The 72,089-nt window shown below is 38.8% G+C and overlaps 2 protein-coding genes and 1 long non-coding RNA gene across 6 annotated transcripts in view; 2 read left to right on the top strand and 1 right to left on the bottom strand.

Moving 5' to 3' along the window:
* The first annotated feature begins 15,420 nt into the window (after positions 1-15,420).
* LOC135211215 (uncharacterized) lies at positions 15,421-27,848 on the top strand. The gene is made up of 2 exons (XR_010313643.1): positions 15,421-16,002; positions 27,052-27,848. It is a non-coding gene; the product is annotated as an uncharacterized LOC135211215 (long non-coding RNA).
* Positions 27,849-27,904: 56 nt separating this feature from the next.
* On the bottom strand, positions 27,905-62,997 carry LOC135211214 (serine/threonine-protein phosphatase 2A regulatory subunit B'' subunit gamma-like). 4 transcript variants are annotated; one of them, XM_064244451.1, is made up of 4 exons: positions 62,749-62,805; positions 38,653-38,758; positions 38,311-38,476; positions 27,905-29,006 (listed from the first exon to the last, which is right to left on the bottom strand). In XM_064244451.1, the coding sequence occupies exons 3-4, from the start codon at positions 38,467-38,469 to the stop codon at positions 28,185-28,187; spliced, it is 981 nt and encodes a 326-aa protein (XP_064100521.1). In that variant the 5' UTR covers positions 38,470-38,476; positions 38,653-38,758; positions 62,749-62,805; the 3' UTR covers positions 27,905-28,184. The 4 variants fall into 4 exon arrangements, with proteins under 4 accessions (XP_064100521.1, XP_064100522.1, XP_064100520.1 ...); XM_064244452.1 differs by lacking the exon at positions 38,653-38,758 and having other exon boundaries at positions 62,749-62,884; XM_064244450.1 differs by lacking the exons at positions 27,905-29,006; positions 38,311-38,476; positions 38,653-38,758; positions 62,749-62,805 and adding exons at positions 40,958-43,163; positions 62,979-62,997.
* An 8,868-nt stretch (positions 62,998-71,865) lies between these two features.
* Positions 71,866-72,089, top strand: part of LOC135211516 (uncharacterized) — a 629,390-nt gene continuing 629,166 nt past the window's right edge. The window contains 1 exon segment of the mRNA XM_064244821.1: positions 71,866-72,089. This exon segment is cut by the window's right edge and continues 249 nt beyond it. Coding sequence (XP_064100891.1) covers positions 72,035-72,089 — 55 coding nt within the window. The 5' untranslated portion in view covers positions 71,866-72,034.

The following is a 72,089-nucleotide window of genomic DNA, read 5'->3' as shown; positions in this document are numbered from 1 at the left end:
CTCAGTTAGGTTTTGGAGTTTTCTAATTCACAATTAAGTACTTACGAGTCAATAAGTCCTCTTTTGGCAAATTGTAAGAGATAGGAGTTAATTTATTAGAGATATTAAATGGTTTCCTAGTAATAGAATCTTTAATTACTGCAAGTAAACATGAAACGATATCGTTGTAAGGAAGATTCTCGAAGGACCTGATGCCGTATTTGGGAGGACCCTACGCATTCGTTTGCGTACATGTATGAATAGCTTCCTGTATTCGTCACGGGACCACTTAGGACAATAAAAAAATTAGCTGGCTAAAGCATTCTCAAGTTGTGAATAACAACCTTCTCTTGAGGCTTATACATTCCTACTCTTCCTCTCTGTCTCACATACGTTTCAAAATGAAATGTTACACTACTTAAACATGTTATCTTTAAATGTCGGAATCTGAACACAAAAATATACATTTCACAACACTATACACAGTTTCTGAGGGGGATTAATTGTATTACCAAAACCATAATTGCATTACAAAACTTACATTATAAGAATATATATACACATTGGGGCCCCATATTTGCTTTCTCTGGATTGGTGGACTCATTGATTCACTGATTTCTCTCTGGACCATATCTACCCATTATTTGTGGGAAATTCGCCTATTCGCTGGTTTTTTCCGACGATAAATAATCACTAATTAGTGTATTTGATGTTATTTTCAAGACAAAATACATATTTATGATACAAAAATGATTTACTAATTTTAAAATATTAATATTGATCAATACTATATTAGTAAGTTTAATGAAATTAAATATCACATAATAAAAAATAATAATTTTCTCTCTCTCTCTCTCTCTCTCACAGAGATGTATGTTTTGTATGATAAATAAATGATTTACTATTTTCAAGTATTAATATTAATGTAAACAACAATAATATCTATTCATTAAAGATTTTAGTCTATAAATTTTAAAAATTATGTAAGAGAGAAGGAATCCGAGTCTTCTTCTCTAACTCGAGGTAGTAAAAGCTGTCAAATATATCAAGTAATGTGACAGGAGGGGAGGAGCTATTGTGTTGTTGCCACTAGGTGTTTATGTAATTCTCTCTCTCTCTCTCTCTCTTATTGAGACAAGAATATAAAAGAATTTTTATAGTACATGTACTGCATGGTTATTAATACTTTCAAATAATAATAATATTAATATAACTGTAATTACAAAATTCATATTATGTGGTAGTATTTTAAAGAAATACGATAATCTATCCATTTCACTCTTGTAAATAAGAATAAACCCGCTCTCTCTCTCTCTCTCTCTTCTCTCTCTCTCCTCTCTCTCTCTCTCTCTCTCTTCTCGTTCTCTCTCTCTCTCTCTCTCTCTCATCTCTCTCTCATTCATAGATATATTAGAAGGATATAATCCTTCAAACTGGAACAAATCTAATGAAAACATCTTGAAAATAATTGAAGAAGTTCCAATAAAATCCAAGTGGTCAAGAGACTCATAAAGAAAATATACATAAACCAACAATTATATTCCGACAAAGAAAATGAATAAGGTGAATCTTGTGAATATACTAATTGATGCATTAGGAAAAAGAATGCCAAAAGCATGCAAACTGTGTAATGGTTTGGTATAGCATAGTCAATCCACAAAACCTAATCATAAAATGTGCTGCATGCAACATTCCGACCCATCCACAGTGTGCTGAGGTAATACAAGATTTGAGAAAAAGATACAAGAATTTTTTTGTTCAACATGTCTATCATGGATAGACAATGTTATTAAATCAAGATTGAATGTACAAATAGTTGAGGATGAAGAAGAAGAGGAAGAGGAAGAAGAAGAAGAAAAAGAAGAAGAGGAAAACGGAAAAGAAAGTAAACAAAAATGAAATGACAGAAAAAAATAAGGAAAACAAAGAACAAGATAAAAGTATGGATGCAGAGATACTCATTGATACTACATATGAGGCAATAAAGCAGCATACCTACGAAGAAATAAATTACGATATGACAACGAAAAGCAAAGCAAATCCCGAAGAGGCTCTACCCAGATCTATACAATGACGGGAAAGAGGAAAAAATAGACAAGAAAGACAAAATCTGCAACCTTTTGAAAAGAGGGAATTGCAGATTTGGAGAAAGATGTTACTACAAACATCCTAAGATATGTCAAAACTATGAAATATATGGTAAATGTGCATACTTAGATGGATATGGGGATGATTGCAGAGATCTGCATCCAAAAATATGTAAAAACCTAAAAGAAGGAAAGGATGTAGTTTCGACAAAAAATGCAAATATATGCACCCTGTAGCCATGAATCATAATCAAATAAATAACCAACCAAGTAATAAAATCCAAATAAGAAAGAAACAAATAAAGAGAGAAATCAAGAATATCAGGTAAAAGAGAAAAGCAAACCACCAATGAGATATGCAGAGGTGTCCGCAAAAAATTTCAAAGCATCAGCTCCGAAATTCTACTCAAGATATAATAACTGTATTTATTATGCAAGAGGATATTGCAGAAACGGAGAAAATTGCAGATTCAGACACAAAATGAATAATTATGATGAAGGAAGATCAAATATTATGGAAAAGTTGGATTTTTAATGTCAGAATTTCTGGAAATGAAAAAAAGAACAACATACCAGAACAGGAAAGAGACATGGGAAAATCCTTATTACTATCAGTATTAAATGAAGGAGAAAACACGCAAACCATCATAGTGATGAATGCGCAGGGTTTAGTTACGAGTAACTCAAAAAGAAAAATAGAGTACTTAGAAGAACTAACCCAAAATGAAAAGAAAATAGATATAATGAATATAAGTGAAACCTGGTATTCCCAAGAGACTGGGAATGATTGATCAAATAAAAGGGTTCCAAACTTATAGATCAGATAGAAAAAATAGGAATCAAGGGGAACCGCAATATATGGGAAAGACAAAAAACAACAAGGAAAAATATATGAGAAATATAGTAACTCAGAATGTGAACTAATAGCGGTAGAATTTGAATCTGAAAATTGATGAACATAGTAATATATAGACTCCTAATACTAAAGAGTTTGACTTAATAATTGAAAATTGGATGATATATGTAGAAATCACAAGGACTGGATTATTCTCCTATCTGGTGACTTCAACTTTCCTTTCGTAGAAATGGAAAGAACGAATAGGAGATTGTGGTTGTACTTATACATATAAAAAAAGAGAGTAATAGTAGTGCAGAAGATAAGAGGCAATTTGAAAAGCTATTAGATATGCTACTAGAATACAACATTCAACAAATAAATCACCTGCCAACAAGAAAGGAAAATACTTTAGACCTAGTATTTGTGAACGAGATGAATTATGTTAAAGAAATAATAGTTTATAATGCGAGTATTTCAGACCATAATGTCATAGAATTACAGTTCATTCCAAGCAAGTGAAAATAGAGATAAGCAAGAAATGAAAAAGTGGGAAGGATATGGACAAATACAACTTCTACAGTAAAAATATAAAATGGTCAGAAATTAATGAAGAATTAAACAAAGATTGGGATAACATTTTCCTAAGGTGATGACATAAGGGTAAATACGGAGATATTATATAAATATTGGAGATAATAGTGGAAAAATATATACCGAAGAAGAAAAGTAAACATCATTCATGCATACCAAGAGACAGAAGGATCTTGTTCCAGAAAATCAGAAAGTGGAAAAAAGGTCTTGCAAAAGAAAAAAATGCATGGAAAGTTTATAGAACTAAAAAGTAAGATAGAAAATGCAGAACAAAAGATTATACAATCAAAAGAAAATGAAAAACGGGACTTGGAAGAAAAAACCCTATTAAATATCAAGCAAAACCCCAAACTATTATACTCATATGCGAAGAAGATGAATAAAGAAAATAGAAATAGGCCCTCTAGAATTGAAGAGATTACCCGAATGAAAAAAGGAAATTTGCAACTACTGGCAGAACGATATAAGAGGATTCCCCTACCCCGAATAGATAATGAAGATAATGATATAGAAGTAAGGGATTAAAATAGTGAATATTTAGCTGACATAGATATTAATGAAGCTGATATTGTGCAGGCTATTAATGAAATTAAAAATGGAGCTGCTGCAGGCCTGATGGAATTCCTGCTATTTTGTTAAAGAAAGTAGTTCATTCTATCGCAAAGCCACTTGTAATATTAAGACAAAGTGTAGATACAGGCAAGATATATGATGAAGCACAAAGTTTAGTCATTATTTACCCCTACTTTCAAAAGTGGATCAAGACTAGAGGCAAGTAATTATAGGCCTGTGAGTCTAACATCACATATTATGAAAGTGTATGAAAGGGTAATGAAGAAAAATATTATGAAACATTTTAATAAAATAATTTGTTTAATAAAGGACAACATGGTTTCGTACCCGGAAAAAGTACACAAACCCAACTGTTAGTCCACCGTGAAAACATATTCAAAAATATGAAAAGCGGAATGAAACAGATGTGGTTTATTTAGACTTTGCAAAAGCTTTTGATAAAGTAGACCATAATATATTGGCGAAGAAAATTAGAAAACACAATATCGTGGATAAAGTAGGAAGATGGTTAAAAGAATTTTTTACACAACAGAAACAGATAGTTATTGCAAACGACGAGAAATCGGATGAAGCCAAGGTAATATCCGGTGTGCCGCAAGGTACGGTGTTAGCTGCAATACTGTTTGTTATTATGATTGAAGACATAGACAATAATGTTAAGGATTCGGTAGTGAGTAGTTTCGCAGATGACACAAGAATAAGTAGAGAAATTACTTGTGATGAAGATAGGAACGCTCTACAAAGAGACCTTAACAAAGTATATGATTGGGCAGAGGTAAATAGGATGGTATTTAACTCTGATAAATTTGAATCAATAAATTATGGAGACAGAGAAAGAAAGCTATATGCATATAAGGGACCTAATAATGAGACCATCACAAATAAGGAAGCAGTTAAAGACCTTGGTGTGATGATGAATAGGAACATGTTATGCAATGATCAAATAGCAACTCTGTTGGCAAAATGTAAAGCAAAAATGGGAATGTTGTTACGGCACTTCAAAACAAGAAAAGCTGAACACATGATTATGCTTTATAAAACATATGTTTCGTAGTCCACTTGAATATTGCAATATGATATGGTACCCACACTATCAAAAGGATATTTCACAAATAGAGAGTGTACAAAGGTCCTTTACAGCTAGAATAGAAGAAGTTAAGGACCTAGACTACTGGGAAAGACTACAATTCTTTAAATTATATAGTCTAGAAAGGAGAAGAGAACGCTACATGATAATTCAGGCATGGAAACAGATTAGAAGGAATAGCAGAAAATATCATGGAACTAAAAATATCAGAAAGAGCAGCAGAGGTAGATTAATAGTGCCCAAACTATACCAGGAAAAATAAGAAAGCACACAGGACATTAATCCACTACGCACCGCATCGATAATGCAGCGTCTATTCAATGCGTTGCCAGCTCATCTGAGGAATATATCAGGAGTGAGCGTAGATGTGTTTAAGAATAAGCTCGACAAATATCTAACTGCATCCCAGACCATCCAAGATTGAAGATGCAAAATATACCGGAAGATGTACTAGCAACTCTCTGGTAGACATTAGAGGTGCCTCACACTGAGGGACCTGGGGCAACCCGAACAATAGATGTAAGGTCTGTAAGGTAAGGTCTCTACTGAGATGAAAGAATTTTTATGGTACTAGTATGTAATATATTGATATTTTCAGTTGTTGATAGTAGTAATAATAGTAATAATAATAATAACAATAATACCTAATATTAATGAAGCTGTAATTACAAAATTACTTAAGCATAATTCCTCTCTTTTACTGAGATGAGAGATTTTTTACAGTAGATGTATGTGTTTATTAATATTTTCAAATAATAATATAACTGTAATTTCAAATGGAAATTCTTCCTTTCGTCTTTCTTTATATCCATTTCCCTACCTTCTCTCAACTCCAGAGACCTTGTAGCTCAGGAAACTGTCGAATATATCAAGTAATGTGACAGGGGAGGGGAACAATGCCATATAATGGTCAACGATTTTAATGGTTTTTATGCAGTTTCTCTCTCTCTCTCCTCCTCCTCTCTCTCTCTCTTCTCTCTCTCTCGTCTCGTCTGCTTCTCATCTCTCTCTCTCTTTCTCTCTCTCTCTCTCTCTTACAGAGATGTATGTTTTGTATGATAAATAAATGATTTACTATTTTCAAATATTAATATTAATGTAAACAGCAATAATTCATTAAAGATTTTAGTCTATAAATTTTAAAAATTATGTAAGAGAAGGAAATCCGAGTCTTCTCTCTCTAACTCGAGGTAGTAAAGCTGTCAAATATATCAAGTAATGTGACAGGAGGGGGAGGAGCTGTTGTGTTGTTGCCACTAGGTGTTTATGTAATTCTCTCTCTCTCCCCCTCTCTCTCTCTACTCTTCTCACTCTCGGTCTCTCTCTCTCTCTCTCTCTCTTATTGAGACAAGAATTTTTATAGTACATATACTACATGGTTATTAATACTTTCAAATAATAATAATAATATAACTGTAATTACAAAATTCATATTATGTGGTAGTGTTTTAAAGAAATACGATAATCTATATCCATTTCACTCTTGTAAATAAGGATAACTCTCTCTCTCTCTCTCTCTCTCTCCCTTTTGCCACACAAGATATGTATGTCATAGTGGTAACTCTCCTTCTGTTTCTCTGTAAGCATTAGAAGTATTTGCTGAGAGAACAGAGTTAAACACACATTCTCTCTCTCTCTCTCTCTCTCCTCTTTCTCTCTCCTCGTCTCTCTCTCTCTCTCTCTCTCTCTCTCTTTTACTGAGATGAAAGAATTTTTATGGTACTAGTATGTAATATGCATATTGATATTTTCAGTTGTTGATAGTAGTAGTAGTAGTAATAATAATAATAATAATAATAATAATAATAATACCTAATATTAATAAAACTGTAATTACAAAATTAAATTACGTAAGGATAAAACTCCTCTCTCTTACTGAGGTGAGAGAATTTTCATAGTAGATGTATGTGTTTATTAATATTTTCAAATAATAATAATAATATAGCTGTAATTTCAAATGGAAATTCTTCCCTTCGTCTTCCTTTGTATTCATTTCCCTACCTTCTCTCAACTCCAGAGAAGCTTGGAGCTCAGGAAACTGTCGAATATGTCAAGTAATGTGACAGGGGAGGGGAACATTGCCATATAATGGTCAACGATTTTAATGGTTTTTATGCAGTTTCTCTCTCTCTCTCTCTCTCTCTCTCTCTCTCTCTCTCTCTCTCTGAGATGAAATCATTTTTATGGTACATGTATGTAATAATTTGTTATTATTTTCCAATAATAATACTATAATATGTATATAATATTAATACTATAACTGTAATCACAAAATTCTTATGTGAGTATTTTAAATACAATAATCTTTCCATTTCACTCTTTTAAATACTGTAAGGACAACTCTCTGTCTCCACAGGATACAAATGTCATAGTCTCTCTCTCTCTCTCTCTCTCTCTCTCTCTCTCTCTCTCTCTCTCTCTCTCCACAAGATAGTATGTCAGTGGTAACTCACTCTCTCTCTCACTTGGCTGCAAGTGTTAGAAGTACGTATGTTGTAGTGCAGGGGTGTGCAACGTTTTCAAATGAAGGGCCACTATACTCTTTTTTTCCATCTGTCCATCCGCCTGTGGTGGTCGGGCATGGTAACACTGCGTCCCGGGCTTTAAATAGTTACAATATGTGTAAGTTCTAGGTAAATAAAAGGGATTTTGACGTAGGAAAAATCTATTTCTGGGCGAGGAAGCCGTGTCGCCCAGTGAAATGTGTCTTCTTTAGCACTATTTCAAGTAAAATATTGCTATAATACATTTGCAACTGAAAAGTGTTTTAATAATTTACTGTATGCGAATTACACTGTTAATTTTCGAAATAGGAAGTTATTTAAAGCCCGAGACGCAGTGTTACCATGCGCAAACACCACAGGCGGATGGACAGATGGAAAAAAACAGAGTATAGTCAAGAATCTCGAGTAATGGAGGGCCGCACATCGGGTGCTAGAAAGATGATGTCGCTAAAACTAGAAAGATGGTCACTAAAGAAACAAATGAAAAATTAGTCTTGTATTTCTAAGTTATAAAAAATATTATGTAGTTACAAAAAGGCTACAGGACATGTGAATATAATATATAATTTTTAAAAAATCCTCTTATGAGATATAGTTCAATGAAACGAGAGTTTTAGGAACTGTAGTAATTAGGGTTTAGTCAATTTTCAACTTGGCAATTGACCCAAAGGGCCGCACTGTACGATATTTATTTTTAAAGGGTGGGGCCATACTGAGAAGCCTTGAGGGCCGCAGGTTGCACAGGCCTGTTGTAGCGTATACTTTTAAGGGTACTAATGTTTAGGATTACTTTGAAATTATATTAATACAATCTCTTAAGATTAATACAGTAATATGATAATAATTTAAGGTAAATTTGATTTTGTATGTTATATAAGGTTTCTCTCTCTCTCTCTCTCTCTCTCTCTCTCTCTCTCTCTCTCTCTCTCTCTCTCTCTCTCTCAGCAAAAGAATTGATTGACAGACAAACAGGTAATAATATTGTTCAGTCCTCTCGTTCTCTCTTCTCTGGAAAAGATGCATGTATTTATGGGAGGGGAAGAAGTATTGCCTATAGTTCATTTCAATCTTGTCATAGCGTTAGGACTTATTCTCTCTCTCTCTCTCTCTCTCTCTCTCTTCTCTCTCTCTCTCTCTCTCTCTCTCTCTCTCTGTTATTGGCTGTTTATATATTTCCAACGGTGAAATGTTTAAGATGACTTTGAAATGATATTGATAATACTAATTCAATGGTATAGTTGATGCAGGATGATACTTTAAGTATACATTTGGTATTTGAACTTTCAAAATAGGCAGATATAAGCATTTTTAGAGAGGAGTTCGAACTATTTGCGGTGGTGTCTGGTACCCATCCCCTTGGAATACGGGGAGAGAGAGAGAGAGAGAGAGAGAGAGAGAGAGAGAGAGAGAGAGAGAGAGAGAGAGAGATATGGCCCTTGGTTAGCGGCAGGGGTTCCGTTCCTGGCCGCCTTCACCGAGCTATTTTCGACGCTAATCAATTGTAAGTCTACGGCCACCGCACTCCTTTCGGAGTACTAGACCAGTTAACAGTGCCCTAGACCAGTCAAACAGCGCTGTAATCCCGCAATGGCGCAATAAGTAAAATTATATTTATGCATTGTAGTACTATAGAATTTACTGTACAGTACGAAAAGATATAAGGTTTTATACTGTACAGTACAAAAAGATACTATAAGGTTTTATACAGCGTACAGGTAGCTATAGTGTTCAAGTTACGATAATTTGTCTTACGATAATCCGATTTTACGAAAGACCAAATCACAATAGCCTAACTTTATCCCATCTTCATAAGTTCAGAAACAGCAGAAGAGAATGATGAAAGTATGGTTTTAACCTTATATACTCGTCGCGTAAACGTGTACAGCCATGAACAACCGAACGAGAAACAACTTTTTTTTTTTCTATGTACAACCGTATTGGATAACAACATCCATTTGGCTTGTATTTCAATCATTGTACTATAGTACACTATTACCATGGTTGTTACAAATGACGTTATGTAGAATAGGACTGAGATATCTTAATGCAATAACTTTATTCACTATAGATCAAAGATCAATAGGGAAATATGCTGTTAAATTTAAACCTAGTTGTAACTGAAGAAGAGAAAACTGTTCAAGCTGCTAATGACCATTATTGTGCATCGGCAACAAGGCTAAAACTCCAGTAAACGTATGCCATCAAACACAACTGTAGATAAAATTGAGATAAAATCATTTTAATCAAAACTACTGTGCTTGAAAGAACACATTTTACTGTTGGTTTCACGCCGATAAAAGATAAATAACGTAAAGTTCTTATTACGATGATATAAAGGAAAATTGTGAACGGAATCATGTATTGTTTTACTCAATAAACATACCGCCAACGTAATCTCTTAACGAAAAAAAATTAGTTCACAGTCACAACGAAACATATTCAAGTCATATTTCCACAAAAAAAAAAAACATCGTATAAGGCAAAATGACCTTGTCCCATATAAGTCAAGTATCAAGTCAAGTATCTAGATATTCATTTGTGCTAATTAGAAGCGAAGCAAGAAAATTCTCTCAGAATTGCATTAAATATGGCGAAACAAACTCGTATTCGTCATCAGCTGATTTCCAAACCAAAAACATTGGCCGCTCCACGGAATACCGGCTTAGAACTATCATAGTACTTTATAATACAATAATATGAGAATACATACAATATTATACATTTTTTTTTCCTATTTTTACCCAATAGACGGCTGTATTAAATTGATAATCAATTCTGCATTACCAGAAATGATTTGATACAGCAATCTTTAGGAAAGAAATGTATACTGGTCTAGCCAATAATTTTTACAACTGCCAAATAAGCTTTAAACTTAACGCTATCTCCACTTGAGTTCATAGAGCCCTGAAGTACTCTTCGAGTTGGGACATTTTTCATAGGGAAATAGAATTTTCACTATATCTTTCAGCAAAATTCATACCCCAAAGAATTAGTTCAGAAAATAATTAACAAACTTTTAACTAAATATCTGAAACCAGTTCCACAGATTGTTGACGTTCCAAAGAAACTTATGTATGCCTCTATTCCTTATACTGCCAACCTGAAATTGTCACAGAAACTTACTCGAATCATTGAATGTGAAATTCCATGCTTAAAATTAAAATTAATATCAAATAACCCGAGTAAAATTAGCTCCCTGTTCTGCTTTAAAGATCGTCTGGAGCCTTTTATGAGGTCTAATGTTGTGTGTAAATTTGCGTGCCCAGGATGACCTGGTATTTACGTTGGATCTACCAAGAGACTGCTGCAGACCAGAGCATTCAAATATCAAGAATCATGCTATCAATTGCAAGAATGAAGTCAAGAAACAGCACTTCTCCATTTTAGGTTACAATAAGTACTCTTGAGTATTGAACAACACTTGAGTCATTATTTATCAAAAGAAAGACTTGTTCCTTCGTTGAATAGCGGTAGTTCATCGTCTTCGCTATACCTGGCATAGTTTTCTTTCTGACCTGAATTCTATTTCTAGCCATTCTCTCTGCTCCTTTCCTAGTGAATGGTTGGTGTTTCATTGGTTATGTTTTAATGTTCTTTTTTCACTTTTAACTTTGAAGTATTATGCTAATTTTCAAATTGTAATTTTTAAATTTTAGATTGTAATTTTTATGTGAAGGAATGTATATATATTATATATATATATATATATATATCTATATATATATATATATAATATATATAGAATATATATAAAGAAGAGTTAAGGTTAAGAGAGACCAAATTTTATTTGCGACGCGTTTCGTTGTTTCTTCATAATATTTTCAAGACTAAAAGATACAATACAGTATTTTAATAGTAGTTAAAAGATTATGTAATTATTGCTGACAAAGCTGAGTATAAGTAGCAACAATAAGGTAAAGGTTAAAATCTTTAAAATAAATTGCAACAGCATACTAAAAAACAAAAGAGAAGATCTTTTAAATAAATTACAACAGTATGCTAAAAAGAAATTGTTGGGAAAGACAGAGATGGAAAGTTTACACTATAAATGAATGATTGAATGATTTACATTAAAAGCAGAGGATAAGATGAATTGTCAAGGTTAAGATCTGGTTTCCTTAAAAATATTTCTATCGACTCGGAGATTCTCAATAATGACTCCTCTCTAAAAGTACCAAGAACACGAAAATTTTCTAATCTTCTACCTGTATTACATTTCTTTATGCTGTATTACATTTCTTTATGTGCTGTAAAATCGGTGATTTGGTTGGCTTGGCCAGCAAGCAACCAATACGAGAAGAAATGCCATAATGTCCGGAAGATCTTGTCCGGACCGACCGCTTTGACTGGCCAATATAGGTGGCGCTACAGGCGTCACATTTGTAAATATAGGTGGAGCCAGACAAAAGGTCTGAAGATAGTTTATCCTTATGGTTTACAACGCTTGAATAGTATAGTTGTTGGTAAATATTAACTTGGGGTTAATGTGGGGAAAGCTATACTTAAACATATTTTTTAGTTCTCTTGTAACGTATTTAGAACAAGGATCACTTATATAGGGAAATTTAAAGTACATAGTTAATTTATCAGCCCTTGATATATCTATTTTGCTATTTATACTAAGAAAAATATTTAGGAACTTTTTTATTTCTTTATACATTGTTATTGGGGTAGCCATTAATTTTGAAATAGTTAAAAGAAACTATTTCTGAGTCAAATGCCTGCCAGGAGCTGCAGAGAATGCTCTATGTATTAAAGTCTTAATGTTATTTATTTTAAAGTTAAAGAATGTAGCACTTTGGAAATTCATTCCAATATTCTTAACTTTATAGATGTAAGCATTACAAAAACTATCGCAAACAATAAGTCGCTCTTAAGTTTTAGCATCTTTAGAAAGTCTACTTTTACCGGTCTTGAAGAAACAACGAAACGCGTCGCAAATGTGCTCTCTCTTCTCTCTACTTCTCTCTCTCTATCTCGTCTCTTAATATCAATATATATCTCTCTTATATAATATATATATTATATATATATTAATATAATAATATACATATATATATATTTATATATATATATTATATATATATTATATATATATAGATACAATTATATAATATCATATATAATAATTCTAATATAATATATATATATATACATACATACAATACATACATACTACATACATACATACATAACCATACATACATCTACATAAACATTTTCCAGTAGCTTTTACAAGTCACCTATCTTCAGTATCTTTTATTGCCAAACCAGTAGGATACTCTATTACTTGTAAATAAAATACGTAACAGTTTAAGATTTTTGTTTGACACTCTTGCAGCAAGATGTCGCATTAATATCATGTAGCACAGAATATCATCAGTTTAACTTTGAATCTTTTAACATGCCCAGGTTTCCTAGTCCAGTTGACATATATGTATATATGTGTGTGTATATATATATATATATATATTAGTATACTATTATATATATGTGTGTGTGTGTGTGGTGGTGTGTGTGTGCGGCGCGCGCCGGCGTGTTGGCGCGCATATATATATTAATATAAGGAATCCAGTATAAAGTTGTTAAATTACATTTAGGACACTTATAGCTATACACACACACCCGGAGGACATTTAAGGGCATAAGCGACCTTTGAACTTAAATAATGACCCAATGGTAACAGGATTAATAGGTATCAAGTGAACCTTAATAGCTCCAAACTTATTTTGGATATGTTGCCAAAAAAAATCTAAAAGTATCAACAAATAAAAAAAAAGGAAACTGCATAAAATTTGATTTAGGAAATTGTAGGTTTGTGGGAGAAGTACTTGTCTGGAAGCAAAGGAAGTATCTTAAGACCAGTTCAGACGGGAAGCAGTTTCTTTAAAAGATTTGCATAAAAAGATGATCTCGTCTTGGAATAGAAACCAATCAGAAGTTTGCGTTAGAGCCCTGTGGAGGAGAGTGAAAACAGAATTCATTTTAAAGTTAAAACAGCAAAAACTAAAGATTAATAAATCTAACTGACATCGGGAACTATCTTCGGTTCCCCAAGTGACAAGCCAAGACGGGAGACCAAGATGGCGGAGACAGGCTCATCCCCGATGGAGTCAGATATACGTATATTGCACGTGTTAGTTATTTCCACACACACGTGCAATTGTGTGTGTATGTATGTATGTATATATATATATATATATATATATATATATATATATCTGTGTGTGGAAATAATGAACACGTGGAATAAATATCTGGCTCCATCGGGGGATGAACCTGTCTCGCTTCTTGGCTTGTCACATGGAGACCTAAGATCGTTCCCAATGTCAGTTAGATTGATTCATTTCATACTTGTTTAGGAGCCATAGAACAGAGGAAATTATAATGTCAAACTAAGTTTAAAGTGCGTAGAAAAGGATGTCTAAATAAAAAATTAAGTAAGATTTTACATATAATTATATAATATATATATATATATAGATATATACTATATTATATATATAATATACACACGATGTTTTAGTCATTAATTTTCACGAAGATAGATATACGAGGTTATAGTCCACATGGGAAAAGCTGAAATGCCATTTAGGTCAACAGTTTCGTCCTGCACTGGCCCTTATCGAGAGCTGTTTATTAATTAACACACAAAGTTTATAGTACATTCAAAGTAAAATAAAAATAAAAAACAGCCAAATAATTGCAATTAGATAAACTAGTTGAAATACAAGAAAGTCAGTTACTTTACAGTTACTGCCGTTCTTGTATTTCAGCGACCAGTGTTTATCTAACTGCTTATATTTATTTCTCTGTTTCTTATTTTTACTTTTGTATGTACGGTACTATATTTTTTGTGTTTGCCAATTAACAGCTCTCGATAAGGGCCAGTGGAGGACGAAACTTTTGAACTAAAGGCATTTCAGCTTTTCTTTTCCCCTGTTGACTATAACCTCGTATATATATCCTCGTGAAAAATAATGACTAAAACCTTCGTGTGTATATCTATATATATATATATATATATATATATATATATATTTAACCTCACCAGAATAACTTAAACACCGACTATATATTTAATATCAATTAATAACCACAGTATTTTTTCCAGTCCTATGTGTATTTTGTTTTTTCATACGGACTTGGGGAATCATCTAGTAATTACTGGTAAGCGGTTCATTTGTGATTTATTTTGGCAGTAGGAGTAATCAACTTCTAACAGTATGTATTTGACAAATTAACGTATAGAATATTGTATCATGCACTGTAAATGTAAAAACTGAATCGAATAAGAATCTAAACTATAGCCATGATAACATTATGGTTTCATGTCGTCGTAAAACTTGAAATTTAAAATAATTTTCGAAATGTCTACAAAGTACATTTATATGGTAAAATATTTTATCTGGCAAATACATACTACTTGTACGTAGTATGTGCTATTAGCACCGCTATTACAAGTATGTGCTATTTGCACCGCTATTCAATAATTATTAGACGCTTCCCCTAGTCCGTATTTAAAAAACGAACTACTCACAAACCCTGAACTATTGCGGGTATTTCAGTGATTCCGGTGGAGTAGTATTGTCAATTGTAGCATTTAAGTATACGTATAGTGAGCACAGGAGGAGGGTAATTGTTACCCCTGAGAAATGAGAGGAATCGTTTTCTATATTAGGGCTCTATAATGCCCGTTTTCTTTAGTACCGTAACAAGAGTCAAGTTAAGGCTGAATATCAAAAGTTTTTATCATTTTTTTTTATCATCGCGAAGGAGAATTTTTATTCTTTTTCGTAGACGTATTGCATAAGTTTATGAAGTTTATTTTGACTGTTAAATTATTAATGTTTATTTTTATTATGGTATGTAATTGCATAATATGAGAGAGTGTGGAACACTGGTATTTTAAAAAATATGGTTATGTTTTACACTCGGAATTTCGTCGTGTTAAGTCCTTATCTCGGGGGAACACAAAGGCAATGAACTTATGTGAGCCTTTGTTGTGCTACGCCCAGATAATTATTAGGCATCTTAGTTTACTAAGTTGCAATTTTTGTAGTCTCTTTACTTTACAAGGGACACAAAGTTATCGATGTGAGAACGATTTTAGTTAATCTAAGTGTGATATTCATCAAGTACTGATATCTACAAATGGGGTTTTAAAGACCATTCATTTCATTCATTACTTTTGTTTTCAGATTTGTTAAGAAACATCCGCACTCAAGTCCTTATAAAACTGATTAAGCCGTACACAAGAATTCATATTCCATTCATTTCAAATGAGCTGAACATTGATGCAACAGATGTGGAGGCACTCTTGGTACAGTGTATTTTAGATAAGTAAGTAAAGTTATATTTTTTTCTTTAAATTTTTTAATAATTGGTCGCACTTGAATATAAATTAATATGAAATTGTTTTTCAGTTGAAATTGATGTGTTTTGTATTGCACTAACCATTAAACTGTACCAGAGTTCACTTCAAATAACTCCATGTGTGTACTTCATATCTTAAAACTTATTGGATGCACTTTTTATGTAAAATATGTGAGGTCTGTCTAGTGTCTAGAAGAGTGATTAATGACAGGTCATGTTGGAAGGAATTACATTTCTTTAATTTTGCAAGGGTTACAGAGCATGCAGCTTTCCCTAGTATTTTCTTTTCAGTTTTTTTGGCTTTGTTACACAAGAATACTAGTTTTCTCATTAATAATACAAGTTAATTATATTTTTATTATTAAATTTAAGGAAATCTTGCATTTAATCTCGACAGAAGTTGTAAGCCATCTTTATGTCATTTGAATTGTGTCTATTAAAGTACCAAGGTGCTAGCTTGACACCTAGAGTATACCTTGTCTTTGTATGGTAGTCTCTGTGGACAGGTAATAATTAAAGATTTTCAGCAGTATCTATGCAAAAGAATATCATAGTATGCAGCTTAATCATCAAAATACATTTACGTATTTATTAAAGAATTAATCAGTATTGACGTGAAAGTTTCGTAGCGTTGATCTGCAATACTTTGTATAATACAAACCATTTTCACACCAGCATAGATGCCATCAGTGTGACTTTAGACATCACTATATTAACTTACACATGACACTTGTTTTCTCTTACCAGAGGCTCTTAACTCATTTTGTCGCTTGAGGAGAGTCAAGGGTAGATTTGCAAATTTCCTTTCGTAAATATCATAATCATTTTAAACTTTAAATTATATGTTTAATGGTAATTGCTAATTCCTGTATATATAACTAAGAGCACAGTAACTTACTTGTCATAGGTCCAGCCTATATGTAAAATTGTCGATTAGTTAAGGTTATTCAGTGGAAGGGTCATTCCTTGTAAATATTATATACGCACTGCTTGTCTCTGTAGGAGTTACATGTCCTCATTGCACCTTATCAGGTGTACCGTAGGCATTACTAATAGGTTAAGGATGTTTGCAATGATCCTTTCAGGCCCTAGCTTCACCCACTTTGTAGTCTTTTACTTTATTTCCATTCCTGCTTCCTTTAGTTTTTGTGGTCAACCTCTTTAGTACAACTGTGGGGTTTTCTCCTGGTTCCACCTCTAGAAAGAAATAGATATCTGTTTGAGGCTCGAGGTGAGGATGGCAGGTTCATCCTTGCCAAGATTCTTGGACATGATGTGTCATACAGTGCAAGTGGCATTTTTGGTTTGATTTCAGAAGCAGGTCTTCTGAAAGCTATTTAACTTTTACAATGATATATTTGCTTTTATGGTTTTAATTGAATATACTTTTATTCTATATTTATAATAAACGATATCGGCGTCAATGACCTTCGATGTCAGGATGCCAGAAAACTTCCAATCATTCATTCATTCATTCCACCTCTAGAGCCTTGTAAAAATCTTTTATTTTTGGGATCTCTTTATCTCTTGGTCAACTTCTTCAACTCTCTCTTTTCACTTTCCAAACTGCTGAATGGCCAAACCCGTGCTTAGCTTAACAGCCTAGATTTCATAAATTGATAAATATATATTACTCTTTTTAAAGTTCACCCAATTTCCATTGTGGTCATTAATTCAAATGTGTTGCTGTTAGTTTGGGGAAGGTACTGGACAAGCTTTCTCCACTCCCCCTACCCCTAAATAAACAGTTTCTCATCATTAGCTGCAAGTTGACAACATGCACTTTTTCATTTTGGCCACCAATACTATCATTTGCTGAAGCTTGGAAGGCAAGATACCAATAGACTTCAGAAAATGTGCTCATGTGAATGCCTTTGGAACCCCAAAGGAAACTAAAGAAATGATGAGCAGCTGCAACATAATTGACAGGATTTGCATGGTTAAAAGAGCCAAGGAAAAGATAACTGGGATTTATTTATGTGGGTTATGATGCGATTGCATTAGATTTAAATGCCATCAAATGAATAATTGAGCAGGGTGTAAGATTCAGGAATGATCCTAGTTGTACCACATATTTTATATCATAAGTTTGCAAAAATGAGTGCTTAAAACTAACGGGCAAATGTTATCCTTGATTAACCATTAGTTTTAGGGATAATCTGCAATAATATGGGCTGTAATATTTTATCAGCACGTAATATAAATAAATTTTATAGAGAGTAAACACAGCTCTACAGAAAACAATGAGAAATAAATATGATAATTGAAATGGATAAATAAACATTTAACATCACTCCTACCTCTGTGGAAGACTTGTTAGTGTATGAAAGACAGAGAGGAGGGGAGAGGGAGGAGGAGAGGTTATTGCTTGAAGAGAGAATCCTCCTCTAGAAGGACTTGAAATATCAAAGACTTATATGGGGTTACTTCTCTTTATTTTTTACTGGTACTGCTTGGGGTTCTTCCCTGTCACAATGTCTCTAAAATTTGCCTAAAATTAAACACGGCATTGTCATTAAACATGTTGGAGACGGGGATTACACAAATCTTTGTTGGGATGATAATTCTCCACAAAAATTTTTTTTACATCACTCCACTTTGCAAATATGTCCATAATCACTGAAGTAGGCACATTATGCATGCCTGCTTGCTTTTTTAATTTTTCAAGCTAGCCTCTGCTGGCTTTTATTAAATTCACTAACAGCACTTGTAGGCATTTTCTTACTGAAATTGGTATGCAACATCCTTGCCTTTTCACAAATTATTGCCTCAGACACACTATCTCCCACTATTTTTTGATGATCCAAAGCAATAACAACTGCAAAACATCTTTAGTTAGTTGCAATATCTGTTTCATTAATAACATTACCCCTTCCACAACATCAGCTGCCTTGATTTCTTTATTCTTTCATCGGATGGAGCTAATTATTGATACGGGCTTGCTGTACATCAAAGGGATATAAGCCACACTCACGCCACTGTCATACTTTGCTATGAGTTCTTTCTTAAATTCTATAGTCTCTCTCTTCCTTTTTACAGAGGAGCTGGCATGTGCAACTTTCTTTGGCCCCATGATGGCTTATTTAGCAGTTACACTCGAATAAAATAGCACAAAAAACAACGAACAAACAAAGGCAGAATGGATTACGAGAGAACATGGGATGCTTTTCTTGGGTGCTCGATACGGGCCTAGTCACGAGGTAGGCCCTAGAAGGAGCATTTCCGGGTGTACAAATTCAGAGGAAATGCATGAAACTAGAGTAAAAAAAAAAAAAAAACTACTAAAACCGGAGCATACGAAATTCAGTGTTTTGACTGTATTCACATTTATGAGAAAAATTACAATATTGAATGAGAGATTTTATTCATGTGCCAGAAATTTAAGTGATGTAAGTTCTCAATAGAGAACTTTCACTAAGGGCTGCTTTCACACAGGAACTTATCCTCTTGCCAGCTTAACGGGACTATGCTATGAAGAACAAGTACATGTCAGCCCCTTAAACTTTAAGCAAAGTACAAAAAGCTCAGTGAATTCATGTCCCACTTGCTTCTGAAAACTTTAAATATATTATTGCTGATGAGGAGACTAAACTAATAATGGCTTCAGTAACTAGCCATTGAATGATAGTATTGGTATTCAAGAGCTTGAAGGAGCTCTTGCTGTATTGCATGCTCAAGCTAGAAGCTTGAACATCAAACAAGCAAATACATATAGTAGAGCAAAGTGGAAGGCTTCTCTTTGGATTTATTTTTATAGTTCCTATGAGTGTTCCCTTCTAGGACTTGAAGCATGAGGGACCACTTGTTTTAGTCACAAGCGTTTATTACTGATCTCATCAGTGAGATTTCTGAGAGAAGTACATTTGGTAACCTTATTTGTCCATCTGATAAATTCTTAGATCATCATGTTCATCCTTGGAGGATGACAAGATCTTAGGAGTGGATTGTGGTGTGAAGAAGCACAACATAGCTTTCTTTACCCCTTCTTTCTTAGTTTCACACCTCAGTTTGTCCTATTAGCTTTTTAAAGGGCTGATATTCTCATCCAGTTTCCAGCAATTAGATGAATCATAGGCTTATGCTGTTGAGAGAGGGGGAAATGCAGGTTTCGTAGGCTTCCTTTTCATAATCTCTTTCTTCCATCTTGCTTTCCTTTTGCTATTAATTTCTATTTCAGCGCTGAATGACCTCACTGGTCCTAGTACTTGTCCTGTGGCCTAAATTCTATATTCAATAAAATTCAATTCACAACCCTTTGGAGGTCACACAGAGAGGGGTTTCTGCAACCCATTTGGTGTAGGGTTTGTGTGGCTCACTCACTAATTATGCACCCAGTCTACAGGTCAGTTTTGTGCTGGCGGTTGGGAAGGTTATTTCTAGTCTTCTTCAGGAGGTAAATCAGGTGGATCTGCATTATAAATTGTTTCCATGCTCAAGCCATGCATTGGAGAGTGTGTAGTTTGAGCACTCCTCCTTGGAGAATTCTTAGAACCCTTTCACCTCTAGTGGAAGCAGAAGGTAAGGGTTGTTTGAAAAATAGTGCCAGTGCTTGTTCCTCCCCTACTTTTTTGGCTTTCATAGTGTCTCTAAGCAAGGGGGCATATGTGTTTCAAGTCAGAAGGGGGGTTCTAACAGTGACTATTCTCTGACGAGAGACTCAATCTGATATGGTATGGGTTTAGGAATGCCCTAGGGAGGTAAGTTCTTGCAGTCTCCTCTTGTGGCTGCAGGAGTAGCAGCTCCGACCTCCAAGGATCGGATGGGACCAGGCTGTTAATGTTTTCCCCATTTTTCTTGCATACCACAATGGAGCAGCAATTATTGGGTTTTATTTCACTTCTAGTAAACAAAATATCCTATGGAAGCAGCTGTGGCTTTGTTCCAGCCCTTGGTTTTGCTTTCAGAGTTAACCTTTTGGTATAATCCTGAGGTGTTTCCTAGGTGCATTGCCATAGTTCAATTTTTGACCTCTCTCCCCTTTTGAGTTTGTATTACAAATCCATTTCTACTAGACTTTTGGATGAGCAAGGCTTGAGTACTCACCACAAAGAGGGGACTACTTACTTTCATGTAAACTGAAGGATGTGAACTGTTGAGTGCCCATTCTTCATAACTCTCAAAAGTACTCAACTTTACCTGAAGCAGATTTGTTTACCAGTTTATGATACTGTTTTAGACTGGCAATGGAAGTTTCCTAGGGATATGTACTTTATACCTTTAGCTTGGGATCAGTTTTGTCTCAGATATGTGCCTTTTGAGTACACAATGCCTCGTCTGCTTTGTACCATTGTTGCCGAGTTTGCAGCTTGTTTAACATTGCAAGTTTTCAGAATGGCTGAAAATCTCTCGGTGGTGGATGAGCTAACACCACAGTCAAGACTTAATTTTCAAGTAAAGATGAGTGATGTACGTATCATGTTTTACTTTCTATAGCAGTGCAGGTGGCTCATGGGACAGTTCCCTATCGTTGCTGAGTGGAATGTCACTGTAGTTCTACTCAACTCTTAGGAGCTGGGCACAGTGGTGTTTTGGTTCCTGCTCTCCTGGAAAGCAAATAAGTTTTTGAGAAGTTGAGTTCCAATACCTGAAGAGTATAGACTAGTATAAGTTAAGTTATCTTAGTTTTACCAGACCACTGAGCTGATTAACAGCTCTCCTAGGGCTGGCCCAAAGGATTAGATATTTTTACGTGGCTAGGAACCAATTGGTTACCTAGCAACGGGACCTACAGCTTATTGTGGGATCTGAACCACACTATATCAAGAAATGAACTTCTATCACCAGAAATAAATTTCTCTGATTCCGCGGTGACCGAGCCGGAAATCGAACCTCGGACCACCGGATTGGCAGCCCAGCTCGAAAACCACTCGTCCAGCGTGGAACTGAAAGACAAGGATTGCAGAGAACTTTTGTTTTCTTGTTCCATTTTGAGCTGTGATGGAATTATCTTCCTTCACCTGTAGAGAATAGAACAGAATATAGAATTTAGGCCAAAGACCAAGTGCTGGGATCTATGAGGTCATGGAGCCCTGAAAGGGTAATTGACAGTAAGGTTTGAAAGTTATAACAGGAGGAAAACCTCACAGTTGCACTATGAAACAATTTTTGGGGAGGTGAAGAGAAAGAAAATATGAATGGAGGTCCAGTATAAGAAATGAGATAGGTTGCAGCTAGGGGCTGAAGGAATGCTGCAGAGACCCTTAAGTAATGCCTACATTGCCCCACAGGAGGTGCACTATGGGTCCATCACCTGTAGAACACTAAATTGCATTCGTTGCTCTCTTGCACTATGTTCTTTGAGGAGTGATAAAGTGTTTCTCATTCCTTCTGTGATTGGTACTGGCAGTTCATTGTTGGCTTCTCCCAGAGCTGGAGTGTTTCCTTCTTTTGTAAATACCTTAAGTGCAGGAAGTTGTTGTTTAGGAACTTTCTTTAGACTTCAGATGGGGTTTTTGGACCTTCACATCCTCTGAGGAGGAAGTTGGTCCTCCTTCCCATGGAAGGGATCTCAAGCCAGGGGCATTAGTACTATCCTTCAGTGTTCGGATGAACTTTTTTTTATTTCCAAGTAATGAAGGTTTAAGATTCCTTGCTTCTCATTCTACCTGAGGAATGTTGGTCACAATTCCTGAACAATTTTTATTCACCTGAGATCTGTTTTGGACAAGGTCAGTACCTAGTCTGCAGTGACTAAGCCTGACGTAAGTCTGGAGGTGGAAGTGGAATGATTGGATTTCATTCCATCCTTATTCCTTCTTTCAAGAGCAGTACCAACTGGAGTGGTTCGACAGGTTACCGGTGATTGAACTTCCAGCATCCTGTCCTTGTCCGCTCTCTATAACAATGAGGAGAGAGGACCTGGTGTAAAGTAGTTATTGTCCAGCACCCAATTGTGGGTTTTACCTCAACAAAACTGGTTTTTAACGTGGTCCCCTGCCAGAGATAGATATCATGGTTTTTTGAATGGTTGGTTCCTTGAGTAACCCCTGCTCACTCTAGAAGGGATACTCAGGCCTAGGACCCTACTACTCTTGCCACCTGTTTTGCCAGAGCAGTTAAGGGTTCATGAGTCATGACCTTCCTTGCCTGGAAGACAATCAGAATCAAGGCAATTTTGTGGTGGTTCTCGGATCCACTCAGTTGAAGGTTCCAGAACTATTCGCCTACCAAGGGAACATAGCTCCTATATGAGATGATAGTTTGTATTCCTGTAGGAACAAATAAAATTTGAAATAAAAATTTGTGTTTTTCCTAGGTATACAAACACAGTCTTTTATATCTTATTAGTCCCACTTCAACTGCATCGCTAAGTCCTTGTGGCTGAAAAGAAAAATGAATGCAACAGTCAGCGAGTGAGGGATACCCTGCCATTCACCCCTTATCTCCACCTGTTAACCAGCTGGTTAGCCCAGCTTGTTACCAAGTTTTGCCAGTTTCAAGCTCATGCTGAAAGGGAGGAAATTCCATTCTCTGATAAGTGAAAATCACCATTAACCGAAACTCAAGTGATTTATGGTGGCAAGTTTTGGTTAATGGCTGCGATAGCCGGTTGATGGTGCCTCTGTTAGGTATATTATGTCACCATAACTCTTATTATCAGCACCTTATGGCGCAGATAACTGAAACTTGGCCAGTTATGGTGCCAGACAAACGCCATAAAACCGGATGTCATTAACCAAGTCTGCTGAAAACCAGGGACTGTCTGCATTAATTTGTATTCCCACAGGAACAAATTGTGTAGTAACACTTCAACTTGGCAAATGTTTGTCAGCTATGCTATTATGATTATTTTTTTGTCATGCTACCTTTTTATATGCAATAAATTTTTAGATAAATCTCTTTGAATTGAATGTTAAGTTTAGATTAGCACAGGCTAGTTTACGATAGGAACTAAATGTGGAATTGCTGGTAGCTGTAAGATATTTAGAAAATATTCTACTGCAGGCTAAATTATAGGGTCTTTGTTTGTCATCAACCAGCCAGACCTCCAAAATGTTTGTTGACATACATTAAGTGACATGAATACATAATAAAAAAAAATTCTACAATTTCATGTTTCTTATAAGCATTCCTTTATTGTTTATGAAAGCCAGCGTAATAAAAGAGGTCTTTCCTATTAGAACACAATAGTGAAACCTTGGTTTTTGTACATAATCTGTTCCAGAACCTCCCATGAAAGCCGAAACAATAATTCCCTTTAGGAATAATGTAAATACAATTAATGCATTCCAGACCCCCAAAAAAATATTAACAAAAATGACATTTTATAGGGGATAAACAGTTTTACATACAGAAAATAATGAGAAATAAATATAAATGACTAATGAAATGAATAAATGAACATTTAATATCTCTTACCTTTATGGAAAACACCTGTTAGTGTATGAAAGAACAGAGAGGGATGGGGGAGAGGGAGGAGGTAAAGTTATTGTTTGAAAGGGGAATCTCCCTCCAGAAGGACTTCAGGTATCAAGGACCTATCGGGGTTTACTTCTCTTTGTTTTTTACTGGCACTATCTGAGGATACTTCCCCTCTTCTTTTTGTACTGGCGCTAGGACCAGCTTCAGTTACTGGATCCCTGTCGCACAACAAAACTGTCCAGAGACATTTGTTTATGGCTTTTCTTTAAAATTTGCTTGAAGTCAAACATGGAATTGTCATTAACATGTTGGAGACATGGATTACAACTTCTTTGCTGGGATGATAATTCTCCAAAAAAAATTTTGACATCATTCCACTTTTCAAACATGTCCTTAATCCCTGAAGTAGGCACATTATGGATGCCCATTCATTTTCTGAATTTTTCAAACCAGCCTCTGCTGACCTTAAATTCACTAACAGCAGCGCTTCTAGTTAGCATTTTCTCACAGAAATCAGCATGCAACTTCCTCCAGCACTTTGCTATGAGTTCTTTCTTAAATTTTATAGTGTTTCTTGCCTTTTTTACATGAGGGTTAGCACTTGGAACTTACTTTGGCCCCATGATGACTTATTGAGCACTTGCACTCGAATAAAAAAGCACATAAACAATGAACACAAAAGTAGAATGGGTCACGAAAGAAGATGAGATGTTTTGTTTTGGCGCTCGATACAGGGCCTGGTCACGTACTGGCCCTGGATGGAGCATTTCTGAGTGGACAAAAACCGAAGAAACATATGATAACCGAGAGTATTTCGTAGAAAAAAAAAAAAAAAAAGTCTGCGAAAACTGAAACATACGAAAAGAGAGGCATACTAAAACTGAGTTTTGACTGTAATTATTCCACATTGGCATTGCTAACAAGCCAAAGTGCTATAATGTAAAAAAAAAAAAATGCTATATCCTAAAACCTTATTAAAATTTTTAGGTAGGTTACCGCTATCCTTTACACACTGTGAGAACAGCACAAAAAAGTATAAAGAGGCAAGCTTGGCAACTTAAATATCTTACTAGTAGTAGTTGGTGTACTATGTAGCAGCAAAAGTTATATACTGTATAGAGTAGATACAACTGAGAAACCTTGCAAACAAAGAGGCCAGAGTGTCCGTCTTAGCCGATTGTCCGGTTTAAACGGTGATACTGCACAGTATATATATGTACGTACAAATATCTATAAATATACTGTATTTCATTATTTTTATAGTGTGTGAATAATAAACCAGTGTAGAAATGTTTGAATTAAACCTCATATAGTAAAAGATGAAATATAAATAAAACATGAAAAAAAAAATCTAGCTGCATATGTAGATGCCTAAGCAAAGACATTATTGCTAATTTGGGTAATTAAACATTACTACTGCAGCAAAAACTTGTTTTTCCCCTTTTTTCATTTTATAGTTTATTATTTATTTATATTAATATACTCTTAAATGAATGTGAGATCATTAAGATCATCTATAATAAAATAGTGGGACAATTAAGACCATATGTTTACTAAAACATTTTGTTTTCAACAAAAACATTCAGTAAAATGCAAAAATATACATGATCAAAATAATTGTAATTCAGCTTGTGAATTTCAACGATAAGTTAAACTACAAAATACATTAAGTCATATCGATGTTGGAGAGGGTTGTCGTCAACAGTTTGCTGTAGAATTTTGCGATTGAAATCTCTATAAATAGAGCATTAGTGGAGGGCTGTCATTGGCCAACAGATCACCATGTCAACCAGCCAGACAATCAGGTTTTATCTGTTCTGTCTGTAAGTGCATGTTTTGAATAGTATGCTACATAGTTTTTAATAGTGTACGTATTTTACTGATTATATAAAGAACAGAATTAATTCCTTCCTTCAAAATTGTTGGAATATAAAAGATGATAAAAATGATGATAGAATTAAGCTGCATGGAGGAATTGGCAATTTCTCTCTCTCAGTCTCTCATGTAATTTGCCACAAAAACACAAGTATTGTTCAGTAACTCGGCTTTTGTCTCTGTAAAGTTAACCTTTGTCATACCTTTCTTTCCTTAAAACTTCCAAAGCATCGTACTGTAGCTAATTGTCAAGTAACATAGGTAAAACTCGTAATGACTCTACATACTGCACGCAAATTAAATCAGTTACAAGTTAAAAGCATTTGAGGTTACAGTAAAAAACAGAACTTTATATAAAAAATAAAAATATAAATTAAAAGTATATTTAACTTTGGTAAATAAAAAGGAAAACCATGTGCGACGAGCGGAGGAACAGTAACTTTCTTAAATTGTGGATAACATATGCATTTTAATTAAATCAGCTGACCCTCTTCAGTGCATGTCTTATCTGATATCTGGATTAATGGGGTCCGGTTGAACGAGGGTCGATTATAGATGTGAACAGGTGTGTTCTCTAGTGACGGTTTTGTACTAGAGAAGACAGTGCAGTACAAATTTTTCAGTAAGCAATTCATTTGGAGAAGGCACCTTGTCATTCCTGGATAGATATTGTGCATGTGTAAAATACAAGCTTTGTACAATGAGAGAGACTTACCTCATATTTATTGCAAATGTTCTAAAAGATAATTTTTTAAATTTTTAATATGATTTCTCTTACAGTACTATTGATGGACGGATAGATCAGGTGAATCAGGTTCTGGAGCTAACAAGGGGTGCTGAAGGAGCAGCACGTTACACTGCTCTTGACAGATGGACGAACCAGCTTCAATATCTACAGTCTGTTATTGTGACAAAGATGAATTAATTGCCCTGACCCAGTGAAATATGAACAGTCTCCACTAACTTGAAAGTGTATGGGAATTTGCAAGATTACTTTGTTTCTCCTTTTTCAGATCTTGAGAGAACACTTTTTGGTGTATGTTGCTTTGTGTAAATTAAATTTCTTCTCTACCCTTTTATCAGCTACAGTTCTTGAAGTTGTTATAAACATAGGATAATCGTTTTGAAAAAAGTTTGAATTTTGTTAGCTTGATAAATTTTTTGCCGAAAGCCTTCTTTGCTTGGGAAATATAGGTCCTGGTTAAATGAGCAGTGATTTGATTGCAGAGCCTGCAGATGACCAACTGACTACCCAGCTGGCCAGGAATTAAGTCAAAAATACTTTTATTCATAAAGATTAAATGTAAATTTTGAAACCAATACTTTTCAGCTACTAATTGGAAGGTGGGGTAAATTGAAATCTGCAAAATAAATTGGTGAAATATTTTTTGGTATTTTATGTAAGGGCTGCTGCTCAGAGGAATCGGTAATAAATTCCAAAGGAATCGGTAATAAATTCCACATATGAACACATTTTTTACATTACAAAGTTTGTTCATAAAAAATGCTGATTAAATTTTGGCTTCAGTTGTGAAGCCACAATTTGTTGCTAAAACCAATAAAGATAGTAACATTTATGAATGGTTTTAATTTATGACACACAAAACAATTTGCAAGGATGAAATAGCACACATCAAAACAAAAAAATTTAATTTTGTAAACTACGACTATCATATCGGTATAACAAAGGGATGGTGCAACTTAAAAATATAAAAGACTGCTGGGCCTTGACCCAGGCTGACAACCTACTACACATCTCTTGAAAAAGGGCCATAGATATGGCCTGAAAGTACTCTAGTGTTGAGTAAAATAAAATGTAAATATTTTTTCAATATGAAAATTAATCAAAATTTAATCATGTAATATTTTGGTTTTGAATTTCTACAGTATTTTGAATAGACAATATTTTACTTTCACTCAAACAACTTCCATAATGATATGCTCATATCTGAAGAACCTGCAGCAAGCAGAAACTGGCTATCAAATTCTTTAACATAACCAGATGCATAGGCAAGGCACTCTACTGTTTTCTTGTGGTACAACAAAACAGCAAGAGGTTTCATTTTCTTACTTGAATACACACGAACACGAAAGTCCCACCCACCAGAAACAAATATTTTCCCATCAGGGCGTGCTACACAACATGCTGTTCCTGGGTTTGTAATGCAAACTTCTTTATCTGCAATTATTTGCCAATTAGTACTTATAGAAAAGGTGAACAATTTCTCAATTGCAGAACCAACCAGTATGATATTAGATATGGTGTTTACTGACAAACATAGTGGAGTCTCACTGCACTGAACTTCACTAATAACAGATGAGGTTTTGTAATCCCAGAGGGAGATGTGACCACTTTCATACATGATAATTAGGACCACCTTTTCAAATATACAGGTCCATTTTATCTGCATTACATTTCCCCTTTTTTGAGAGTCATCAATGGTGAGGATGCACACTTTTGAATCTCTTTCAATGTCAAATACAGTAACACTATCCTCACTTGGACCAGGAATGGCTAATAACATGTCATCGCCATTGAAAATGTCACATTGACTGAACCCAAGATAATTGCACAGTGAATACTGCTTGACAGTTGTAGATGTAGGCTGAGAGATATTCCAGCATTTTACACTGCTGTGCCTCCCAAGCGTCCATATTTCACAAGCTTGCCTGGAGCACATCCACATAACTGAGCATCCAGGATGAGCAATCCATTCTCTAAACAAGCATTTTGTCTGCAATGTTAGTAATAAATTATATACATATATGGATTTACATGGTATATTCATGTTTTCCAAAAAGATAAGATTAATACATAAACCAAACTTGTTTCTTCTTACAAGTTGAGATCATTTGCAATCAAAAGATAGGCAACATAAAAGGCAGGATAAAAACTCCCTACAGAAGGAAGTAATGCATGGAAGAAGAGCATTAAAGAATGAAAAAGATCCAGCAATAAAATATTTATATTTAAAGTTCTATTAAGTGAAAAAATAGTCTGTAAATTGCATCTTATCAGGTAGAAAGAGACAAAACTCTCACAGTGCGAACTTTTCCACTCAGGGTCCCTATGAGTTTCAAGGAACAGATACCATGAATAATATTAACTCCATGGGGATGATTGGTTAGTATTGTATATGCACCTCACACGATGCACAAAGTATTACCGAAGGTTTTTAGCATCCCTAAGGACCCTTGGCTATGCTCACATTTTAGCCAGTGACTTTGACTTTACCTCCATTCCGGTTTCCTTTCTATTTTCTCCTTAACTATTACTTCTTGGGACAACTCTGGGAGTTTCTCCCAGCTTCACCTTTAGATCCCTGCACTTCACCTTTACTTTCAATCTCTTTATCATGCTGTCAAACCACTCTCAACTACCTCTCTTCACCATCTTAATGCTGAATGGCTGAAAGTGCCACAGTGGTTGACTTCATAATCTCAATTTCATGATTCAGTATTCTAGTGTAAATCTGCAATGTTTTTTTTATTGTTGCATTATCTTAAATTATCCTTTCTTACAATCAAGCAGTATGTCTGGAAAATAGACCTTTCTTGATCAGTTCAACTTAGACTTGACTTGGGTAAAAAAGCAAAAGAATTTCATTACCTGTAGTATAAACAGAGAAAAAAAGATGAAGAAATTAAAGTGCCTAACTAATTTAGATTCAGTTGCAACAGCAGCAAAAATCTAAGGAGCATTTAAGCTGGTTCTCATTGCTGTCCATAGGCCCTCCAGTACACCAAGGGATTCAGAGTCTGGGAATGACAAATAGTACCAGGAATATCACACAAACACTATTTAGCTTGACACTTCTGACCCTAAAAGTGAAAATATTTTAATTACAAGTTAATAAAAAAAACTGGATTATGAATATCCTACTGTAATCTTAATATGACAAATTTTCTATGACAATTTGTATTTTTCATAGCTACAAACCTGAGGTCTTAACAATAGGATCATTTCTAGCACCTAGCTGGATCCGGTAAAAAAGCAGATGAAAGCAAGGAATCTGGTGGTATCTGGCAACGCATGCGTAGATCAGGTGAAGAGTGGTCAAACGCCAATCATCTACTGCTGTCTTTCCCAACTCAGGACGATTTAACAAAAAGAGGGGCGGCTAGAGGCAGGCAGTATAACGTTAAGACCTCAGGTTTGTAGCTATGAAAAATACAAATTGTCTTAGAAAATTTGTCATTTGTTCATATGCAAACAAACCCTCAGTCTTAACAATAGGATAGACTCATACTTGGGAGGGAGGTATAAGACATCCTAGACCGGCTGGGGGCCTACCTGCCAGTTCAGCTCTCAAAAGAAATAGTTCTTAGAGAGGGACTGAAGCCCGTGGAGAAGCTAGATACACTCAAATCTAACCACTCAGAACCTGAGTGACGTACATACAATGATATATGGGATAACCAATGTACAGTATAGGGAACCAAAGAGAAACTTTGACTGTCTAAAAACAAACCAGGGCACTAGGGTTTGTAGTACTCCTGACTCCTCCTTTCCCAGGAGCGGAGCCCATGCTACTAAATAGTGGGTAAGAAATTGTATGTTGCACGACCACACTACCAGTATGACTACCTCACTCACCTGTATCAGACCAGTCCAGCAAATGACGTGTCAGTTCCTTAAACCGCCTGAAGGAAGAAGGAAAGGTACAAGAGAAAGAAGGAGGCCAGCCAACTCACTCATTCTCTCATCCACACAATCATCTTAGGTAGCTACAAAGGTGCCCCGTTAAGGGCAACTATGAGTTACACAACCTGTTGGGCAGCCATCACAGGACCCAGGGAAAAAGTGAAAATAGATCTGTGGGCAACATCCTTAAGATAGAAGGAGGTAAAAGTGGACTGGCGTAACCAAGTACCAGCGCTCAGCACTCTATGTACAGCCAAGTTCTTTTTGAAAGCCAGAGAGGGACCAATACCCCTAACGTCATGTGCTTTAGCCTGCACAGACGTGGTGATGGAATCATCAAGAGTCAAGTATACCTGTCTAATGGCTTCCCATATCCAAAAAGAGATATTATTCTTAGACACCTCTTTCTTTGTACGGCCTGTACTGACAAAAAGTCTGCGGCAGCCTGGTCTAAGGTGCCGAGTCCTTTTAAGATTGTAACTCAGGGCCCGGACAGGGCGCAACAAAAGCTCTTGAGCATCACCACCCACAAAGTCAGTCAGTGATGGAAAGGAAAACGAAGCGAACCTGTCATCATGCACCGAGGGATTTTGGGTCTTGGCCACGAATTCCGGAACAGATTCGAAGGACACTGACTTCCAACCCCTGGTGTGCTTCACCAAAGCCAAAAGGAAAACTGTCTTGAGCGTCAGGTTCCTATCAGATGAGCGGCACAATGGCTCATGTGGACGCTTAGTCAAGCTCTTAAGCGCCAAGGAAACATCCCACGTTGGGGACTTGAGCTCTCTAGGAGAAGACGACTGCTCAAACCCTTTAACTAGCAGGGAAAGTTCCCAGGAAGAGATGTCGATACCCTTCAGGCGTAACACCAAACTCAGAGCCGCCCTGTAGCCTCTAATAGCAGACACGGACAAACGTTTCTTGTCTCTGAGGAAGGTTAAAAAGTCTGCTATTCGCTGAATAGAGGTCGCAAGTGGAGAAAAACCCCGTTTACAACACCAATCACAGTAGATCGCCCATTTGCATTGGTAAACTGCGGAGGTTGACTTCCTAAGACTGCTAGACATGTGCCCAGCTGACTTCTGAGAAAAGCCTCTCTCTCGGAGGTGATAGTTGATAGCCTCCAACCGTGAAGAGAGAGGGATTCTACTGACTGGTGGAACCTTTCTGCATGGGGCTGACACAGGAGATGCCGCCAAGGCGGAATCTCCCTCGGATCTCCGACAACAACAATAGCAGATCTGGAAACCATTACGCCTGAGGCCACAGAGGGGCCACCAGAGTCATTCTGAGACCCTGTGAACCCAACAGCCTGTTCAGAACCTGACGGATCAAACAAAACGGAGGGAAGGCATACACCTCCAGGTTGTCCCAGGGATGTTGGAATGGGTCTTCTGCCAATGCCAAGGGATCTGGAACCACTGAACAGAACGCCTCCAGCTTCCTGTTGTAACGTGTCGTGAAAAGGTCCAGCATGGGTCTCCCCCAAATCTGGAAAAGCCCGTCCGCCACCACTTGATGAAGGGACCACTCTGTGCCTAAGATCTGAATCCCGGCGACTGAGTTTGTCTGCAACCACGTTCCGCTTCCCTGGGATATACTTGGCTGAGAGCTCTACCGAATTGCTGATTGCCCACTGGTGAAGCTCAATGGTCAAGGCATGAAGTTGCTGAGAAACTAGGCCTCCCTGTTTGTTCACATAGGCTACCATCATGGTGTTGTCCGACATGAGAACGACAGAGTGACCCTCTACCATCCCCCGAAACTCCTTCAGACCCAGGAAAGCCGCCTTCAACTCCAAGACGTTGATATGCTGCTGCTTGTCCTCTAAACCCCAAGCGCCTGAAGCGATGAGGCCGCCTAAGTGCGCGTCCCAATCTGCGAGGGAGGCGTCCGAGAACAGAAGGAAGTCCAGAGGGAGAAAACGCAGAAGGACGCCCTTCAATAGATTCTGGTCGTCCAACCACCAACGAAGGTCTTCTCTCACTTTCAAAGACAGTGGGACCATAAACAGAGGAGAGTCCCCCGCCGGAGACCAGAATTCCCCGTCTCCATTGCAGAGACCAAAGATGAAGACGCCCATGAGGGACCAGCTTCTCCAGGGAAGATAGCACTCCCAGAAGAACCTGCCACTGATGAGCTGATTGATGCGACTTTGAGAGGAAGTTGCGCGCCACAGCCCGCAACTTCTCCAATCTCTGATCCGACGGGAAAACTCTCGCTATTGTCGTATCGATGACCATGCCCAGGTAGAGAATCCTTTGAGTGGGTACAAAGTTCGACTTTTCCTGGTTGACCAATATGCCCAGGTCCAAACAGAACCGAAGAGACGATCCCTGTCTTGCAGCAGCTTTTCCCTGGAAACTGCCAAGACCAACCAATCGTCGAGGTACCTAAGCAAACGGATCCCCTGAGCCTGGGCCCAACTTGACACGAGAGAGAAGACCCTTGTGAACACTTGAGGGGCTGTGGTCAACCTGAAGCACAAGACTTTGAACTTGAAGATCTTGTCCGCCAGAGAGAAGTGAAGGAACTTCCTGGATGTGGGATGAACAGGGATTTGGAAGTATGCGTCCTTCAAGTCTATCAACAGCATGAAGTCGCCTTCCCTCACAGCTGCTAACACCGAGCGCGGGGTCTCCATCTTGAAACGTGTCTTCCTGATGAAGCGATTCAAGGTGGATAAGTTGATCACAGGCCTCCATTCTCCCGACGCCTTGGGCACCAAGATGTGACTGTAAAAACCTGAGGACGGACGCACTACTTCCTCTATCGCATCCTTGTCCAGCATTTTCTGCACTTCCTCCTGAAGAGCCAAGAACTTCAGAGAATCTGGCGGATACGTCTTCCTGAGCTGCGGCTTGTCCGACAGAGGAGGAGAGAAGTCGAATGGCAACAGGTATCCCACCCGAAGGACATCTACCACCCACTTCTCCGCCCCGTAACACTGCCACTTGGCCAAATGGCCAGCCAGGCACCCCCCCACCCGTGGCGCAGGAGAGGGAGAGGCGCCCAACCTACCGACGGCCCCCTAGACCTCTGCCCCTAGGGCCTCTTCTTGGTTTAAAGGAACGAGAGCAAAAGGGGCGTTGATCCTGAGACTTGGGTTGTGTCGAACAGGAAGGCCCTGCCAAACTCAAGGTCCTCGATAACCTACCAGGCGACGATCTCCTCGATTGCTGCTGGACTGGGGGAGGAGGGGGGGCCAAACGTCTCCGAGGGCGGGCTCTGATTTAGACACGGCTTGGTGCACCAGCCGGTCCTTCATGTCAGCCCGACGTCGGGCTATCGCATTGTCGAGTTCGGTCCATGGAAACAAAAACTGCGATTCTAACAGATCACCGTTCCTCAAGGCCAGCAAAGACTGTATCGAGCGACCTCTCCATCCTAGACAAAGGCGCGTCCCTCCTAACCAGAAGAAGATTAGCCCATAAATTGGCACTGAGGTGAGCTAAATAAGAAAACGCCTTGTCCCCGGATTGCAAAAGACTGGCAAGCGAGGCGGCACTCACCAACCCATCAGGGGACCTGTCAGAAGCTATCTTGGCAATCACTACAGACCAGAGGTCCAGCCAAGAAACCGTCTGCAACATGGAGGCCACCGTAGATTCACAAGCTAAGGCGTCTTGCGGAGATAAGGACGGAGCCACTGACCTCACCTGTTCCAAAGTCATACCTGGCTTCAGGCGAATGACGTCTGGGTAAAGGTGGCGTGACAACAAAAACGCAGAGCTCGTAGCATAGTACTTCTTATGTCTTGTGAGAGGTGGGGGTAGGAGTTTGGTAGAGCCTCTAAAGCGAAATGAACCGTCCCGGTCAGAAACAGAGGCGTTAACCTTCTGCAAGACCGACTGAACGTGCCCTGACAACGGCAGCTGGAGAGATGATTTGGGGTCCTGAGCAGCTCCCACCAAGGCTTCCAAGCAAGAAGGAGTGTAAGATGACAAGCCTGAGTCCTACTTTCCAAATTGTTGAACCGACAAATGATATCAACAACCTCCGAAAAGGAAGACAGAAACTCCTGCGTGTCCCCTTCTTCCTGCTCTGGCACCGGCGACAGACGACGAGAAGGATGTGTAGGCTCCTCTTAACGTGTTTTCTTTACCAAAATTCACAGAAGGGTTAGTAGGCAAACAGTCTGAAACCCCTACTAGCCTATCCGGGCTGGGTCCGAGCGCTAGCCTCCGAGACGGACCCACTGTAACATTAGGCACATTGCTTACCTCAACAGGTGACTCCAGATGTCCATGAACAGACACAGGCGTGGCGGCCGTACGTACGTGAGATAAGGGGGAAACTCGAGCACTTGAGATTAACAGTGAATCCCTTATAGTGGGAGACTTGGAAGCAAGCAAACACTCCAGCTGCACCACCCCCGTGCTACCTTCGACCTCTTGACAGGCGCCTTCAGATCCTTACGGCGACGAATAGGCCTGGGAGAAGAAGGAGCACTACCATCACGTGCACAGACGGGGGAGGTTGCAACACGCTCGTGATGTGCAAGGACGGGGTGGGGTGGACGCACGTACGAGATTCGGCGGCGAAACAACCCCTGCAGAACTCACATCACTAACACTGCCCAAAACCACAGTACTCTCGGGAACACGTCCGTGCTGTTCCTCCCTCGGCGGCGAAGGAAGGGCAAAGTCCTTAGCCTTCCAACGCTTAATACGCCGACGAGGCGTAGAGGGGATAGAGGGAGAGGAAGACAGCACTAGCTTCTTAAGCGCACTCTTCTCGGAAGGCGGGGACGAAGCAACACGTTTCCTACCAGTCCTCCCTTCCGATAAGGCAGCCAACTTCACATCTGAAACAGAGTCCAGCCTCTGAAGCATTGCCTGGCATATGATCTCGGACTGATGGGCCAGAGAAGGCTCCGAAGACAAGGATTTCGAACTGGGCGGCAGAGATGACGTCACAGCTAAGAGAGGCGGCTCAGAGGAGGCGACTGGGAGAAACCTCATCAATGAGAGTGACGTCACGACTTCCCCTCTGAGCGAGAGGAAAAGAGATGCCACTGGCAGAGGAATACACAAAGATGGGCCCTGTGACGACAACAACTGGGCTGACGCCACAGCATCACTCCGAGATAAGGCGGCGGCAGACACCGGCGGAGCAATACAAGATGGCCGACTGCTCCCACCCGTTGAAATGAGGCCGGAAGGGTGGGGTGGCCTGGCTGGACTGGGGAGGGGGGTGCGAGCCTCCACAAAATGCGCTAGCAACCCCCCCAAAGACAGGGTATCCCCTAGCCCAAGCGTCTTCCAAATCGCCGCCATTTTGGACGCCTCCGACTCTGGAAGAAAGAGAATGATGAAAAAACCTCACCCTTCTCGGGAACCGAAAAAACTCCCGAGGAAGAGGGGACTACATTACAAATATTACCCTGGTGACCTTCCGATACTTCCATCGACGAATCAATGGAAGAAAAGGAAGGAGAAGCAGGGACAACGTTACTATGGGGGTTGACAACTGCGGAAGACAAAACATCGGGAATAGGAGCAAAGCCCTCCCAAGAAGGAAGAGTAGAGACTCTCTGATGTCCCCTCTTACCATAAAACTTCCTCCACTGCTCTGTACAAGGATTCATAATCGTACAAAAATTGGAACAACACCTACTGCAAATGATGTGAGGGTCCGTCGCTGACGAAGCCAAGAAACGAGAACACGGGAATCCAGGAATTCCGGGGCACCAACACTGATGTCGAGAAGGAGCAGAAGAAGCCATACTATTAGGTAAAAACACACACACACTAAAGGAACGAAATGGGCAAAAACCAGGAAAAAGGCCAAGAGAGGAAAAACCCAACTCTCGTCCAGGCGGTAAAGAAAAAGACTGGAGTAGATGATCGACGTTTGACCACTCTTCACCCGATCTACGCATGCATTGCCAGATACCACAAGATTCCTTGGTTTCATCTGCTTTTTTACCGGATCCAGCTAGGCGCTAGAAATTATCCTATTATTAAGACCGAGGGTTTCTTCGCGTATGAACAACTAAGTTTTTATGGATTGAAAGATCCATAAAGGAAGAGAAAATCAAGTAAACCTTACCTTTCAAAAAAAATTACCATCACATGAAATATCTGATTATTGTTATTTGAGAGTCATTTACAACAGTAAAACATTCTACTGCTTCCTAAATTGATAAAACAAGCTGGTCAGTCTTATGTATGGTAAATATTTTTCAATAGTAACCAGTTCCCCACAAACTGTATTGAATTCATCCAAGATAGAACCAGGGACTTTCAAGTATGCCTGCCTTAGCAGATGTGGACAATCTCTGGTGGGAGGACATAATTGGTGTTGTTCCTTTCATCATCTGCAAGATCATTAACTTTAGTTCTTGTACAATCAATTGCTTGTAAAATTCATATTTACTTGACCAGTGAATGAAGCTGTCATGATCATAGCTTGCAAAGCCTGGACCAAATGCCCTCAAGTCAACAAGCCTAACAAAAACAATTTCAGTTTGAAACAGAATAGTGTTGGGTCCTTAGACCTGGCAACCTATCCTTGTGGTACAAGTCCACCTAAACTTTAAAAAAAAATATCCCTGTTGAGTTAACCTATAAACAAAGCAAATGTAGCGTCAAATCCAAGCAATAACTTCGTGCCATGGCTTTTGAAAATACACAGAAAATGCACTGTTAAACAGGAAAAAAATCACACTAGAATACTATTTACAAATATGATGTTTCAAGAAACAATGAGAAAAGGCAACATCAACAGTCAGAAAACCAAACAAGGAAGCGTGTACCACAAACAAACATCTTACATCCCATAAAGATATAGACAATATTATTTTGAATTAGATATCAGAAAAGGCTAACAAACTGGCCGAGTAATACTCCTTTTACTTCAACACTCACTATTATGATAATGCTGATAAATATAGTATAAGCAACAAACCCATAATACAAGCAGAAGTAAAAAGAGATAAATGAAATAAAAGGATGGTACACAGCACTATATCCTTTACTCAAAACACTATTGTGTAATAAAATTGTACCCAGAGACAGGTTGTCTCTACTTGCGAGGAATATCAAATCTATCTTTCATTAGCACTTCATTTATTCCAGCAATCAATTGAGACTTACTCTGTTGACCATTAACATAAAGTATACTGAGTAAAATAGTCTATGTTGTAATAACATGAAAATCTTTCCTTAAGCACAGCCAAGACTAAGATAATCTTCATACATTAATCACAAATTTATGAATGCTTTTACCAACCATAAATAAGAGAGGCTAAGAAAGTTTTGTCATACAATATCAAATTGAGCAAAAAGGTTATATAAAATGTCTTCATATTTCTTAAACTACAAGTTCATCATCAAATACGAGACAGAATATGAAACTAATTCTTCAACACAATTGTCAATGACACTCACCTTAAGGTCCCACACTAGAACTTGACCTTCTTGAGTTCCTGCAGCAAGATAATGAATTATGCCATCTTCAGTACTTTTGAGAAAAGTTACAGACATAACAGGAGATCTAGCACCACGAAAGACAAATACTGGATCAGGTGCCTCCTTGTAATTACTCATCTTAAGTCTGTCAGGAAGCAAATCAATTTTATAGAATTAAAAGCCCATTACACTACTGACATTGCAATGGTTCAGTCATCAAAGGTAATTCCTCTTTGTATAACAATACCTCTTCTTGTCTTAAATATATGCATGACTATGACATTACAGAATGACAGCAAATACAGTACAGTGGTTTATTACCAGGGCAGAACTTGAAAATGTATTTCTTTCCCAAGGCTTACATAAGTGTCTCTCTCTCTCTCTCTCTCTCTCTCTTTATGGCTTTTCTGACTGGAACAGAACCCCTCTGTAAACCAGGGACTGAATTAAGAAAAACGTATGCCTTGCTTCACAGAAAAGAAACTAAAGCCCTTCATTCAGTTTTTGAAAGAGCCCAATCAAGAATTCCCAAATAAAGGCTACCTTATTTGGCTCCTCACTACGCAAGTCTTGTATTTCTTGCAAGTGGACATATATCTGTATTTAACCAAGATGGAACCCAAAGCACATTTTATGTACGGTACGTATTATGAAAAAGGATACAGACTTGAAGACTATTTATGCAATCATGAACTAGTGCACAATGAAAGTAACACCATCACCCTCTGTCACCTTGAATAAATACTGACAAACATAATAAATACACCACTGCCAGCTTGAATAAATAACACAAGGGTAACAGAACAGGTACTGTCAAATGATAGCTTTACTTACTTTACATTACATAATTAATTTTGACATGCCAATTTTTACCAGGGTTACCCCCCCAAAAAATGTGAAAATTCCCCCCCAAAAATGTGAAAATTCCAGAAGTTGAGAGAACATTTCATGTTTCCATTAGCCCAACAAGTGAGTAAAGGCCGACTATAAAATAGGTAGGACCATGCCAAGCCTAATATTAGACAGTATCCTGTACTTGTCTCCATTTGTTGCTAAACTCACACTTGCCCATTTCCTACATGCATTCTCACTAGTATTTGCATTCAATGCCATGGCCTCTAAGCCAAACACAAGGCATTTTATGTATCCTGTGAGAACAAAAATTGTTGATGAGTGAAATAGACTAACAGTTACATATGGAGTTTGCCAAGGTGTAAACAAGAATGTTTCTTCAATTTATGAAATGCTACAACATATGAAAAAAATTTCTTTGCCTTAACATTTGCACCATAAGCTGCAAAGGTAACAGTAAAAATGTGTGTAATAAGAAATCAGTGAGGGTGAAAAAAGCATTTGTCGCATAATATCAGGCATAGTATATTACCCTTACATGTGTTACCAAGACTATCCAATATTCCTCAATTAATATGTTATAATTATAAATTGCACATGATAAAACTATGCCAACAGTTGTTAATAATTTTGAGGATGGTTTTCCTCTACCAATATATTACTTCCTAATTGTTTTGGGTGCAAAACCACTTTTTCAAATAATACTTGCCATTTTACCTACCACAAACCTATCCTTACACCTAATAATTATGGGGGACCTGAATGAGAAAACTGGGTTTTTAAGGATGGGGGGGGGAAACTACTGAAATACATGGACACATACATCCTATCCTAACCCATTCTACAATGCCTGATCACACCAGACCAGATGACAACCTAACCTAATACGTATACTGCAAGTCATAAACTATAGTGATGTATCCTAACCTATTAACATCTGAACTGTTGGTTGGAGAAATTGTAACAATCTTTCTAGTTTCATTATAACAATTCTGGAATAAGTGGAGATTCATTTTCACCAATTTTAAAAATAGATTATGTACAGGGGAAAGTTCAACTGTAAAGGCTCTGGCAATATTAGGTTAAGAACTCACTTCCCATCCAAAGATTTGCTAGAATTCTCAAACCTGTGTAGTAAGAAATCAAAATATTTTGCATATCATGAACTTTTTGCCATTCACAATCTACTGAATGCTTCAATACCTCTTTATAAAGTTCAACTAAGAATATCTATGCCCTTGTACCGTTTCCTTTCCTTATCCTTCACTCACTGAATGGACACAAAACACTGCGCAGTTTCGTACAGTATAGGAGCGTAAAAAATGCCAAATAAACTGCCAGGAATATTTGTTTACCACAGGCAGCAGATTTTTTTTTATATTTTTACTAAATGTGTAAAACTATGCATGGCAATGGCTTGATTTACTACCCAACAAAGGTTGAAAAAAATAGCATAGTTGTAGGATGTTTCCATATATTGCATATAAAAGTTACTTATATTCCTGCCAAAATGTGTTTAAGGCAGGAGAAGTTGAGTCTGTGGCAGTCTTGCTTGAGTGAGCGTGGCATCAACGTTGTCAGGTGCATTGCTGCCCATCATGTTGTATTAGATTACGTGAATATACAACTATTGCATGTTGCTCCTGTTTGAGTACTATACCTAACCTGCTCACAAAAGTAATGATTTATCTATTTAAGATTGCACACGACCAACACTAAAAATCTCACACATGAAATGCTCAAATGGTTTACTATTGAAAAAAGAATAATACAATTACTGGGGCTATATTTAATGAGTACAGCTTTATAAATATAGAGGATTTTTTCAGTGATTTGTATCCAATACTGGTCACTGGGCACAATTCCCTGAAAATAAAATTTTTCATAATCTTGGCCAATCATTAAGTACAGTAAGTACTACTAACATAAAAAAAATCCAACACTACTATATATATAGAAAAAAACAAAATATTTGTTACAATAGACGTGAATGGCCCTTGTTATGTTTTAAAATAAGAAAATCACTAATCTACACATCTATTCTATTGAAATTAAATAATATACTGTATCATAAAGTGGATAAAGACTAAACATTACAAAGCACTTCAACATTTTACCACCCCAATTTACATAAGAAAAGCAGAGTGATGAACAGGCAAGAAAACATAACCTGAGAAAAATGAATGACCATTCAATTTACCTTATGCATTTAGCTTGCAAATTTAACCTTTCAACCATGAACATAGAAAATCAGTTCCCTCCCTCCCTCCTACAGACACAACAGGGTTCATAAAGGATTGAAAAAATAGATTGCAAATACATTTCTGATCAAGCTTTATATATGAGTTATTATATAAACTAAGAACACTTCAACTGCATAACAATTTGTTGCAATGGCTAACAGTGAAGCGCTATACTGAAATCCTTGTCGATGTCTATTCAGACATGTGTTATAAATGTTTTTCTTTACAGTGCAAATAATCCAGGGTTTTTTCATCAATATGTACAGTTAGGAGTTTCTAAGGTAAAAGAGTAAAAAACTACAAGTCCATCTATAAACATAAATAATTTTCTTCAAACTTGTGAAGGTTCTTCATTAGAGTCTGTTACCAAAACTTCTCTATTTTCATAAGTCCAAAAACCATTGAGATCTATAAGTATGCTCGTCACAACATCACCCTGACCGCAGTTTATTAGATCCTGCAAAGTAATCCTGTATGGATCCACTGGTTTAACCATATCAAAAATCTCATCCTTGACATCTTCAAAGCTTACAGGCTCTTGATTATGCTGCCTCATTTGATCCTGAATTGATCTAAAAAAATAATTGAGGGTGAAGACATTAAGGTACCCTCTTCCATCAATATCCAGAATCTTAAAGAAATAGTGTAATGCCTGTGGGTCCTTTTGATTTTCAAGAGCCAACACAAAATCAAGATAGGTCTTATAATCCATTTCACCCTCATAAGTAAGGCACTCTTGAAAAACACGGTCAATGAATACTGGGGTCAGGGTCCCCATGCCATAGCGGGACAGTTCTTGTTTTGACAACATACCATTATGATCTTTATCAAGGTTAAGATAGACACCATACACCCTTAATGCAGACGGAGCTGAAAACCAATTATTCTGCTGTTGGTCTTTGGGTAGTTCATCATCACGAAGTTCAAGGAGATCATCAAGAAAGCTACAAGCAAGAATATCTTGAATCCTTATCTGCCCAGTGCGCATTGGATCTAAAAAGAAGAAAAACTTACGAACTGCTGTACAAACATAAAAGTTGTGGAATGATTTCTCTAGGCCATCCAACTGAGGTAAAGTTGGAATAAGTTCAAGAATGTAATTTTCTAAATCTGATTCTCTTAGGAATCCCTGGCCTGTGACATCATACAATGACAAACCAATCCGAGTCTGATGTAACCAAACCTTTCGCATAACATAATTAAAAAAATTTATAATGGAAATACGTCCATAAGGGTCATTCTGCAATAATTTACAAAATGTAGAGGGTTGGAAGTACTGTTTACATTTGGGCCCTGCTTGTTCTCCAACTTTTAAGAAGTCCTCATAATTAATCAGTTGCTCTTCTCCACCATGATTTGGAGCAGATTGGTTCTTATCCAAAAGGATCCATAAGTTTTTCAGTTCTTCATTGTCAAGTAACTCCCTACTTCTCCTTTGAAGAAATATAGCCCGTGATTCTTCTCGTAATTTCAGCAGAAGCTGGTCATCATCTGGAGGGAGTTTGTGATAAAACCTTGGAATGGTCAAGAACTTATATTCTTTTTGCTCCTTGCTAGTCCCTTTCCATTCAGAATAATATTTCTCAAATAAAGCATCTGTGTCCTTATCTTCACCAACATCCAACGCTCCTCCCTTGGCATCTTGTTTCTTCAAGTGATCTTGCAGTAGCAATTTCAGATCCATTTCAATGAAGTCTATTATGTTCCATGGATTCCAACACTACTACTCCATTACTTCTGTAATAAAGGAAATTGTTTTAACTTTATAGTGTACTCTGTAGAAACATGATATTTTATAATAAAATAAAATTTTATACATACCAAGCAATTACATAGCTTAGTTCCATTTATTTGCAGCCGTTTAGATTCAAATTTCGGGGTAACAACACCAGTATTGTGTAGGTGAAACCAGTATTGTCCCCAAGCAAGAGGGTTTGGAACAACACAGCAGACAAGCTCATTCTGTTTAGCTTATGTCTGTCATAGGGGAGGATGGAGGGATCTGATCATGTACAGTGGACACCCTGTATTCAGTTCTCATGATTCGCAGACTCTATTTGCCGATTTCTCTATGGACCATATCTACCCATTATTCACGGGAAATTCGCGCATTCGTGGTATTTTTCTATGGGAAATATCAACAAATTAATGTATTTTCATGTCAATTTCATGAATAAGTACACTTTTTGTGATAATACTACATATTACAAAAAAACTGGTACAGTATTACACTGAGATACGAATTTAATTCATTCTGTAACCAAGCTGGTAAGTCAAACCACTCGTATATCAAACAAATTTCTCCAATTTAAAATAACTGAAATAGATTTAATCCGTTCCAGCCGTGTGAAACATCCCCAAACCACCCTAAATTACAAAAAAATAAGTTTTTATTTAAGAAATACACATGTATACTTTACCAATGCATAATAAAATATATTAAATAAAAGAAAAGTGTTATGTAATCCTGTATTCTTACCTTGGAGACAGATGAGTGCGGCTAATGGAGGTGAATGGCGGTGAAGGAGGGAGGAAGGAAGGGACGCAGGTACAGTAGACACAGACTAAAACAGTATTTTCTTTACTTTAAACAAAAGTAAAACTGTACTTTCTTTACTTAAAATGAAACCAAAAAACTTAATTGTAAAAAAAATGCACTTTCTTATCTTTAAACATAAGCTAAGCTTAACGATACGTATTGTATTATACATTTTTCATTTAATCATCACCTGTTTTTGCCTTCATGGCTGCACTTTTGGCACTTTCACTTGCAAGCCTTTTGAAATGTTATGAAATGTGACAAACAAGTGACACAAAAAAGTGCTGAAGCACGACCAGTGGAGAATTTTCTGTTTGTTTCTTTTCAATGAAACTTGAAAGCTTCTCCCACATTGCCAGCATGTCTTAATTTCACTTGCAGAAATCACTTCTTCTGAATACCTCCTCCTCACTACTAATCTTTTGCAGAAGCTTCATCTGTTGCATCATCTGTAGCTCATTCAACTCCTTAGTTGAAAGTTCCTCCTCATGTTCCTCGACGAGCTCGTTTACATCACTCTCATCTACCTCCCGACCCATCGAATTTCCGACACAATCTCCTCCAACTCTTCTAGCTTGGTCTCAGGTTCAAATCCTTCGAAGTTCTTGTCTGCAACAACATCAGGCCATAACTTTTTCCATGCCAAGTCAATAATGTGTGAACATCAAGTTCAAGGTTCTTCTTGTGCCTCTTGCCATGCCAAGTCAATAATGTGTAAACATATCACGATGTTGTAGCGATCTTTTCAAAACTCTCAAAGGGTTAGATTTGTATTCTCAGTCACCTTAAAGCAGTGGCGGAACAAGTGCTTTGTGTAAAGCTTTTTAAAATTGGAAACTACCTGCTGATCCATAGGTTGTAAGATTGGAGTTGTGTTGGGTGGGAGGTAGAGGACTTTCATGAACTTGAACTCATCAAGAATGTCATCTTCAAGACCAGGTGGTGGGTGGGCTGGAGCATCATCAAGGATTAGTAATGCTTTCATCGGGAGTTTATTTTCTTCACTGCAGGCCCAAACACGAGATTTACTCATTCAATAAAAAACTGCCACGTAACCCATGTCCTAGCACTGGCCCACCACATAACCTGCAGTTTTTCTTTAAGAATCTTGCGAGTCTTAAAGGCTCAAGGATTATCAGAATGATACACTAGAGTGGCTTTACTTTACAGTCACCGCTAGCATTTGCACACAATGCAAGGGTCAGACAGTCCTTCATGGGTTTATGACCTGGCAGCTTCTTCTCCTCTACAGTGATGAAAGTCCTCCATGGCATTTTCTTCCCAAACAATCCTGTTTTGTCTTAGTTGAACACTTGTTGGGGAATGTAGCCTTCCATCCCAATAAAAGCAGCAAAACATGCGAAGTACTCCTCAGCTGCCTTAACATCAGCACTTCCAGCTTCACCATGCCTCACCACGTAGTGGATGCCAGTTCTCTTCTTGAAATTATCAAACCAACCATGACTTGCCTTAAACGTATCTTCTGCTGTCTCTCTTGAAGTTGACAGATATTTGTCCTTAATTGGGAACACATCACCCACAAATATGGGGTCCACTGTAATTATTAATTGGTATGTATAAAAATGATATTGTTATAATACAATAAAGTTTCATACATACTTACCTGGCAGATATATACGATTAATGGCCCACCCAGCCTCCCAGCAGGAGACAGGTGGAAGAGAGAAAATATGATAGAAAACGGGAATGGTTCCTAGTCCTGCCGCCCAGGGCAGGCAGGTAGATCACCTGACCTACCGGTAGCGAGTGGCGCGAAATTTGAATTTCTGTCGGGGACGACGGAGTCTTAGCTATGTATATATCTGCCAGGTAAGTATGTATGAAACTTTATTGTATTATAACAATATCATTTTCATACAATGAACTTACCTGTCAGATATATACATAGCTGATTGGCACCCTTTGGTGGAGGGTCAGAGACAGCTAATATGGAATAGACAGGTAAACAACATATGTTGTAGGTATAAAAGAAAAAAACTTGGTTCCTACCTGATAGGTGGTAGACTTCGTGGCTGTAGCCCGGTAGTCTGCATCACCTCAAGACTTTAGCGAGATATTAGATCTATGGCTAGAGTTCTTGTGGGTCTGTCGATGGGTATAAGAACCGCTTACTCGGCAGAGCCTAAAAGGACTTTGTCAATGGGTACTGGACCACTTCTATGACAACACACCTTGTGAAGGAGCATAACCAATCCCGACCACCTGATCCTAACCACCATGTTAGTATATAGAATTGTTCTGAGTTATCCCCGAACTCATTACAAACAACCCATAACTCGAAACGAAAAACGCATTCATACAAAAATTCTCAAAAAAAAAAAAAAATTTTAATACTCCCCTAAAAGATATCACAAGAGTTCCTTACTGAACAACAGTGACTGGCCGCCAGTGCAGCACCGAGCCCTCTTTGTCAGCAGAAATCTAGAACATATCTAGTAGAAGGTATGTACAAATTTAAGGATTGGTGTTTGCTCCCGTACCCAGTATTGTATCCGCCGATACAAAAGGTCCCAGAGAAAAACATTTCTCGTAGGTCACGCGAACGTCTTTAAGATAGTGAGATGCAAAAACTGAATTGCACCTCCAATATGTCGTGTCAATGATTTTCTTTAACGACATATTCTTCTGAAAAGAGAGAGACGTCGCCACTGCTCTAACTTCATGGGCTTTTACTCTTAAAAGCGGAAAAGAGTCGTCAGGACAGAACTTGTGAGCATCCGTAATGACGCTCCTAATGAAGAAAGCTAATGCGTTCTTAGACATGATTCTTGTGGGGTCCTTAATCGAACACCAAAGACTTTGTCTAGAGCCTCCCATTTGTTTCTTTCTTTGTAAGAAGAACTTCAAGGCTCTTACCGGGCAAAGAGACCTCTCTGTTTCTCTCCCTACTAGACTCGATAAGCCTTTGATCTCGAATCTCTTGGGCCAGGGATTCGATGGATTTTCATTCTTCGCTAGAAAAAAAAAAAAAAAAGAGTTCTAAACGAGCAAAAGGCAGAGTCTTTGTTAAAGCCGACTTCATCTTCTAGGGCATGAAGTTCGCACTCTTTTGGCTGTCGCCAAAGATAGGAGAAACAAGCATTTTCTTGTTATATCCCTGAACGAAGCTACGTGGGGAGGCTCAAATCTGTCAGACGAAAGGAACTTGAGAACTACGTCCAGGTTCCAGCTGGGAGGAGTTAGTTCCTTCGATTTTGTCGTTTCAAACGATCTAATCAAGTCGTGCAGATCTTTATTCTCATCAATGTCTAGGCTCTGTTTCTAAATACTGCCGAAAGCATGCTCCTGTATCCTTTGATCGTCAATACAGACAAATGAGAGACCTCTCTCAAGAACAAAAGGAAATCAGCGATTTCGGTTATAGAGGTACTGGAGGAGGACAACTTCTTAGACTTACACCACCTTCTGAGTACCCTCCCTTCGACTGATAGACTCGTCTAGTGGAAGCTCTGCGGGCTCTAGCGATAGCGCTTGCAGCTTCGCGAGAAAACCCCCTCGCTCTGACAAGTCTTTCGATAGTCGAAAGGCAGTCAGCGCGAGAGCGCGGGGAGGTTTTGATGAAACCTCTCGAAGTGTGGCTGTCTGAGAAGATCCATCCTTTTGGAAGGGATCTTGGGAAGTCTACTGTCCACTCCAGCACCTCTGCAAACCAATCTTGTGCTGGCCAAAAACGGGGCTATCAGGGTCATCCTTGTCCCGTTGGACGCTACGAACTTTCTCAACACTTGTCCCAGGATTTTGAAAGGGGGAAAAGCGTACACGTCCACATGAGACCAGTCCAGCAGGAAGGCGTCGACCACGAGAGCTCTTGGGTCTTCCACCACTGAACAAAAGACTTCCAGCCTTTTTTGGAAAGTAATGTGCGAACAGATCTACGTGAGGAGTGCCCCAAAGATCCCAAAGACATCTGACACACCTCTGAATGAAGAGTCCCATTCTGTGTGAAGGACCTGGCTTCTCCTGCTCATCTGTCCGCCCTGACGTTTCTCGTCCCCTGAACAAATCTTGTCAGGAGGGAGATGTTTCTTTGTGAGGCCCAAATTAGCAGATCTCTTGCTATCTCGTAAAGCGACACTGAGTGCGTTCCTCCTTGCTTCCGAATGTAGGACAGGGCTGTAGTGTTGTCCACATTCACTTGGACCACACTGTTCGTCACAAAGGGTTCGAAGAACTTTAGCGCCAAGTGAACTGCTAGAAGTTCTTGCAATTTATGTGCCCAGGACACCTGTGCTGCCTTCCAGGTGCCTGACACTTCTCTCGGTCCTAGTGTTGCTCGCCCACCCTTCTCCGATGCGTCGGAATACAACACTCGGCTTGGGTTCGGAACTTCCAGAGAAATTCCCTTGTTCTCTTTTAGAGAGGGGACAACCACCATTGCAGGTGTGGTTTCATCTCCATTGGAAGGAGAAAAACTGTCGGAGAGAAGTCCCGTCTTCCAGTTCCAAGATCTCCTTAGGAAAAACTGAAGAGGGCGAAGATGTAGTCTTCCTAGAGGAAAGAACTGTTCGAGCGAGGAAAGGGTGCCTAGCAGGCTTAACCATTCCCTCGCCGAAGTCCGTTTCTTTCCCCTAAGAAGAGAGACTTTTCCAAGCCTCTCACGATTCTCTTGCGCAAGGAAATACTCGAAAACCCGAGAATCCATCTGAATCCCCAGATAGACCAAGTTCTGTCTGGGAATCAGCTGTGACTTCTCGAGGTTTCACGAGTAGTCCCAACGCCTTTATCAGGTCTAGGGTCAAAGAAAGGTCCTCAACACTCTCTCTCTGTTCTGGCCCTGATGAGCCAATCGTCCAAAATATAGAGAGATGTTGACGCCTTTGAGGTGAAGAAACCTCGCCACATTCCTCATCAGGTTTGTGAAGACCTGAGGAGCTGTGGACAGGCCGAAACACAAGGCCCTGAACTGAAAAGATCCTTCCCCCCGTCATGAAACGGAGGTACTTCTTCGACGAAGGGTGAATCGGGACATGAAAATAGGCGTCCTGGAGATCCAGCGACACCATCCAATCTCCTTGACGTAAAGCCGCCAGGACTGAGGCCGAAGTCTCCATAGAGAACTTCTCCTTTAGAACGAACTTGTTCAGAGCGCTGACATCTAGAACTGGTCTCCAGCCCCCAGAGGCTTTCGCAACCAGGAAAAGCCGATTGTAAAACCCCGGAGAGTTTTGCTCTAGAGCCAATTCTATAGCTCTTTTGTCCCACATTTGATTCACCATCAGACGAAGAGTATCCTCAGTACAGGGTCCCTGTATCTGGCTGACAGTTCCCGCGGAATGGTCGTTAGGGGAGGACTGTCTTGGAAGGGGATAAGATATCCCTTCCTGATTATGGACATGGAAGAGGCGTACCGAGTTTATTGAGTGATCAGGCGTCTGCAAATTCGAGAAGCCTGGCCCCCCCCCACTGGTGTTTGGAGGCTGTCTGTCTCACTTCCCTTTCTTAAAAGGGACGGGAAAGGAGCCTTACCTCTCCTCTCAAGACCTCTTCTCTTAGAGGTAGCTCTGGAGAGAGGGCCTCCTCGAAAGGGCTGAACCGTAGAAGTCGGTCCTTTCTTGTCCACTGAACAAGTGGTCTCTTCTTCCTTGCAGTTTGCAGGAGAAGATCCTGAGTCGCCTCTCAGTCAGTGATCGAGAAATGTCCTTCACTAACTGAGAAGGAAACAGGAAGTCAGACATGGGAGCGAAAACCAGGGCTGCTCTCTGTGAGGGAGAAACCGCCTTGGTTAGGAGAAGGAACTAAAAATACTCCTCTTCTTAAGGAGTACTGCTCCGAAAAGAGAGGAGATTTCTCCTGATCCGTCTTGTACCGCGCCTTGTCAATACAAGCAAGAATACTCAGAATGACTTCGGGGTCTAGACCATCAGAGTCATGAGCTTTTCTTAGACATCATCCCCAAGGGACCAGTCTAGGAAATTAAACACTTCCAAAATATGGAAGAGTCCCTTGAGGAGATGATCCGTCTCCGAAATCGCCCAAGACACGCGAGCTCCATTCAAAGCGTGTCTCCTTGACGAGTCAAACCAAGGTTGAAAAGTCCGCTTCGGCTGCCGCTGGGAGAGAAAGGCCCATGTTCTCCCCAGTTCGGTACCAGAACCTCTCTTGCCAGAAAGTATGGCTGGAGGCATACAGAAGGTGGTTCTGCCCAGATCCTTCTTAGACAACATCCATTTGTCTAAGGACTGAAGCGCTCTTCATAGAGATCGTAGGTCTTCATCTTTCAAGACCGACGAAGATTTAGGCACAATCGCACTCGAAAACAGTGATCGAGGCGAAGGAGAGCGGCAGGAGTTAAAGAATCTCCGTATTCCCGTAAAAGAAGGTCAGTCAGAACTTTATAGTTTCAAGACTCCTCTCTACCGTCACCCCTCTTCTTCCGAATCTCTTCTACACTTGTGGAGAATCGGCCTGAAAAAACGAGAGGATCTTCTCCCGTTCTCTCTCTACTTGGTGACAAACTCCTACTAGGAGAGGGGCTCATAGAGTGAAACCGACTCTCTCTCACGTCTAAAAGAAGTCTCTGCGTCTGCTTGACTTCTCGCGCCTGAAAAGCTCCTCGCGCTTGGCTGGCGCCTCGCGCTTGTCTGGCCGCCTCGCGCTTGGCTGGCGGCTTCACGCTTGGCTGGAGCGTGTAGCCTGGCTGGCATCTCGCGCCTGGCTGACGTCTCGCGCTTGTCTGGCGCCTCACGCAATGTTGACTCCTCGCGCCTGGCTGGCGCCTCGCGTTTGGCTGAATCCTCGCGCTTGGCTGGCGCCTCGCGCCTGGCTGCGCCTCACGCCTGAGCGTATCCTGATCTAGAGCAACTCGCTCGGATAGATCCTGAAGTTTGTACGACTCTTTCGCGCCTGGAAGACGTCCATGTCTGGAGGGACGCTTCACGTCTGGCTGGTGAAAGAAGACGAGACTTCTTAACAGGAAGTCTAGCGTCCTTCTTGCGAGGGGGATCCCTCGAAAGAACTCCAACCAAAGAGGCAATCTGCTCTTGAACTGCAAGCAATATCCTCTTGGAAGCCACCCCAGCGTCCTCTTCAATAGAAGAAGCAGGAGAACTCGAAGGAGTGCGATCCTCAAATACTGTTCTAGAGGCGTCCGAAACCAGCTTAGCCTTCTTGATAGAAGAAGGAGCTTCCTCCGAGAAGCGTTCCGGGCTCGAGTCGAACGCGCGCTCTTTCCAATGCCTTTTCAGTGGCCTAGGAAAGATCCGAGTCCTTCCACCCTCGTTTAGGTGAAGGAGAACCGGACGACGAGAAACAATCTCGTAGGACGCTTCTATTAGAGCTGTCCTGAGCAGACTGTAACGAAACAGGAACCTGCTGAAGGGAGCCAATGGACCGTTGGGGATTCCCCACAACCTCCGTACGACTTTCGACTTTCCTACTCCTCTGGGTATGTGAGTTTGGAAGAGGTCTAGGCCTGGGAACACTCACTTCACTTAGTAATTCACAATCACTAGCCTTACCTTGCATGGCCGCCATCTTTGTCTTCATTTTACGAAGAGTAGCCTTCAGATTGGCGATTTCAGAAGCCGAATCCGAATGCAAAGCCTGTGAGGATTCAGATACATAGGGAGAATCATATTCATTAATAAAAGGATAGTTAGACTCAGAAAAAGGCTCAATAGGCCTTGTACTCACACTCTTTTGTGCAGCCCGTCTAATCCTATCCCTCTCTAACTTCTTCAAGTAAGAAGTTAGAGTCTTCCATTCATTAGCATCCAACTTTTCACACTCAATACAGGTGTTAGTCAAAGAACAGTCAAACCCCCTACATTTACGACATACAGTGTGAGGATCAACCGAAGCCTTCGGTATCCTCACCTTGCAGCCTACATTCACACACTCTCTCACACTAACACTTTAATCAGACATTCTATTAGAAAAATCAAAAGCAAGTCCAAATCCAGTCCACAGTAGCGAATGCCAAAACAACGATCCAGTACGTCACCAAGAAATCCAATAAAGATGATCAATAAAGTCTTGAAAAGCGAATTCCAGTCAGGAGGTAGTAACAACAATGTTGATACCACCGGCGACAGAGAAAATATGATAGAAAACGGGAATGGTTCCTAGTCCTGCCGCCCAGGGCAGGCAGGTAGATCACCTGACCTACCGGTAGCGAGTGGCGCGAAATTTGAATTTCTGTCGGGGACGACGGAGTCTTAGCTATGTATATATCTGACAGGTAAGTTCATTGTATGAAATTTTATTTTATAATACAAATGTCATTTTTATACAAGCAACTTATCAAGTAATTACACAGCTGATTCCCACATTGACAGATGGGATACATGGACATATTCTATTCTACAGCATTAAATCATTTAATGAATTAAGAAATAGAAAAGCTGCTAGCACTGAAACAATGCTTGTCATTCCTTGTTAGTCAAGATAGCTTGCAGTAGAAACTGCCTCTGGTTGATGCTCAACTTAACCTGTAGTGGCGTGTCAGTAAAGCCGAGGGTAGCCTCTACTTAAGGGGGAAGCTTTGTAACAGAGGAGTGCTCCATTCACTAACCAAAGCATCAGTGAAAGTTATGCAGCCACGGAACTATCCAATGGTTAGCTGAACTTTCAAGGTGCCCTTGCCCTGGGTGTAGTGCCATAATAAAAACAACCAGAATATGATGTCACCTACAATGAAGTAAAACCACAACCCATCCAATAAAAATTTCGGGTGCTCAGGGTACATAATACCACAGCCACCGGGAGAAGGAGGCCTTTTCACGCTGCCCTTTAAATCCTTCCCCAGAGGCTGCGTAGGTCTTCACCCATCTTTCAAAGAGAGCACTTGTGACTCATGAAATCAACATTTCAAGCATAAATTACTAATTGATAAAAACAATATATATATATATATATATATATATATATATATATATATATATATATATATATATATATATAGATACTATCTTTCAGTGTTTTCAATCACTTTGTCATTATTTCAGTGTTTGTGGAGAGAACAAATTATATTAAAGTTCAATGAATACTGGCTTTGTGTTCTGAGAGCATGAGAGGATAATCTTTTAAACTGTAAACAACACATGTGAGACTGAAAACATGCTGGATACCAAAGTCCGGAAAATAACCAGCAAAAAATGAACACCTGCTGCGAACACCAGATGTTATCACCAGGAATCGTTAAAACGGAATTGAGCTTGTCCTCCATGTTGTTCCTAGCCCTCTCTCGTTAAGGGGCAAGACTGGTGTCACCTACACAATACCAGTGTTGCTACTACAAAATTTGAATCTAAACTGCTGCAAATAAATGAAACTAATAGCTATGTAGGTACTTGGTATGGTATTTGTATAAAAAATGTATTTAGGTACAGTAATTAATGTACCAATGTATCCCCTATCTACGTTTAAAAGAAAATGGTAAGGCCTGAATACTACTAGTATATGAAAGAAAATGTGCATGCCTGAATACATATAGGGATAACATGATTAGTTTTCACTTTGGTAAGAGTACAGTAACAGTTATAGGAGTGTTCATGTGTAGCTGTAAGCTATACATATTTTTAAGAGAACAGTAAAGTTGTAACATGACTTTGAATTGATATTAAAGTGTTTTAGGATGATTAAAAGAAAAATGAAGGTACATAGTTGCCACTGCTCTCGCCTGGCAAAACTTACCTTTAGGAATGGGAAGAAAGAGAGGTCTAGATTAGTGTGTGCTTCCTTGACCAGTTTATCTAACAGAGAGGACATGGCATTTTTTGCTAATTCAATCTGGTTTAGAACACTCTCTGTGGTCCCTAGTCTTTTGTCCTTAGAGACTACGCTGTGACTAAACATAGGGAGGATATAGCCATCAGACACTAAGGAAGACAGACTGGGGATACAAAATAATAGGGGAAGAACCCAATACTTAATCAATTTTCATCCTTTGCCCTGAAGAAGGGTAAAAAGGAAAGGAATGTTCCCTGCAAAGTAAAGCCCACAGTGCAGAAGGCCTGGAATTCATTGACTACAAAAAAGTTTTAATCCTGCAACCTTTAAGGAAGGCTGTGTTTTCGGGTTTAAATGGAGGCATACTTGAGTACATATTAAGTCCTAGCACAGTGGTTTAACTGCAGATTAAGGAACCTAGATTTAAGGTTCTGAAGGTTATCTTAATGTCCAGGTTAGATGAGAGATCTTGACCACAATGTCTTGATATGACCCAATACTACTCCTTAATTTAGCATGAACAGACAAACCTTTAGTGTAGTGTAAATGAGTAACTTTATTGGGTTATTATAGAGGTATAGGAGCAGGAAATCCTTTTGGAAATGGACCAAGCTTTAAAGACTGACCAGAGTCTATCAATAACTGCATTAGTCAATTGCCTTCTGGAATTAATGACTGATATTCTGCACTCCTTGGGAAAACCTATTTGCAAGAGACAACAAAGTCAGCTGAAGCATGGGAAGCTCTGGTGAAACCTCATACATCTAGGGTGCATGAGAAGAGCCATCCTTTGTGGCTATGAACCGGAATTTGTCAGAACCCTGTGAATCATAGCCAAAGGGGGAAAGTACAGAGGTCTAAATAAAACCAGATCAACAGCAAGCATCCCTGAACCAGCAAACAAAAGTAGATTTGTGGCAAAGAGATCTAGAAGGGGAGTACCCTCAACTCCCATCAACCCTTGCAGACTTGTGGATGCAGCGTATATTCCAAAGACAGAACTTGATCCTCCCTATTCAAATGATAGACCACAAACTTTAATTCCTAGCACAACTAAGGAAAAGAGACATTCCTTCCTTCCATCCAGGTGAAAATGCGACTTGATAGGGAACAATAGTGCCCAATGCCAAATCCTTTAACAAAGACTGAACAAGTGTTGCACAATTACACTGGTTCTAAGCTACAGAGACTGAAAAAGAGAGAAAAGCAAATACTAATTGTCCTCAGCATTTAACCTTAGTATTGTAAAGAGGTGCAAGGATTCTCCCCCATAGGAGTCAGAACACATTCTATTCAAGCAGAGAACTCTACATTAGCACTCTCCCATGTTCACAAACTGAAGACTGATGTCAATGGCAAAGGAGTCTGAAACACTGACAATATGGCAGCTAGAGCCCAATGAGGAGACGCTGGCAATAACGCTGTAAGCGCTCAAAGCACTGGCACTAACACCTAGCCAACAACTGAGATGCTGGTGCTAACACCATAGGCATCTAAAGTGCCAACAATTTGGCAGCTAGTGCTAAAATCTAGAAAATGCCTGAGGTGATGATGGCAACAGTGTCCTAAGAGCCTGAAGCACTGAATATGAGGCGGCTGTCTTTCCCAGCCTTCCCAGCACTCATTTGAACAATGTTAGCGTATATATGTAACGTTTATTGATCTTACTCAAGATTGCAGTTGTAATCAGCACAATAAAACAACATTTTGTTGCCTATATTAGTGAAAGTATGAAACTTGTTATTCCCGGGGTCATGGTTTGAAGTGAATTCATTTTTACCTAGTAATCGGTGGTTTTTATCCTTACTGCCATCACAACTGAAACTCCACAGTGCTTATTTGATTGTTATTATACACATTTTGGTCTCAATTCACTCCACATTGCCCTTTAAACAAGTTGCTGTTCCTGGTTCCTAAGCGCGCGCGCCACAAACACAGTTACGAACAGCAGACGACGACACTGCAAAGTTTTATTCCCTAAATTGTTTACTTTACTTGTTATTTAGTTCAACTTTACTTTATTATTTAAAAATTTTAATTTAATTCATGTCTAATATCGCTTTTTTGCAACCAAATTACCCCAAAAAATTACAGATATTTCTAAAGTAGATACAATCCAATGTTTCTAACCTTGTCGTACATCTGGCTGCCGCAAACCATAGAGGAACAGACTACGGATAAGTGGATTATGTTTTTTTTCTTTCTTTCTTTTTTTGCTAGCACTTTTCATTGACTTAAGTCTATATTAGTATTTTGATTTTTTTAAATAACTGTATACCAGAAATAAATGTAACCTTTAATGTTTGCATGCTAAGAATGGCAAAATCATCGTTGCCACATACTTTCAATACATAGGCTAATTTCACCAATTTCCCCGTTTTGTGTAAGTCTTATACCTAGTTTGGAGGGTGAACACATACCAATTGGCAACAGAGAGAGAGAGAGAGAGAGAGAAGGAAGGCGAAGGAAGAAGGACCGGGGTGGCGGTGGAGGGGGGGGGGTGGTGGAGCTTTTTATGCGTGTTCGTATCCATTTCTGGATAATGGAGTTGTCTCTTGGTACAAGGACAAGTGTTGTTATTCTTTACGATTAGTGATTCACGATACCCTTATAAATTAGGGCACTAGGTGTAATGCACTATAGCAAAATCTCGTTCTGATACGAGTATTCGTTACAGAAATAGGTATTGCCCAAAAACGTGCTTGCACTGTCTCTGAAACCCATAGTAGGTATGCTGCTTAGTTGTCAATCAAGTTTTTTGTAATCAAGTATTTTTTACAAGCTAGCTATTGAATAAATATGACATTGTTATGATACAATAAAGTTTCATACATACTTACCTGGCAGATATATACATAGCTATAGACTCCGTCGTTCCCGACAGAATTTCAAATTTCGCGGCACTCGCTACAGGTAGGTCAGGTGATCTACCGCCCTGCTCTGGGTGGCAGGACTAGGAACTATTCCCGTTTTCTAATCAGATTCTCTCTTCCACCTGTCTCCTGCGGGAGGCTGGGTGGTCTTCAATTGTATTATATCTGCCAGGTAAGTATGTATGAAACTTTATTGTATCATAACAATGTCATTTTCATACATTCAACTTACCTGTCAGATATATACATAGCTGATTGACACCCTTTGGTGGAGGGCAAGAGACAGCAATCAACTGACTAGACAGGTAAACAACATATGTTGTAGGTATTAATAAACCTTAGTTCCTACCTTTTTAGATGGAAGATTCGTCGGCTACTTCGTTGGCTTATGCCCAGGAGTCTGCTTCATCTCAAGAGCCTTAGCGAGATAGTGATCTGTGGCCAAGAGTTCTTGTGGATCTGTCGATGGGGTCTCTTCCACTTACTCGACAGAATCCTAACTGGCGTTTGTCAATGGGAGCACATCCGCTTATATGACAACACGCACTAATTTAAGGAGCACACAACCAATCCCGATCACCCGATCCTAACCCGTGTTAGTTCTAAGATTGCCTAGAGTTATCCCCAAACTCTTTGCAAACAACCACAAACTCGAACTCATACATACAAAAATAACAAAATTTGTACCCCTCTAATAGTCAGATGTCACTCGATTTTCAAATGAAGAGAAGTGAAGGCCGCCTGTGCGACTACTGACACTCCCATACACCGAAACCCGAGAACACATCCGACAAGAGGGTTACGTACATAATTTAAGGATTGGTGCTTTCTCCTTTACCAGAACCGTCTGTGCTGACACAAACGGACCTAACGAAAAACATTTATCATACGTAACTCGCACGTCTTTTAAATAATGGGATGCAAACACAGAGTTGCATCTCCAATAAGTTGTGTCCAAAATGTTCTTTAGTGAACATATTTCTTTTGGAACGCCACCGAGGTTGCGATTGCTCTAACTTCGTGGGGCTCCCACTCTTAGAAGATTAAAAGAATTTTCATCTGGACACTTCTTATGAGCTTCTGTGATAACACTTCTAACAAAGAAGGCTAATGCGTTCTTGGACATTGCTCTCTGGGTCTTTCACTGAGCACCAAAGACCTTTCTGCGAAACCCCCCAACTGCTTCTTCCTGTCCAGATAAAATTTAGAGATCTAACTGGGCAAAGGGATCTTTCTGCCTCTCTGCACCAAACTAGAAAGTCCTTTCACTTCGAAGCTCCTGGGCCAGGGATTCGAAGGGTTTTCATTTTTCCTGGCCAGAAAAAAGGGACTGAAATGAACAAAATTTGCGGAGTCTGCCTGAAGCAACTCTTGATTCAAGGGCGTGCAACTCACTGATTCTTTTTGCCGTTGCAAGAGACATCAGAAACAAACACTTTCTAGTGATATTACGGAACGAAGCAGTGTGAAGTGGTTCGAATTCATCTGATTGAAAGAATTTAAGAACCACATCTAAGTTCCAGCTTGGAACCTTAGGTTCAAGTGATTTAGAGTGTTTCGAATGAACGAATTGAGGTCGTGCAAATCCTTATCATTCGTTAGATCTAATCCTCTGTTTCTAAAGACTGCTGAGAGCATACTCCTGTACCCCTTAATAGTTGGTACCGAGAGATGCGACTTTTGTCTAAGAAACAGAAGGAAATCTGCAATTTCGGTCACAGAGGTACTGGAAGAGGGACAGCTTCTTCGACCTACACCAGTTTCTGAAAACTTCCCACTTCGATTGGTACACTCGCCTAGTAGATGATCTGCGGGCTCTAGCAATTGCGTTTGCTGCCTGGCGAGAAAACCCTCTCGCTCTGACAAGTCTTTCGATAGTCGAAAGGCATCAGAGCAAGAGCGGGTAGATTTTGATGGTACCTCTCGAATTGGGGTTGTTTGAGCAGATCTATTCTGTTTGGAAGAGATCTGGGGAAGTCCACTGTCCATTCCATCACCTCTGTGAACCAAATTTGAGCTGGCCAATACGGAGCGATCAGAGTCATCTTGGTTCCTTCGGATGCCACGAATTTTCTGACTACTTCCCCCAGTATCTTGAACGGGGAAAAGCGTAAACGTCTATTCCTGACCAGTCCAGGAGAAAGGCGTCTGTTGCATAAGCCCGGGGATCCTCCACCAGGGCACAAAATGTATCTATCCTTTTGGAGAGGAATGTGGCGAAAAGATCTATTTGAGGCTTCCCCCAAAGGAGCCAAAGGCTCTGGACAGACTTCTGAGTGGAGTGTCCATTCTGTGGGAAGGACCTGGAAATCTCCCCCCCTGCTCAATCTGTCCGCTCTCACATTCCTCTCCCCTTGAACAAACCTTTGGTTAGAAGAATTACCTTCCTTTGGTTGTTCGCCCAAATCAGTAGATCCCGTGCCAGCTCGTACAGAGGCAAAAAGAGTGCGTCCCTCCTTGCTTCTTGACATAAGCCAGAGCTGTCGTATTGTCTGAATTTATCTGCACGACTTTGCCTCTGACTAAGTGTTCGAAGCTCTTTAGCGCCAGGTGAATTGCTAAGAGCTCTTTGCAATTTATGTGCCATGACACCTGTTCTGCCGACCAGGTGCCTGACACTTCTCTGGGTCCCAATGTTGCACCCCAGCCCGCCTCCGAGGCGTCTGAAACAATGTCAGCTTGGGTTCCGTACTTGCAGGGACACTCCTTTGTTTTCCTTTAATGGAACCAACCACCACTTCAAATGATGTTTTATTTCTTCCGATATTGGAAACGTGTCCGAGAGCTGACCTGTCTTCCAACTCCAACTTCTTCTTAGGAAGAACTGAAGCGGTCGAAGATGTAATCTTCCTAGGAGAAAGAACTGTTCGAGCGAGGGAAAGGGTTCCCAGAAGGCTCAGCCATTCCCTCGCTGAAGTGCGCTCTTCCCTAGAAAGTTCGATACTGTGGCACAGCCTTTCTTTAATCTCTCTTGAGATGGAAAAACTCGAAAAACGAATTCTAGTCAGGAGGAAGTAACAACAATGTTGATACAGCCGGCGACAGAGAGAATCTGATTAGAAAACGGGAATAGTTCCTAGTCCTGCCACCCAGAGCAGGGCGGTAGATCACCTGACCTACCTGTAGCGAGTGCCGCGAAATTTGAAATTCTGTCGGGAACGACGGAGTCTATAGCTATGTATATCTGACAGGTAAGTTAATGAATGTATGAAATGTAATTCTCAATCAAAACATATGCCCCTCAATGCTAACTTTCCTCTTTTAATGACTTTTCTGGTCATTGCAAATTTGGCCCCGTAATTTCTTATGGTGCAAAAACAGACAGAGGCCCACGGACCGAAAACGATTGCGTCACACTACGGCGGTAATCCGGCAATAAAACATCTTCATATATCCAAAAAGTAAATAATAAAGATATATATGCGTAATATGATTATAACAATTACATGAATAGCTGATAACAATCTGCATGAATAACTGGTAAACTGTTCTGCAAGAAAGTTGAGTATAGCAATTCATTTACAATTGGTATGAAAGTCAAGATGTTGTGATGTCATAAAACAGGACTTAAAAGAACGTTCTAATTCCGAAAAATAATTACTTAAATTTGAGTCAGAATCGAGTTACTTTTTCAATAACGAATATTTTCTAATTAATCATCATAAATAGGGTAGAATATCACGACAGGCCAACCCTCATCACGGTGGACGGGTCTTATTCACTCGATATTTAATTGGTGAAACATGAATACAATTGCAACTCTAAGCATACCATTTAAAAGACTGAAGTTTCGTCAACATATTGTGATAATATGAAAGCCCCATAACAAACTAAAATAAGCATGTGAGCTCTTCGTAAAAATATGCTTTTCAAGGCCAGTTTTGAAATCCACAATATGGCGGCTACGTTTGCATGGACGGCTCTCATCAGTGACGGCCACCATCTTTCCCCAGCCTTCCCAGCACTCATTTGAACAATGTTAGCGTATGTATGTAACGTTTATTGATCTTACTCAAGATTGCAGTTGTAATCAGCACAATAAAACAACATTTTGTTGCCTATATTAGTGAAAGTATGAAACTTGTTATTCCCGGGGTTATGGTTGGAACTGAATTCATTCTTACCTTGTAATCAGTGGTTTTATCCTTACTGCCATCACAACTGAAACTCCACAGTGCTTATTTGATTGTAATTATACACATTTTTTTTGGTCTTAATTCACTCCACAGTGCACTCGAAACCACATTGCTGTTCGTGTTTCCTAAGCACTCACTCCGTAAACAAAGTTACGAGCAGCAGACGACAACACTGATTATGAGATGCAAAGCTTTATTCCCTTAATTGTTTACTTTACTCAATATTTAGTAACTCTACTTAAAATGTTTATTTAATTCATGTCCATTATCCCTTTTTTGCAACCAAATTAACCCCCAAAAATTACAAATGTTTCGGATGTATACTTACGAGCAAACGACGTGAGGAAAAATGGCTCATCGTTGCCAAACTAGTGGAGCGTCACACATACGCCGATGCATTTACAAACTGTTTCGATGAATTCTAGTTGTCATAGTAATGCAGTAATGATAAAATTGCTCTAATATGTATATATACTACAAATAGATACGCTAATTTCACTTATTTCCCCGGTTTTGTGTAAATCTTATACCTAGTTTGGAGGGTAAACACATACCAATTGACAACACTGATAAACAATTGAAGAGCGCAAAACGCCGCAAAGAATGCCGTAGTCCCCTTGAATAAGTACGAATAAGTGCTGGTAAGAGGTGGGTTTACGATTGTTGTGATGAAAGTGCCCCAGCGTCTATGGGTACAAGTGGTGTGCAGATTTAGCACATGAAATGGGAAGTTTGTTGACACAAGCGACTCCGTAAACATCAAGATAGCGTCAATCTTCGAAACATTTTTAGTTTGTAAGTAAAAATTTCTAAGCGTTTTGGTGAGATTTCCACTGCCGTAGCCACCCTTTTCAGTACCCTATGTTTAAATCTTAAAATTTGGCCTTAATTTCTAACTTTGGAGAAAATACTTACTTCGAAAGGAGAGTAGAGGTCTTTAGCTCCGTTTTTCACCGAAGAAAGTCGCGACTGATGCCCATCTCCAGTGTCAGGACGTGTTATAATGTACTTTTTCGGAGGGTGGCTAGCGTTGATTGTAGGTGGCCTGCTTGGCCTGCTGTGATATTTTACCCTATGTAAAATATTGATGTTTTACTATTTATTTAAAAAATTATCTAAGCGCACGCTTCGTCGTCGTCTTCTACCAAAACAGTTGTTTACTTAAAAACGTCCAGGTAAGGGACCGTGTTCCGATTGTTGTGATGAAAGTGCCCCAGCGTCTGTGGGTACAAGTGGCGTGCGGATTTATCACAGGAAATGGGAAGTTAGTTTACGCAAGCGACTCCGTAAACATCGAGATGGCGTCAATCTTCTAAGTTATTTAATCATAAGTAAAAATTTCGAAAGTGTTTTTGGTGAGATTTCCACTGCCATGGACACCCTTTTCACTACCCTCTGTTTAAATCTTAAAATTTGGCCTTAATTTCTAACTTTGGAGAAAATACTTACTTCGAAAGGAGAGTAGAGGTCTTTAGCTCCGTTTCTCACCAACAAGAAGTTGCGACTGATGCCCATCTCAGGTGTCAGGACGCGTTATAACCTCAGTACTTTTTCGGAGGGTGGCATGCAATGATCGTCGTTGGTTTGATGCAGGCCATGCAGTTGACGAAACTTCAATCTCTTGAATGGTATGCTTAAAGTTGTAATTGTAATCTCGTTACACCAATTAAATATCGAGTGAATAAGACCCAGCCAGCGTGATGACGATGGATCGTCCGTGATTGTTTACCCTACTTCGGAAGGAGAGCAGAGGTCTTGAGCTCCTGCTATCACCACCAACCACTCATGAATGATGACCATCTCCGGTGTCAGGACGTCTTAAAGTACTTTTTCGGAGGGTGGCCAAAACCGCGGTAGTCGGTGAGTTGGCCAGTCCACTGGGTTGTTTACCCTACCTAGCCTAGCATAAGGTAGACTTCCTAGTCGACGGGATATTCTATGATTCTGAGCAATTAGTCGCCGTCATCAACTACTTTACCCCTTATCTTCTTTCTATTTAAAATAACGTTTGCGTGTGAAAACAAGAGTAAATATGCTGGCCTACTTTTTTTATATAATAACTTTAATAAAAGTGAAACACTTACTGTAACGTCAACCTTCCAGACGAGCCAGAAAGTTTGTTGTGGTTGGTAACATTCAGCCTTACAGAATAAGGACACAAATTTATAATACCTTATAATGTTTCTATAAAATACTGGTATCGCACAATACCATGTTTATACAAACGGATCTACCCTTGCAATATATGAGAAATTACATTTAAAAAAACATGCAATCATTTATGCGAAAAAAATTAATAATGAATGAAACTCACCGTATACACGACTTGTCAAAAGATTACAATCTGAAGACACTGAGAAACTGATGTAATGATGGAAACTGTATATTTTTTTCTTAAGGAAAGTATTACTCAGGGATATGATTGGGTTATTCGATTAAACTACAACATCAGTAGAAATTTATGAACTGACTACCAAAAATAGTTCCTGAATGAAAGTAAGAAATTTGCAATGGAAAAGGTGGACATTGGAACAACTAACAGCACGCAATATTTGATGGTTGGTTGATCAAGGTCTAAAATAATAATGTACCAGAGTACCTTGAGTTGGTTAGTATAGTAATTCAACTGGTTTATTCCAGTAGCTTCTGCTTTAGTCAACTGTAGTCCATTGTGAATTCATGTGAGCATAAGGCAAAAACTATATTTATTGTCATTCCTGTAATTTTTATTTCCTAAATATTATTTTTTTTAAGTATGTCATCAACTTCAAATTCATTCACTAAATTATTGTTTGATTAAGTATGGAGTTGGGTCAAAATCTCAGATATTTCCAATGATTCAATATATGAATCAAGACAAAAGGCGGCCAAACTATTGAGGGTGTTGCTAAAATCACCATAGCCGTAAAGCATTGAGGTTAAACACTTATCGGTGCGATTCAACATAACCCACCAATTTTACCCAATATCATAAAAGTTAATGTATTTTAGGATCCTGGCAAACCTCAATATTTTTATAGCAAAATTAATGAGCATATTAAAACACACACGATTTGCTCTTATGTATAATTGAGTAATTATATTAGAGAATATGTTAGTTAGTTCCATATCATGCATATTTATTGTCTTTAAAGAGGGTTTTCTTAAATGCTGAAGCTAAGTAATTATCAACTCAAGTAATTTAACGTTGGTCGTTACATTCATGGATATTTAACATTAAGAAAGTTCAATAACGAGGCTGCACTTTTAAAAGTTTTGGAGTAACTAATGAATAATGCAAACAAACCACTTTCACCTCACTTATTATTTCAAATATTTCCATTCATATTTGTCGCTTCAAGTATAAGCTTCTGCATTTCATCATTCATTTCAAATCTCACTTAGCCAGAAATGACTCGCATCTTCATCTGAAACGTCACGATTCAGAGACCTTTGTATTATCTCGACAACTGAAACAAGACCTCTTGCGAGTCAGAAGATAATTTTGGCCTATCACTACCTCTGAAGAATAACCTCACCTGTGAAGAGAAGCACTTTATTATTATTATTATTATTATTATTATTATTATTATTATTATTATTATTATTATTATTATTATTATTATTATTATTATTATTATTATACGACAAAACCCTAGCAGTCAAGAAGAATTCATGATTTAAAAAGACAACATTCCTAAGCGTTAAGTAAATGGTTTTCATTATTGGCTAAATGCATGAAACTTTCCTTGTTTATGTCACTTGTGTAAGGTGAAAATTCTGCCATCGATTTTAATGATAGCTGAGTAAACATTGCAAGCACGAAGGGAAAATATGAATAGCAGCGTGAAGGTCTCTTTAAAGGCAAACTATATTTGTGAATGAGCAAGAGGTTTTATTGCATGCTAGAAAATTTAGTTTAGTATATCTTAGTTTTACCAGACCACTGAGCTGATTAACAGCTCTCCTAGGGCTGGCCCGAAGGATTAGATATATTTTTACGTGACTAGGAACCAATTGGTTACCTAGCAACGGGACCTACAGCTTATTTAGGGATCCGAACCACATTGTATCGAGAAATGAATTTCTATCACCAGAAATAAATTCCTCTGGTTCCGTGTTGACCGAGCCGAGCTAGAAAATTTAAAACAATTACAGTGCTCATGGGGTAAAAACACGTAAGATTATGCCTTTGTACTACATTAAAAAGGGCAACCTTGGTTCAGGAGAAAAAATCGTAAGTTAATGCATTTATACATAAAAAAGACAACCTCTGGCTGGGCGTAAAAACCCTTGGTACAACAACAAAAATGAAAAAGGCATAAGTGGTTGCATTTTCTGTTTACGGTTTTGTACGCCGCAACATAGGTTTTTATTATTATTATTATTATTTATGTAAAGGAATGAACTTTTGTGTCTTTACGCTGTGTCAGAGGTTGCCCTTTTTATGTACACAGCATCGGTATATTAGAATATTCCAGCAGAGTTTCCAGAATGTAGCCTTCTGGAAGAATAGATCTAGAGATCTGACTGTTTGTCCGCATGACAAAAGATTTTCTATGAGAGGAATCTTCATCAAGGGAAATGTATACTATCGTAGATTCACATCACCGTGCATTTGATGTCTAGGCCAGTCCCTTACGACGCTCCTGTTTGGCTTTTGATAGGCTAATCGCAGAGCTGGAAACCCTCAGTCTCTCGAGAGAGTTCACATGGGCAGGATCTATGTTCTATATCTCCTGAGGGATACGTCTTTCAAAAGTATCCCTCAGGAGAGGTGGAACGTACATCCTGCCTATGTGAACTCTCGAGAGAAACTGAGTTTCCAGCCCTGTGATTGGCTTATCAACAGCCAATCAGGAGCGTCGTAAGGGACTGGCATAGACACCAAATGCAAGGTTGATGTGAATCTACTATAGTAGAAACTGAGTTGCTTTGTACTTCTGGAAGTAAAACAGGAAGCTTATCATTTATGGAGGAACAACGATCGGACTTTTTGTGGCGTATTTCATCGAGTTTAGAAATCAAGCCTAGATGGTCTATGAGAGAACTTAGATTGAGGGTGTCAAAATCTTGCTCTCCAGTGGTGATGACCGTAATTGGTAGCCTACCTCTTGAGTCATCTTTCTTTGGAGCTGATTCTAGCAGGCCTTTTTTAGTACAAGCTAACAAAACTGCTGTTTATTACGTTGAACGAAATGCAGAACTTTAGGCTATCGTCTATGGGAGGTTGCTCACCTGTTGAGTTGGTGAAGAGACTTGCTTGTCGCCTGTCCAAACAAAGAACTTGTCCACCTACCATGCTGGGGGAAGCGTGCAAGCAGTTGGTTCTATCCCTACAGGCCTAAAATGAGGTTGGCTCTCGTTTGTAGGAGTTTGTCCACCTGCTTAGGTGGTGGGGAAGCGTGTCAGCAGTTGGTTCTATCCCTACAGCTTGTCCATCCTGAGGTGGTGGGGAGGCTTTTCTTTACCTGAGAGTTCATCCAACATCCAAACAGCCATTGGATCTCGCGTGTGGGAGCTTGTCCACTAGTTGAGGTAGGTGGTGGGGGAAGATTGACAGCAGTTGGCTTTCCCACTGAGAGCTTGTCCATCTGCTGAGGTTGTTAGGAAGCTTTTGACTAATTGGCTTTCTCCCTGAGAGCTCATCCATCCATCTGCACACCCGCTGGATTGCCCACTGAGGTGGTGGGAAAGCTTGTCAGCAGTTGGCTTTCTTCCTAAGAACTTGTCTGCCTTTCTGAACAGAGGTTGGTTTTCACCTTTGAGAGGTCACCAGCCTGCTGCTGTGGCTCTCTCCCTGAAAGTTTGTCCACCTGCCAAGGTGGTGGGAATGCACAATAGGCATTAGCTTTCTCACTGAGAGCTCATTAGTCTGTCCAAACAGCTGTTGGCTTTCATCTGTGAGAGGTCGTCTGCCTGACAAGGTGGTGGAGAGGCCGCTAGCCAATACCTACCTCCCGAGAACTCATCCACTGTCAGAACTGCTGTTGGTTCTCACCTGAGAGAGCTTGTAAGCCTGCAAAGTGATGGCGAATCTTGCAAGCCATTGACTATCTCCTGAGAGCTTGTCTGCCTGTCCAAACAGCTATTGGCTTTCATCTGTGAGAGCTTGCCCACTTGATGGGATGGTGGGGAAGCTCATCAGCTGTTGGCTCTCTTCCTGAGAGCTCATCCGCCTGTTTAAACAGAAGTTGGCTTTTGCCCATGAAAACTCATTTACCTGCCAAGTTGGTTGGGAAGCTCCTCAGCAGTTGGCTCTCTTTCTCCCTGAGAGCTTGTCTGCCCCATCTTACCTATGGGAGCTTATCTGCCTGCCAAAGTGGTGGCGAAGCTTGCCAGCCATTGGTTCATTCAATGATACCTCATTTATCACATCGAAATAGCCATTGGCTCTTGCCTGTGGGAGCTTGTCTACCTGCTGAGGTGACTGGGAAGCTTGCCGCCAGCTGTTGGCTCTCTCCCTGAGAGCTCATTACATACATCGGTTGCTTTTGTCTGCTTGCCAAGTGGTGGGGAAGCTCTCCTGCCATTGGATCGTCCCTAAAGTTCGTTTACCCATCCAGACAGCTGTTGGCTCTCTTCTGAGAGAGATTGTTTGCCTGCTGAGGGGGTAGGAAAGTTTTACAGATGATGTCTCTCTGAGAGCTCGTCTGCCTGTCCAAACTATCATTGGCTCATGACTATAAGAGCTTATTTGCCTGCAAAGATGGTTTGTGAACTCACCAGTCACTGGTTCTCTCCCTGAGAGCTCATTTGTCCTTTTGAACAGCAATTGATTATCACCTGAGAGAGCCTGTTCATCTGCTGAGGTGGTGGGGAAGCTTGTCAGCCATTGGCTCTCTTACTGAGAGCTCTTCTGCTCCTCGAAACTGCCTTTGGCTCTCCCCCATAAGAGCTCATCCTTTTGATGATAGGGTGGGAGAGTTCGCCAGCCATTAGGTCTCTCCCTGTCCAACTAACCACTGTCTCTTGCTCATGAGAAGGCCTCTCCCTACTGAAGTGAGAAAGCTCACCAGCCATTGGCAATCCCCATAACAGCTCCTCTGCCTATCCATACAGCAGTTGCCTTCCAATTATGAGAGCTTCTCTGCCTGCCGAGGTTGTGGGAATGAATGAATGAATATAGTTTAGGCCAAAGGCCAAGCACCGGGACCTATGAAGTCATTCAGCGCTGAAACGGAAATTGACAGTAAAAGGTTTGAAAGGTGTAACAGGAGGAAAACCTCAAAGCAGTTGCACCATGAATCAAGTATTAGGAGAGGGTGGAAAGTAAGATGGAAGAAAGTGAATGTGAATCGAGGTACAGTAAGAGGAACGAAAGGGGTTGCAGCTAGGGGCCGAAGGCGCGCTGCAAAGAACCTTAAGTAATGCCTACAGTGCATCGCATAAGGTGCACTGACGACACTACCTCCCTAGAGAATACATAATTTTCCGATTCTCCGGGATAGGATTCATTGTCTTCCTCCTTTTTTTTTTTCTTTACTATCCTCAAATTCTTCATTATCTTTTCCTCTTTTTCCAATGTCCCCTACTAATGATTCTTCATTCAATCTGGTCTGCTAATACAGCAATGTTATTTTAAAACAACAACATTATATATATATATCTGGAGATATTCTTTTTATTCTTTTGTTTCCGTATATTTTTCCGTGATTTAACTTCCTTCTCCTCGTAACACTAGTTCTATAGGATTGTGGATGCAGTGCCAAATCTGATCATTTATATATATATATATATATATATATATATATATATATATATATATATATGTGTGTGTGTGTGTGTGTGTGTGTGTGTGTGTGTGTGTGTATAACTGAATCACGAAAGTTAGGAACGTGGTAAATCCATAAATGAATTTAGTGCCAAGATGTTGAAACAGCACATAGCAGCCGCCAAGCAAGAAGAGAAGGAAAAATTCAAGGAACTGGAAAAAACAAGGATCTCTTTCAATCATTCCATCCCGACTGATTAGAAGGACTCGCTGCGACGGGAAATTTACGAAAAACTACGTAGGACTACAGATGCCCTGAAAAGAAAACTCGACAGAAAACTAAAAAATCTTATTGGTAGCAGTGATTGGACTAATTGTGCACGTCAATATTGTGTTGTTAACTTATCTAGTAAACAAATAAGTGAAAATGTTGTGAGTGCGCTTGGATATGGTTTATCTTTCTTTATAACAAGTAGACCTTCTGCTTTAATGATTGCGTCATCCCTAAGTAAATTTGAAAAATATTGTGATCTTCCTCAAAATCATGTTGACATGATTAAAGGTATTGTTTACGGAGCTGCCAACGTTAAGCATGAAAGTAACTTCCCTGCTCGCTATAAGAAAAGTTTGACCGATCTTAAAAAGGACAATACTATCCACATTACAAAAGCTGATAAGTCAAATAGTATAGCAATTTTAGATAAAGCTGACTACATATCACGTATGCAAGCCCTATTGGATGATGATGTGACTTATAAAAAACTAACAAAAAATCCCCTTGATCAAGTCATAAAAAACTTCAATAGCACAATGAAAAATATCCTTAAAGATAAAACAGAACTACTAGGCAAATTGTCAGTCAAATCTCCTTCGCTACCTTACTTGTACGGATTAGTCAAAACGCACAAAGAAAATAACCCTATGCGGACTATTATCAGTACTGTTGGTTCAATTTCATATAAACTTTCGAAATATATCACTAAGATCTTGTCCCCGTTACTTGGAACCATCTCCTATTCTCATATATATAATTCTCTAGATTTAGTTGATAAATTAAACAAAATTGCTCTTTGCCCTACTGATAGATTAGTTAGTTTTGATGTATGTTTTCTTTTTACTAAAGTCCCTATAGACTCTATTTTAGAATATCTTAGTAATGAACTAACTCAGCATGAATTACCTCTACCTATAAGTCACATTATTTCACTCACAAGTTTGTGCATTTGTGATTGTAAGTTTATATTCAATGGTGAATTTTATCAACAAATATTTGGCATGGCAATGGGAAATCCTTTATCACCACTACTCTCAAACCTGTACATGGAATTCTTTGAAAAACGCTACTTACCTAATATCATTTATATTCCTGTAAAGTGGTATCGTTATGTTGATGATATTTTAGCTAGTTCTGCCTGTCGGTATTGATGTAAATGATTTACTCTCTAAATTAAATAACCAGGTACCATCGATTAAGTTTACTCTAGAATTAGAAAAAGACAATTGCCTCCCTTTCTTAGATGTTTTGATACATGGAGAACTATTTCAATGTAAATTCAGTATTTATAGGAAACCGACCAACAACTTAACTTATGTTCATTTCTTCTCAGGCCACCATCTTAACATAAAAATATCAATTTTTCTTCTATGTTTTTAAGAGAAAAAGTTCTACAGTGTAAGTAACACGCAGAAAGAAAATTCTAAGAACATTCTCAGTTTGCCTTATTTTAACGGATTTAAAACCATTAAATCATTGTTAAAAGCTTTTAATGTCAACCTTGTTTTTCCTATAATAACACACTAAAAGGAATGTTAATAAAAAATGACCCCAGAAAAAGCAGCAACATAATATATAAAATTCCATGTATGGATTGTCCCTCATTTTATCTCGGACAGTCTAGCAAGGGCCTAGAAGTAAGGCTAAGCCAGCATAAATATTCTGTAAAAACTGGGCAAAAATCTAATGCAATATTCATTCATTTATGTGAAAACAACCACCGAATAAATTGGGTTGGTAGTTCAGTAATTGCAAGGTCAAGAGATGTCTTATCACGAAATCTTTTAGAATCTGCTTTAACACAACTTACTTCTCATTGTAATTTCAATGTTAGTCGTGGCCTTTTTCATTTAGACCCTTGTATTTGTAACATGTTTAAGAATGACCTCAAAGATATAATTACAGACTTAAATAAAAATTAGTTGCCTTAGAGTTATCTTCGTTGTAATGTATGTCTGACATGTATTGTGAATATGGTTTTGTTTACCAAGTTCTGAATAGCTGTCACCTATAATCCTTTAATTGTCTGGAAATTGTATCTGAGATGATTGTCTTAAACCTTTAATTGCACCCATTGTTTATGCTTGTTTGGGAAGGTTTCTTATCTTCCAGGTGTGTCGAATTCTAGGTACTAATCTCTTTATAATCCCTATCTGTCAGTTATACGAATCTTCTTGTATTGTCTTTTCTCGTATGTATGTCAGTCTCTGCTCAGTAAAGGACTTTTAACGTCGAAAGATCTTGCAGACCTCCTTAGTTTATTTTTCCTTTGTGGCATATATATAACTATATATTATATATATATATATTATATATATATATATATATATATATATATATAATGTAATACTTGTTCCTTCTTCATTACTACATTTGCTTTTGAGTTTACTCTCTCATGCTAATTATCTTGACTTCATACGAAGTTAGCAGCAGATCGTTTACGAAGTAACTCGTTTACGGAGTAACTTAAGAATTTAAGTGAATGAATGATGTAACCACACATGCAAATCAGACATGTACAATAATAATAATCATAATTTTTTCAGCACTAAACATTTCCTTTATCAGGAGTGGCTCTAGGAAATCAAGACAATGGCCACTGTCACATTACCACACTTAACTGCTCAATTATCACACGATTCAGCAAGTTTTATTTAAAGAAAGCGGCCAAGTTTACAGAATAATAGTAAAATTAATATCATTGCGACTATGGGGGATTTTAACAATCTCGATAAAAACAATAAACTTCAGTTCATGGAAGTTTAGTAACAAATGCGTCACCTACATATTTCGATTCTGACATGTCGATGATGGCATATAGTTATTTACGAAGAGCACCATTATTTTTTCCGTACGTTCACCTTACTCTGCAAAGTAGAATTCCCGAGATGTCGCAATGTTTGAAAGTTTATCTCTTACATTTATGTTGTACGTCAGAGCGTATTATTGTTTACAATATTTTTCTCCTTCGCTAGTGTGAAAAGTTCACGCACAGTTAACGCACATTATTCATATTCTATAATAGAAAGGGGCAGTCTCATTGGGAAAAAATAAAGTTATTTCTAAAAAATTGCCACAATCTGGGATTAGGTCAAATAACTTTGTAGGAAATACTTGGTTATATGTAGTAAACATGTATGATGTTAACGGCTACATCACGCTCATTGAGTGGGAGCAGGTGTTACGTGCGTGAGCCCTGTACCGAGGACAAAATCGCTCCAGTCACTGTCCATACTACTCAGTCGCGCCGAAGATGGCGTCTTGAACGGACGTGTATCCTGTGTACGTGAGAGGATGTAACGTGTCACGTGTGAGCAGGCGATATGAAGTGTCATGTGTTTTGTTTAATACCTCGTAATAAATGATGCGTTAGCCTGAGTGGTCCTTCCCTAAATCAACCAGCATGCCGCTGGTCAAACGGCTTATCAAGCCGGTCGGCCTTTCGAGGCGCCCCTCGA

This window comes from Macrobrachium nipponense, chromosome 4 (assembly GCF_015104395.2).
Source record: "Macrobrachium nipponense isolate FS-2020 chromosome 4, ASM1510439v2, whole genome shotgun sequence".
In the NCBI taxonomy this organism is placed as follows: domain Eukaryota; kingdom Metazoa; phylum Arthropoda; class Malacostraca; order Decapoda; family Palaemonidae; genus Macrobrachium; species Macrobrachium nipponense.
This window is presented reverse-complemented; position numbering and strand designations above follow the sequence as displayed.

Bases quoted from the DNA above. Each gene is read 5' to 3' on its own strand.
- LOC135211214 (XM_064244450.1), bottom strand. From the start codon at position 43,110: ATGGATCTGAAATTGCTACTGCAAGATCACTTGAAGAAACAAGATGCC.